Genomic DNA, 72,089 nt, shown 5'->3' on the forward strand with positions numbered 1-72,089 from the left:
CCATGCTCTCCCTGGTGTAGCATACCGTGTTGTTTGTTATGTTGCTGATGCATCACAACAGACAGCAAACACGGAAGAGAAGCCAGTACTTTATTTTACAAGACACAAACATATAAATATACACAGTTTAAAAGTGGGGCACTGTAGTGGTGATAAAAGCTGCATTGCATTGATTCCCACGGGACCCAATCTGCTATGGTGTCTTTCAAAAAACACAGTAGACCAAATTTCATTCCTAATGTAACCTCACTTCCTTCAAGTGAGTTACTCCATGGATTAATTTAGCCCTATGCAATTTAGGCTCTCCACTAAAGGTATAAATTTGAAGAAAAAGGCATTTACAGCAAGATACTTCAGCATTCACAAAATACACAGGGCAGAAATTCAAGATCAGATAAACAAAAGTAGAGAGAAGATCCTACTTGTGTCCCTATGATTCTGATACTGCCTTATCATATATGATGTGTTAACAAACCCTGATAGGTGCTCTAAATTATAACTGCCTGTAATGTCCACAAGCTACCAAACACTTAAGTTAGGATTGCTGTAGCCCATTGTTGTCCCTATTAAGCCATTTCTTAGTAACCGCACCATCTCCTGTCCTTCTGGGTTGGCTAAAAAGGGATATGTAATGTAGGAGCCTCAGTGGTATGTTAACACAGGATCACACTTGTACTGCAGTGACATATTCTTAATAACTTAGGGTATGTCTACACTACCCTCCTAGTTTGAACTAGGAGGGTAATGTAGGCATACCGCACTTGCAAATGAAGCCCGGGATTTGAATTTCCCGGGCTTCATTTGCATAAGCGGGGAGCCGCCATTTTTAAAACGCCTCTGGTTCGAACCCCATGCAGCGCGGCTACACGGGGCTCGAACTAGGTAGTTCGGAATAGGAATCCTAGTCCGAACTACCTAGTTCGAGCCCCGTGTAGCCGCACTGCACGGGGTTCGAACCAGCGGGGTTTTAAAAATGGCGGCTCCCCGCTTATGCAAATGAAGCCCGGGAAATTCAAATCCCGGGCTTCATTTGCAAGTGCGGTATGCCTACATTACCCCGCTAGTTCGAACTAGCGGGGTAGTGTAGACATACCCTCTGAGATTACTTGCATCAAAAGTGAGCTGGTGCTAGCATGATGCAAAGTACACACATAAGCGCAACCCCCTGGTTTTTAAATAAATGAGCCAGGAAAACAAACTTAAGGCTGAGGTTCATCATCCTATTTCATGTATCAAGTTTATCTTTACCCAGTGCTCCATCACTAAGTGAATGAAAGAAGTGAGGCTGTGTCCTGTAATTGACTTCACTGTGTCTTCAATATGAACTTAAATTGCAGTTCTCCCTGAGTAAGAATGACAGGGTGTTGTCCACAATGAATGTCCAGTTCTCTCCTTAAGACCCACCTCTTCAATGACCCCTACAGGAGTAGAAGCCCAGGTTATGAGAGAACACTTCTTCTTTCTCTTAATTCTTTTTTTGCTAAAGGAGCTTGCTAGAAAATGGAAACTCTTTCCAGTGAAAAAGTTAGCTTTTTTTTAAATCACAAATTATGATGAAATGTGAAAAATGCACACATTTTCACAGGAAGGGTTTTCACAGAATCACAGAATACTAGAAGTGGAAGTGACCTCGAAAGGTCATGAAGTCCAGTCTCCTTCCCTCGTGGCAGGACCAAGCACCATCGGAGCATCTCTGACAGATGCCTGTCTAACCTGATTAATGATGGAGATTCCACAACCTCCTTAGGCAATTTATTCCCATGTTTAATGACACTGACAGTTAGCAAGTTTGTCCTATCATCCAAGGTGAAGGTGAATATTTTTTCTCCCTCTTCCTTGTAACGCCCTTTTAGATACTTAGAAAGCTGCTATTATATCCCCTCTCTGTCTTTCCTTTCTCAGAGTAAACAAACCCAATTCTTTCATTATTCTCTCAGAGGCCATGTTTTCGAGACCTTTAATCATGTTTGATGCTCTTCTCTGGACCTTCTTCAATTTCTCCATATCTTTTCTGAAATGTGGTGCCCAGAACTGTGCCATAAAAATACCCCAGCTGAGTGCTAATCCGCACAGAGTAGAGGGGAAGAATTATTTCTCATGTCTTCTCACAACACTCCTGTTAATACATCCCAGAATGTATTTTTTGCAACAGTGAGACTGTTTAGCTTGTGCTCCACTATGACCCCTAGATCCCTGTCTGCAGTATTCCTTTCTAGACAGTCATTTCTCATTTTGTATGTGTGAAATTGATTGTTCATCACTAAGAGGAATATATTGCATTTTTCTTCATTGAACTTCATCCTATTTACCTCAGACCATTTCTCCAGTTTGTCCAGATCATTTTGAATTATGACCCTATCCTCCAAAACACTTGCAACCCCTCCCAGCTTGGTGTCATCTGCAAACTTTCTAAACATACTTTCTATGCCATGATCTAATTAGTTGATGAAGATATTGAGCAGAACTGGTTCCACAACTGATCCCTGCAGAACCCCACTTATTATGCCCTTCCAGCATAACTGTCAACCATTGGTAATTACTCTATGAGAATAGTTATCCAACCAGTTATACCTATAACTTATAGTAGCCCTATCTACATTGTATTTCCCTAGTATATTGATAAGAAAGTAGAGTGAGACTGTATCAAATGCTTTACTAAACTCTTGGTACACCATCTATTTGGGGACTTTTCAGGCGTCCTAGTTGCACTCCTGGAAGGCTACTGTCAATTTCACAAGGGAAAATGACAAAGTTCTTCCAGCCCACTTGCTGTTGGGGTAGGCCATGTAGGGTGTGACTGTACTGAAATATAAGCCCAGGGTTACTGGGACTTGATCCAGGGACCTAGGGTTTGCAAGACCAGAAGTTGAACATCTATGCTGAATATTGACATTAGGTTTAGAATTTCTGAGACCAGTCTCCATACTTGGGGCTCCAACATCCACACTCCAGCATGCAGAACTGAATAAATCTTCTTTCAGCAAAGAGGCAAAGCATGCAGAATATGATGTCACACCTTCTGGGGGCAGTTTCTGATCCACTGAAGGTGATTGAGGGTGGCAGAGGAGGAAGAGGATTCAGACACAGAAGAATCTAACTGAATGCTGTTGCTTGTGACTGTAATGTAGCTGCTAGTGGCCCCTATATAGACTGATGTATCTCGGGCCACAAGCACACACTAGAAAGTCATGCAGACCTGATATGACCAGTGGTGAGTGCAGAACTTTCTCTTGAAGACAAGTGCATTTCTAGAGCTCTGTGACCAGCTTGCCCTGACCCTCCTGTGTTACAACAGTTACTTGATTGCAGCCAAACAGATCTATTAGTACCTTGAATTTAGCTAGCACAGACTTCTACAGGCCCATTGCTAACCAGTTCTGTGTTGGCACATCAATCAAGGATAAAGTGTGCAAGGAGGTTTTAGGGGCAGTCAGTCATGTGATTTACTCAAGGTGGTGGGCATAATCAATATCATGAACTTATTGCTTGTTATGGAGGTTTTAATCCATTTCTAAGCTGGCCCTTGTGGACAACAGGGACCAATTTATGGGCACCTTTGTGGGCTGCCCTGGAAAACTTGATCAGGAATCTACATTCATAATCAGCTTGGTTACAATTTGCATCAAGTGGCATAATCGTTAATGTCCCCACTGTGATCCTGGGAAATCCCTCACATAAGCCTGTGCTTATGAAACCATATCCTGATCTCAGAAGGCCCAGAAATACTGGCAGTCTACAGGTACAGAATAATGACTGAATACACATTTATGAAACCATGCTCACACTGTTTACAGATACGTTTAGATTCCTGTATCAGCAGTGCTGTGTGTATTATTGCAGCTCTTCATAACCTTTGTGAAGCCAAAGGTGAGCTATTTGCCCCTGAATGGGGCTATGACAGGAACGACTTGCTGATCCAGCCCACTCAACCAGAAAGTGCACCAATCACAGCTGAGGCAGGATGCCTCTGGGCAAGACAAATCAGGTGTGCTCTGTGCCCCTATATTATAGACTTATATGGGCCAATGAAAAAAGGAGAATTTTATATTTACAAATTTGAGTATAGGTACTGTCCTATCACATGAGGAAATGTTTGTGTGGGAGATTGCTAGGCATTGTACTTATGAATGCCAAGTCCATATATGAAATGGTGGGAAGAGTGAGTAGCGAGAAATGTGGATTTACAGTGCAAGTCTGACGTAGAGAAATGCATTGAAAAATAGTGTTTTGCCTATTACTTCCCACTTGTCCGGTGTTAGGTACTTACCTTTATTATTAGAAATACATGTTATATGAGAAAGCTGCAAGGAGTCCTGTGGCACCTTATAGACTAACAGAAATGTTGGGGCATAAGCTTTCGTGGGCAAAGACCCACTTCGTCAGAGGCATGTAGTAGAAATTTCCAGAGCCAGGTATAAATATGCAGGCCAGAATCAGGCTAGAGATAAAAAGGTGAATCCAATCAGGGAGGATGAAGCCCACTTCTAGTACCTGATCTGGAGGTGTGAATACCAAGAGAGGAGATGTTATATGAGGTCATGAAGTGATATTGACAACATTTCTAAATAAAATAAAATAAATATTTTGAACATATCTTTGAAAACTACAACATTAAACTAAAAACAGGTAGGTCAGTTGCCATTAGCACAGCCAAACACTAGTAATAAACTAAACCCAAAAACTTTAACAAAATCGACCCCTACTGTTGTGTGTTTCCATTATCCTTTGCCTTTCTTCTGGGTGTAGCACATATTCGATGTGGCTATGGAGTGTGGTGATGGTGAAGTTGTTCATGGGGACAGGCGGCACACAATGGATCCCCAATCCCTATTCGATGGGATCATACTATACATATTTTCTATCAGTAATTATATTAATAATTTCATGTAACTGTGAAACGCATGTCAATACAGCATTTGGATGAACATTTTGGTGAAAATTCTGGGCAATCCTCATTATTTTGTGTGGATTCACAAAGTCTCTGAAGTAGAAAATACTGTGTGAGGTAGTGTGTATGTGAATGAATCAGTTATCTTTTGTCTGAAGGCAAGGGAGTTATTTTATTTCCCTTGTGCCTCAACAACAACAACAACAACAAAAAGAACAGTATAGTCACTTTATACCAGAGGTTTGCACTAACGTTTGTTCACATTTTTAAATGAATTCATTTTCAATTCACTTAGGCATTGTTCACTTTGTAGAGAAAGTTTTACCTAGAATCATATAGAAGTTGTCTTTGGAGCAAAGAATGTTCTATTCTATATGTTTGAACCATGCACAGTTCAAAAGGGCATCCATCATGATTGGGATACATTGGTGTAGCTATACTACAAATAATTATAATAATACTAATCAATAGATATATACAATTTTAATTCCAGAGAAGACTATTACATTCTCTGCTGTTAATTTCTTTGTGTCATAAGATACTAAATCTCACCCAGTTACCTCTATATTGAAATTATGACTAACATACAACTTCCAAAAAAAGTATCCAGTCTTGGATTTCCAGACATTAAGAGATGTAGAATCCATAATTTCCCTGGGTAGTTTGTTCCAAAGGTTAATCATCCTCATTGTTAAAAATTCATGCCTTATTTCTAATTTGAATTTGTCTGGTTTTGTCTCAAGGCATTGGTTCTTATTATGCCTTTTTCCACTAAATTAAAAAGGCCAATATTTTCTCTCTATGAAGATGCTTCAGCTTATAATCAAGTTGCCTCTGAGTCTTCTCTTTGATAAACTAAATTTCAAAGAATGTTTCAGGTTCTCTTTCTTCACCCTCTGCAATTTTTCAGTATCTTTTAAAAAATGCAGCCATATTAGTCTTCCTGTATCGGTCTCATAAATGCCATACCCAGAAGTAAAGTCACCTCCCTACTCTTACAGGAAGTCTACACTACTGCAGTGCATCGATACAGATTCACTATTGTAGCATATCTATGCTATGCTGATGAGAGAGTCCTCTCTTGTAGACATAATTACTCCACATCCAAGAGAGGCAGAAGCTATGTTGGTGTAAGGATGCAGGTACTACTTTAAGTTGATGTAATGTACATGGCATGGGGAGATCATTTTTACACCCCTGAGCAATGTAAATTACTAGCATTATAGACCAGCCCTTCAATATCACTCCTCTTTTTGCCAAACCATTCCACTGGGAGCTCATGTTGTGTTGTTGCTCATCAACTGTGACCCCTGCTTTCCAGAACACAGTCCTCCATTCTGAAGCTGTGGCCTCCAGCCCTTGTTTCTAGATACATCATTATCAACAGTTTTACCTTTTCTAGCTAATAAAGAGCCTATACAATTACTAGCTTTTTTCATTCTTAATATATTAAAAATATCTTTGTCCTGGACCTGGTAGAACAGAGATTTTTGCCTTTTCTATGCATCAGAACTTTAAATTTATATTTTTTTGCATTTCCCCATTTTTTCCAGTTATATTTTGCTTTTCTAATCTGTTATTGCCACCTTCACATTACCACTGCATCAAGATGGGCTTTTAGTCAAAGTTGTACTCATTATTGATTGTGGAATCATGATGGAGGGGAGGGTTTTGCCTCTAAAAACACTTTCTAAGAGCTTCCAAATTTCAGTCACTTTTTTCTGTCTAAAGTCTTACCTCCTGGTCAATTTTGCTCATAATTTTCCTTATTTTTTTGACTATAAGCCCTTTTGAAGCACCAAGTATATATAATACTGTTGGGACTGTCCTTTTTTTTGGTCCATGGTGAATGTAATCTAGGTATGATCACTGCTCCCCTAAGCAACCACCAACTTCCAATATAATAATCAAAGTAAATCCCATTTGTCCAGAGGAAAGTTCATAGAAACAGTGATTTGTATGCACATATAGAGCACTACTCACAAACAACATACTTTGAATTCATAAGAAATACTCACCCTGGTAACCTGATTCTAAGTGTTATGTCCATCACAGGATTGATTGACTGCTCTCTGAAATGAATGGTGTCTCCTTCCATTGAGTTGAATGTGTATTTGATCAGGTGCCCAAATCAGGAAATAGAAATTAACTATGGACTAGATGCTGAAAATGGAATCTCCCAGGTTCCTCTTTGTCCCTGCATGGAACACCATAAAGACAATGGACCTCTGCATGAGACAAATCCATTTGCAGGATCCAAGTGTATCCAGTAAAAACAGTTTGAATTTGTAAAAAAAGAATACCACAGGGAACCTGCTTGTGAATGAGTTACACACCAAAAAATATTTCCTGAAGCTATTCAGTGAATAATTCTGAATAAGGAATACATTTGTAAAAAAAATGCAATGTGTGCAGACTATTCATACAAAGAAAAAAGGAAATATGTTCCTCAGGTAAATAACTTGTGACAGTTTACCAAAGTTCCAGTTATCACTCTAATAACAGAGGACTTGGCTCCTGAACATTTTCACAAGTTCTGACAATGGTTTCTTTTAATATTCTAGAATGATGAGAGTTTATTGTTTCTGTAGCTGTGACACTGTCCCCATCTACTCATGACTTATTTTATTTTGATCTGACATATTGTAAATATCTTACATTTTTTGCCTACTTTTACATTAAATTTTCAAAACAAATGTTAGAGACAAAAAATGGACAGGGAAATACATCAGGATATTTAGGGACATTTATTGCTAGCTATAAAAATGATCTGTCATAAAAAATTAGTGACTATATTAAATATGTCAGTATATTTATTATAACAATTAAAACAGCAAAAGCTTAATAACTAATGAACCTGGAGATAACTTTGTTTTCTAATAAATTTGGTAATAAAAATTATTTTTGACAGCCATGTTTATCATGAACAGTCTAGTACCATTGTACTTAGTTGTTTCTTTTAATAAATGAAGATAAATACCTCTCCTTGTAGAAGACTAGCTTAAATATGTGTTGCAAAATCTTCTTGAGAAATTGTACCCGAATCTAATTAAATGTGTCTAATTAAAAGTGTGTAGATAGGAAACAAATTAATGGCTTCATTTGTACTATTTGTTTATGTCATTGTCAAGTGTGCTGATATAATTGCAGTGTAAAGAAAAAATCATGAAAATTGTCTTTTACCTCGTTGTTTCTCTGTTATAGCAATTCACTGCAGTGCCTTCATGCTCTCTGTCTTTAAAGGCAAACAAAACTAGCTAAATAAGACCTTGACCAGAATTTTTTTTCAGAACTATTAGATTGAGAATATATTTATTGAACAAACTGAAGGTTAAGCTTCAATTAGGCATTCCAAATATATTTAGTGAGATATTGAAAAGCCATAATGCTTCAGCCCACATGGTTCACCAAAAGCTATGAACAAAATAAATTATAATAGAAGCAGAAGGAGGATTCAGATGGTATGCTTTCAACATGTGACTTAAACTGGGATGAAATATTACTCCCACCCTGGGTTGTATACAGTCTGTATCAGGGAAAAAATATCCTTTTATTAAAAATCTTTTATAATTGCTGCCAGACTCTCATGATACAAGTAAAGGACTCAGTGAAATTAATGCTACATATACATGTCTTTTTCTTTTCAGGTCCAGGATTGGCATTCTCTTTTATTATCCAGGGAGGTAAGATAAGGTGTCAGAGACTATGTATAGTTTCCTCGACCTCTGGTTCCACTGCCTGGAGTGGGAGTTGATTTTGATTCTGTTCCCAATGCCAAGCAGGAGAAATTAGGTTGATGTGTAGAAAAATCTGTGATGCTTCCAAAGTTTAAGAGGCAAATTAATTGCCCTCATTCATTCTTTTTGAGCTATTCAGGCAATGTAAAAGCAGTTGAAAATTGTCTGGGCCCTTGTCTCTACTACACGGTACATCGATGCTGCAGCAATCGATGCATCAGCAGTCGATTTATCGTCTCATTAGATGTGATAAATCAATTTACAAGCACTCCCCTATTGATTCTGGTACTCCACCAGGATGAGAAGAGTTGCCGGAGTCAACGGGAAATCAGCCCATGCTGGCTTTACCACAGTGGTAAGTACATTGACTTCAGCTACTTAAATTACATAGCTGAAGTTGTGTAGGGTTGCTTGATGAGGGAGTTTAGTGTAGACAGGTATTAGGATTCCTCAGATGACACAGAAATGATGGAGTCAGTTGCTATGCTTCTATCCCCATGTCTCTGCTTCTCTGACTTGTGCCAGATGGTTATGTCTCCAAGGGCAATGGTGATTTCAGCCCCCGTGAGGTGGTATTGTGGCTCAGAAGGAAGCAATGTCATGTCTAACTAGCCTGAGAGCAAGCATTTTGATGTGAGAATGTCAAATTTCAATTCCTAACTGTTCATTTTGGTTTTTGGCTGAAAATGTTATACTTTGGGGGCATTTGTTTTTGACAAAAACTTGAAAGCAAAGCCTTTTTTATGAAAAAAATGTCATTCAGTTAAAAACCCAATTCCCCATTCAAAGCAGTTTAAGCAGAAAAATTTCCACTAGCCCTACTAGAGAGCCAGAACCAGTTCCAGGATGTTCCACACTGAAATCTGGGCACAGCAGAGAAACTGTCCCTAAGGCACTGTCTGAAGGCTGTGCTACACTTCAATACACAAACTAACTTTTGCAGCCTGGGTAAGCAGAAATACGTGGGCAATTGGAGTGTGTTTGAAAGTCCTTAAATTAGAGACATTTGTTAGAGCTAGCCAGGCTAATGGCTTATTTACTGCCCAAATTAGAGCAATTAATCTGTACCTTTAAAATCAGAACAAAAAGTGGCACTAAAATGCAAGGCCTTGAGTATAACAATTTTCTTGAAGGGTAGGAGACTAATCATGCTTCTCAGTGAGTGCTTTTCTTTCTCTCTGCTTACCTGCTTCTGAGGAATATTGGCACATTGAATAAAACAGCCATCATTCTCTGACTCCTGACAGTGCGACAACTTGGTCTGTTTTTCTCTGGGTTTCAGTCTTCTCCCAGGAATTCTAGGACAGTTACTGGTGCTCAAGTGCTGTTCACACAGACCAGCAAAATGAAAGGGTGAAATTATTATTCAATGAAATGTATAAGCTTTAAAAAAAAAAAAAAAACAAACCCAAAACCTTTGTTAACACCGAGATAAGGTTTCAAAGGGACAGCTCATGTCCTGCCGGAATGTCAAGCAAAGCTCAAACTTCAGAAAATCAGGAAATGCAGCGTTAAGGCACATACCAATATAACCTTGGCTCTGCCCTCTAGAACTGGCAGTATTCATTAGGATTTATATACATGCACTGCAGCTGCATTCGTAGTAAGTTGAGGGTCAGTAACATGTAGTAAGTGGGCCTGAATAGAGGCCTGTAACATGAAAGCAGCAACAGCCCTAGAATCTAGTGAGCAAGACTTTGGTTCAGGAACACAGGCGCCGAGAAAGAGGCCCTACCGCTAACTGTGTAGTTGTGTAAGTTAGGTGAAGCATGGAAGGACACAGGGAAGTACCAAGTACAGACTGTAAGCCAAAGGGAGTAATGGAACATCTTAATAAGCAATGTCTTGGTACAAAGACTCCTCCAAAACTAATGCACATACCGACCTAGGTTCAGGACCAGGTCGGAACTGACAGGATGACAAATAGAAGGTAAGCCCCTCTTGCACAAGGTAAGGGGTGACAACTAGGCAACAGAGGGTGGCAACCTGGTATATAAAGAAATGATGTAAGTTGTCTGTACCTGTCTATAAAAGGACACCACAAAGGGTGCTTTCCAGCCGACCTTGGCGGGGCGCACTAGGCACCTGAACGGCAGGTGTCATTGCCTAAACTTACAGAATGCACAGTAGCTTAACTCTGACTGACTGCTGTTAATATCTGTTATATGGCAATAGGCCTGCCCAGTGTTGGTACTTTTCAACGTGGGCCATAATGCACAGTGGTGTATCATTGTACTGATCTCTGTTATCAACTGTTAGAGCTTCGCATTTGACAATAAACCTGCTCGATTGATTTCAAACCTTGCCTGCATCTGTCATTTCCAGGGCCTCTCAGAGATCTCCCATGTTGACCCAAGTGCACGGGGTCTAACCCTCTAGATAAAGGGAGTACTGATGGTTAAACATGCAACTGAAAGTTTATCGTCACTGACAGGGTAGAGGTCCTGTCAGGAGCACACCAGGATGATCTGGACCAGACGACGCTGACACTGACAGTTCAGACCACAGAAGGTACTGAGATACAGAACACCGAGGTATGACAGCATTCAGTATATGAGTTGTGGTTGTGCTGAATGGTTGAGGCACTAGGTAAGGGGTGTATCTATAAGCTAAGGAGATGGGAATTAATTTGATGTTATGATTATGTAAGGAGCTAATTGCAGAATTGTGATCATGTAACGGAATCAGGATTTGTGCTTATCCCATATGTGAGCGCACTGAGGAGCTAATCTGCATCAATTTATTGCAAAATTGTGTGGATTGTCTCACTAGTGATACAGTGGGGGTGGGAGGGTTACTGCCATAGGAATTGTCTATAGTGAGATGGGATATCATAGAATGATAAAATCATAGAACACTAGAACTGGAAGGGACCTCAAGAGATCATCAAGTCCAGTCCTCTGCCCTCATGGCAGTACCAAACACCATCTAGATCATCCCTGATAGATGTCTATCCAACCTGTTCTTAAATATCTCCAGTGATGGAGATTCCACAACCTCTACTGGCAATTTATTCCAGTGTTTAACCACCCTGACAGTTAGTAACTTTTTCCTAAAGTCCAACCTAAAACTCCCTTGCTGCAATTTAAGCCCATTGCTTTTTGTCCTATCATCAGAGGGAAACTATTTTTCTCTCTCCTCTTTGTAACACTTGAAAACTGATATCATGTCCCCTCTCAGTCATGTCTTTTCTAAACTAAACAATCCCAGTTCTTTCACTCTTCCCTCACAGATCATTTAATATTTGTGTTGCTCTTCTCTGGACCTTCTTCAATTTCTCCACATCTTTCTTGAAATGTGGTGTCCAAAACTGGACACATTACTCCAACTGAGGCCTAATCAGTGCAGAGTAGAGCAGAAGAATCATTTCTCATGTCTTGCTCACATCACTCTTGGTAATGCATCCCAGAATCATGTTTGCTTTTTTTGAAACAGTGTCACACTTTTGACTCATATTTATCTTGTGGTCCACTATAACCACTACATCCCTTTCTGCACTGCTACTTCCTAGAAAGTCACTTCCCATATGAAAGCAACCTGTGAATTTCCTGATGATTAAGGGGAATTTTAGGATTTAAATCAGTGGTGGGAAACCTGCAGCCTACACATGGACTATCAGGATAATGTGATTGTAGGCTGTGAGATATTTTGCTGAAATTGACCACTGTAGGCACCGCCCTTTGGAACTCCCAGTGACTCAGGGTCACCATTTCCAGCCAATGGGAGCTGCAGAAAGTGGTACCTCCCTTTTGGCCCCCAGTACATTATTTTGTCCAGACTACTTCCTATCCAAAGCAGGAGTGCTTGAATGTTGTGGCATGTTGAATGTGAAATAGTGTGCCTTCCTTGGAGTGGGAGTATTACCAGAAATCACCATCTAACCCACTTCTGTATCTGCCCAGTCCATGATGTGGAGAATTACATGCAAGTCTAGGTAGTACTCCATTGTCACTCCCACACGTCTTCAGCAGAGGGTGGCAGGGAAAATGCATTCTCCTGTGCTGTCCACAGAGTCTAATGTCCCAGCAGGTCACCCAGCAGGATGAGTCTGAGAATGTTTCTGAAGGATTCTTTCTAGATTAATCTCAGGATGGAAACATGAACCAGATTGTGGAGACAGAATCTAAAGAAAGGGATTACAGAAAAGATGTGATGCAGTGGAGAGAGTCCAGCGGAGTACAACAAAAATGATAAGGAGGTCAGAGGAGAGGCTGAGGGATTTGGGCTTATTTAGTCTACAGAAGAGAAGAGTGAGGGGGGATTTGATAGTAGCCTTCTAGTACCTGAAGGGGGATTCCAGCTGGAATGGAGAGAGACTGTTCTCAGCAGTGACAGATGACAGAAAGATGAGAAATGGTCTCAAGTTGCAGTGGGGGAAGTCTAGATTGGATATTAGGAGAAAAACTGTTTCACTAGGAGGATAGTAAAGCACTGGAATGAGTTGCCTTGGGAGATGGTGGACTCTTCATCCCTAGAGGTTTTTAAGTCCTTGTTTGAGAAAGCCCTGGCTGGGATGATTTAGTTGGGACGATTTAGCAGAAGACTGAACTCTATATCCTTCTGAGGTGTCTTCCAATCTTATGATTCTAAGAGAGTATGGAGCAGGAACAGGGCAATGGCCTGTAGCCAGGTAAGAGCCAAGCCATCATGCATTTTTGATGTACATGAACTTGTCCTTGTGTCCTTAGGACAGGATTTGTGGGTTATGACAATAACTTAATTGTCCTGGAGGAGGGTTTTTCATGCTTGGAGGATGTGTGTTTATAGTAGACTGTGACTGATGCACATCAGCCCCTCATATGTTACTTTCCTCACACCTGTTGCTGCAGCTGCCACGAAGCATCCAAAATGGTTGCCAAAACCAAAACACTGTTTTTTTCTTCTTTTTTCCATCTTGGAAATTTGGATTCCACATGGAGGCTGGGGGAGGAAAGGTAATAGAATCATAGAAATGGATTGAAGTGATCTTAGTAGGTCCTCAGGTATAGCCCCTTGTGCTGAAGAAGGACCAAGTAAACCTGGACAATCCATGATAGATAATTGTATAACCTGTTCTTAAAAACTCCATTGATGGGGATTCCACAACCTCACTTGGAAGCCCATTCTAGTGCTTAATTACCTTTGTGGATAGAGAGCTTTTTTTCCTCATATCTAATTCAAATATCACTTTTGCAGCAGATGAAGCCCTTTACTTGTTGTCCTGCCTTCAGTGGACATGGAGAACAATCAATAATCACCATTTTAGAAAAGCCCTTACCATATTAGAATAGTATCAGATCCCAATTCAATAGCCTTTTCTCAAGACTGAACGTGATCCTTTTTTTTAACTTTTTGTTTAAGGTTTTCTAAACCTTTTGTCATTTTTGCTCTCCTTGGGGCTTTCTCTAATGTATTCATATATTTACTAAAGTGTAGTGTCCCCAGAACTGAGTTCAGTACTCCAACTGAGATTTCACCAGTGACAAGTAGATGGGATAATTACCTCTCATGTCTTACATACAACACTCATGTTAACGCATCCCAGAATTATATTAGCTTTTTTCATAACTACATCACATTGTTAACACATATTCAATTTGTGATCCACTATAATCCCCAGATAACTTTCTGCATTACTACTACCTCGCAAGTTATTCTGTTTTGTAATTGTGCATTTGATTTTGCTTGCTATTTGTGGCACATTACTTATCTTCATTGATTAGGGGAGCAGCGGTGGAAAAAAAACCCTAACTGTCTTCAAGACTTAAGCTTGAAAGGCTGGATACATTTTGAAGTGGATATTATGATGACACTGTATACAATGGCATAAAGCAAATCTGCAGCTGCCAGCAAAATATATCCCCAATGGCCAGTGATAAAGAAGGGGAGGATTCTGGGTTACTACAGATAATTTTTTCCCTGCTATCTGGCTGGTGGGTCTTGTACATATGCTCAGGAGCTATCTGATCACCATATTTGGGGTCAGGAGGGGATTTTCCCTTCAGTCAGATTGGCAGAGACCCTGGGTTTTTTTCATCTTCCTCTACATGTTAGGGCGTCGATCACTTGCAGGTTTAAACTAGTGTAAGTGGTGGATTCTCTGCAAATCGAAGTCTTTAAACCATGATTGGATTAGGGTCTGTTACAAAAGTGGATTTGTGAAGCTCTCTGTGGCCTGAAATATGCAGGTGGTCAGACTAGATGGTTGTATTGGCCACTTCTGACTGCATAGACTTCATAATTTCATTTTATTGAATTTAGACAGATTCTCAAATTTATAATTCTAATCTGATCTTCCCAAGTGCTTTCAATGCTCCCCAGCTTGTTGTCATCCACAAATTTCATAAGCATATTCTCTAATCCATTCTCCTACTGATCTCCATAGGATTGTCTTAGGTACACCTTCCCACCTTTGTGTTCTTGACAAATCCATGCAGGGCATTTTTTATAATCCTACTATCATGTAGGTGCTTAAAAACTGATTATGTAATAGTTTGTTCCAGTATCTTTCCAGGTATTGAAGTTAGACTGCTTTGTCTATAATTAGCCAGGACCTCTTTGTGAACCAAGGAGAAGAAAATGGGTCCCAGATAATTGGAGAAGGCCAAATATAGTACCTATATTTTAAAAAAGGAGAACAAAAATAATTGCTACTGGTTCTAAGATTGCTTCAACCAGTTCCTTAACTATCCTATGATGAATTTCATCAGGCGGTGGTGATTGAATAGACCCAATATCTGTAAACATTCTTTAAGCTGTTCTTCCCCTACTTTGGTTTGTGTTTCTTCTACCTTGTTAATATTATGCCAGTTAATCACAGATCTCTATAGTGAACAATTTCTTAATGCTTCTTCTTTCTGGATACATCTACACAGCAGTGTTATTTTGGAATAACTGACAATATTTCAAAATAAAAAAATGCACATCCACACAGCAAGCCATTATTTTGAAATAATGTCAGGATGGAGGACTTCTTATTCTGACTCCTGAAACACTCATTTCATGAGGAGTAAGGGAAGTTGAAGGAAGAGTATTCTTCCTTTGACTTTCTGCTGTATAGACAGCGTAAAAAACCGAATTAAGCTATTTTGACTTCTTCTATGCAGTTGACTTAGCTGAAGTTGCATATCTTAATTCTACTTTTGCCCTGCAGTGTAGACATACCTTGTGCTACCAGTGATAGTATGCATGCAACTGCAAAAATTTGTCAATTTTCATTGTGATTTCACTCCAGTCATGGAACATTATGTCTGAAACTTTTTCATGGATCAGAAATCTGAGATGATTTTGCAGATTTCTTGGGAGATAACATTTTCTTGAACCACCGTGGGAGCTCTCTATGTCAATTCACTCAATGATAAGTATTTCCAGAATCGGTTCCTATCATAAATTGATAGGATCCCAAAATTTGTCTCAAGCAAAATTTCCTTTATTCGTGTTGGTATTATTTAAAAAAATATTTCTGTTCTCCAAGGGTGTACCTGCCCTGTAACAAAAGTAAGATCCACCATAGTTGAGTGTGCATTAGAAAGGATTTCACTCTTCCCTTACAAAACAAATTCCAGAATTACAAATATTTTTCATGATTAAAAAAAATGTTAGTTACCAAAACCATGTTTGCCTCATTCTCCCTGTACCAAAAATGAAAATGGCTGCTCATGAGGAACAATGAAATAGTTTCAGTATGGCCAATTGTGGTCTTATGTGCAGTATTAAAAATTATTTTATTGGGGTTTTTATGATTATTCATTTATTCCTACATAATAATGCAGTTAACATACTGTGTGTTTTCTTCATTTGGTAGGCACTTTAACATATGCAGAGCCAGGGTTCCTATCCAATACAATGGACACTACCAGTGGCCAGCAGAGAGTCTGGAAAAAGAGGAGTATGGAATAGCTATTTCAACTGGTGGCCCAAAGGAGTAAGGACCTTCTTGCTTTCCGGAGGCCCCAAAAAAGGCACATCCCACAAAAGGGAAGAATGTTGGGACTTTTCCTTCAAGAGGAGAGGAGAAACAGTGGCCACAAAAGGCTGTTCCTGGAGCAGATCATCACTATGCAAGCCACCAGGGTGGTTCAGCAAGTTCTACTCAGAGCTCCACAGCTTCCCAAAATGGGAGCGCCTGAGTCAACTACTTTGTGTGTCTCTTTCCAGATTCATGTAGCTGGTCAACCGGAGTATCCTTCATCACTTCACATCTTGGAACCACTTTAGGGTTTGGAGAACATTTGACTCCCTTTGAACTTCATATCTGAACATCAATCCTTGTGCAGCCCTATACAAGGAGATCCTGGCAGGATCTTGAGAGTAAGGGGACTAGAAGTGCCACAACCAGCATCTGTTACACTACTACTTCAGTGCAGTATGGTGGATGTGGAAAGTCTGGACTGTTGAAATGCTTTCTTGCCATAATGACAGATGCACACCCACTTATTTCTGTTCTATCTGTACTTCTCTATTTTTAAAAAAAGTCTTCACTTTTTTATGCTTTAAATACAGACTGGGTTGTCTGCCATATGCACTTGCCTCTCTTTGCTTTATAAGATTTTCAAGTTAACAGAGAATTATATTGATATCAGAGTTGGTTGTTTCTTAGAGATATGTATACATTGACATAAGCAATGTATACTGCTGTTGCACTTCCTTTTTTATTAGTTACCCTTGATTAGGGTTTTCCCTGCATTGTATATGTGCTCAAAGTATTTCATGTGGTTAGTTTACAGATGCACATGATGTTATTTCTGGTGTAATCCCTTTCAGCGTAATGTTGAAATTTCATTTTGCAGAAAAATTATTATTTGGGCTTCCTTTGTATTTCATGTCCGATGGGTTTCTTATGTGCACAGTTTACAGTTCCATGCTTTAAGAGGGGAAAAACCATAAAATAACAAAGTGTGTTACTTTCAGCAATGTGCATAACTAGTGTAAGAAAAATGAAGTACAGGGTAAGCCTCAATAAAAATAACAGTACACATGCAATATAGTACAAGTTCAAAGGTATATTGAAAGGGCAGAAAACGTAAACAACAAAGTAATATTGCACTTGACCTTTATTGCACATTTGGTTTTTATTGGCATGTTCCCTGTATTTTATATATCTGACTGGGTTTTGGTGTTCACAGTTGAAACTTCCTAACTTGTTTATAGTTTTATTCCTTTCAAAGTTACTTTGCACTTATGCTTAATTGGACAATAGATAAGCAGATGTTATTTTTCCCTATCTTTCCTACTTGCGTGTTTTGGTTCCCTTATTCCAAATTTCTGTTGTGAAATTCATTATTTGTTATCTCATATCTGTAGTGTTTGGGTTATGTTGAGTTAGTGCTGTAAAGCATACCTGTATATGTCTTACCTCCACCCCATATTACAATTAAAGTTTTTATTTTTCACTAATTGAATTTGTGAATTATGTTCTATGTGGTGTGGACAGGTAGAGTTGTAAGGGATCAGAATTAAGGGGCTTAGTATCATTGAGGAAGGAATGACACCTGAAGTCCATACAATGCTCCAGTCACTGGAGACCTATGGAACTCTGTGTGATGACTACATCTAAAACCATGATCTTCTCAGGTGATGGATCTATCAGCCCAGTACTCAGATCACCAGTGTATATTGGGATTCAGTCACCCATAAAGAGAACACCCAGTTTTTGCTGGGTACTGGGGCAGCATAACCCCCCACACTATGGTGCTCTTTCCATCCTGTCCAACCATGCAAGCATGCAGGAGTTGCTGGATGATGGGGGAGCAATGGGAGCACAGCTTATTGTAGGCAATTGCCATCCACAGCCTCACTGGGTTTGAATCCATAATCTGTGCTGGGCTTTGAGGTGGCAAAGGCCCACTGCATTATATCCATAAACAAAGACATGCATTGGTAACTGATGGGAAAAGACATAATATTTATTAACAGTGTAGGGCAACAACATCTTCAGATTTCATTAATTTCACTCTGACGTGCAAACATGTGGGCACAGACAACATCCCTTTGTTTACTGGCATGCCACATGGAACCAGAGTAGAAAGGTGCAATTTCTGGTTGCATGCGCCTGGCCTCCAAACCAATCGTGCCATTCAAAATTTTTACTTGCATCCTCATAGATGTTGTGGAGGGCGTAATAGGTCACATTCATATGGACAGCATTGGCCATACTGACACCAAAGGGTCAATTGCATCACCTTGCCTTCAGGCTGCCAAAGACACGCTCTCCACAACCATGCTCTCCAACTGCTGAGCATGTAACAATACCTTCTTGTAGCAGATTCTGTATTGTTAGGATATGGTTTCATGGACAATGCTGGCAGAAGATATATAGGGTCCCCCAGTGGAACTGCAGGAACCAAAACTTTGTTGACAAAAATATTATTAGGATAAAATAATGCCCCAGCTTCTCCCAACGTACAGTTCCGATCTCTTGAAAACCCTCATGTCAATCACTTTTCCAGTGCTATTCACATTTTGTTTATGAACCTATCACTGTGGTTCACCCAGGCCAGAAGAATGATAGAATAATTCCCTCTGCAGTTTACCCTCTTGCTTCCTGTGGCAGACAAATTATAGGCACATGTGTAGCATCAATCATCCTACTGTACTTGGGAAATCCCATTCTCTGAAAACTGACTACCATTTCTGTCACACACCTAGGCTGTGTCCAGACTCCATGCCTCCGTCGACGGAGGCATGTAGATTAGCCAGCTCGGAAGAGGGAAATGAAGCCGCGATTAAAATAATCGCGGCTTCATTTAAATTTAAATGGCTGCCCCGATCTGCCGATCAGCTGTTTGTCGGCAGATCGGGAGAGTCTGGACGCGATGCCCCGACAAAGAAGCCTTTCTTCATCGGCACAGGTAAGCCTCGTGAAACCAGGTTTACCTGTGTCGATGAAGAAAGGCTTCTTTGTCGGGGCATCGCGTCCAGACTCTCCCGATCTGCCGACAAACAGCTGATCGGCAGATCGGGGCAGCTATTTAAATTTAAATGAAGCCGCGATTATTTTAATCGCGGCTTCATTTCCCTCTTCCGAGCTGGCTAATCTACATGCCTCCGTCGACGGAGGCATGGAGTCTGGACACAGCCCTAGTGTCAACCACACTGTAACAATCACCTGGCAAACCTCGATCATCACAACCCTCAGAGTTCACTTAACCACACCAAATTGGTTAGCAATGGCTATGTAACTGACTGGGATAGCCAGCTTACAAGGCACAATAGCAACCCACATCTGCACTGATAAGACTTCCCTCAATTGACTGTCCTGGTACAGGTAGGTCAGGGCATGCTCCTTGTACTGATTCAGCACTATCTGTCTCCTCATGAGGAAGTTCTGGAGCTACTGCTAGCCGTCCCAGGTCTCCAGAAAAATGTGGTCTCATCAGGCTCTTCTTGTTATGCTGTACCAGAAAGCAGCTACACACCTGGAAAATAATTTTTCTCCCATCTGCCATTATTGGACTAAGGCTGCCAGTTTTGGTTGGCTGTATTCCTGGAAGTTTCATCACATGACATGTTCTTTCATTAAACATTAATTTTTAGTTACTGGAGACTCTAGTACAATCCTGGAGGATTGTCAACCCTCAAATGGATCCACCCCTTTAAGACTCCTTCACCTTCTTCATTTCAGAAACTTGTTCCAAAATACCATCCAGCATCTTGCCAAACAGTTATTCTGGGCTCATGCTCACAAAAAGCAGCAGTTGGTCAAATGGATCCATATCTCATCCATGGGTTGGTGTGGGCAGAAGCGGAGCTGGTTGTACAATATGGAAGGCTGAAAACATGCTGGTATGAGAGCAAGACAGAAAAGTTCTAGCACAAGTGGCTGCTCCACATCATGAGAGGGCTAAGGACAATGGGATATGCACACGTGAATCCAGACACATGTGAATCCAATGTGCAACTGCAGTGTCAGTATGGATGTAGTTACATGGTGTGTGCCCGCATTTTGCCAAGTGCGGGTTCCTGCACTGCCTCGGTTTTAAAAAGCCTTGCAGCTCTTTGGCCCTCTGGCTGAGTCTCACAGCCTCGTGTGAAATCACAAACCTCTTCCAGGGTATACTTCTAACAAGGCCAATCCCGGTACCCTCTCTCTGAATTCATCCTTTCAATCTGAGTCCCCACTCAGTAAAAGAGTGGTGTCTTCAGGACTTCTCCTCCTGGAGACAGTGTTCTAACAGCTCCCCATTCTGAGCTGGCCTTGGTTCTACTAACCAGCCCCCTTGACCTTCTCTCTTCCAGGTCTGGGCTGCAACTGAGCTGCCTCTAGTCCTGCAGCTCCTTTTGTAGTTCCTCCAGGCTCCTGATTGGCTTATTCCTCCACAGCCATTCTGGCCTCCTGGAGGACTCTGTGACCTTCTTGGCCTTAGGGCTTTGTCTCATTACACATGGGCTCTGCATGGGAGAGTCTCATGATAGACCTGGCTAACATGAGAACACATGCAAACAAGTAGGACAGTCTCTAAAAGAGATTAGCAATTTAGGAAGACAGCCAGTGTTCTCATGTTTGATGTTACAATCTCCAGAGCATCAGAAAGGTAGAATGGTGAATCTCAGAGTTATTGAAGATCGTGTGTTTTTCCTATTAATCAAAATTACAGAAACACCTGTGCTAAGTAGCTCTGTGCTGATCAGTTTGTGACACCCTGGAGTAAATCTATATACTGTACCCAACTGGGCAGGTGTTTCTTCCACACTGTGGGAAATCATTATTCAATAACTATCAGAATATCTCATTCCTTACATGTGGTGTGGAGCAGCAGCAGTAAACACATGGAAACTTCACTCAAGGTCGCTTGAAGGTGGGATTCAAAGAAATTGCTAATATCATTCCTAGGGCTAGGTGAAGAATTTGTTTTTAAGGCCTGAAAACTGTAAAGGGGTTACGCACTGAGTCCCAGTTTCAATATCACTGCAATGCACAAAACTCCTTTTGAACACTACTAACATCTAAACTCACTCAGCTCCTAAGTTTACAGAGTAAGATGCCTATGCTTCTTCCTCTAAGCATGTGAACTGCTTTCTTCTTCTAGGCATCTAAACTTCTATCTATGACCTAAGCCCCAGGGTGATTCATGAATGTGGGGAGAAGAAAGGCTTTTGGCCACCCAACTGAGCTGTGGAGACTGATCTGGTCGGTGTACTTAGAAGCCTGCTGGACTGGGTCCCATTGAAAATTACACTGGAGGAGAAAGTGGAAGTAATGCCCAACCTGTAACTTTTAGTCCATTAGGTAGAGCTTTCATCTAGGATGTAGGGGAGACAAGTTCAAATCACTCCTTTCTGCCAGAGGGGGAGAAATGTTTGAAAAGGGGCATCTCAGCTCTCAGGAAAATGCTCTAACCATTGAGCAAGGCAGCCTGATGGGTAGATCCCTCAATCTCTCCTATTGAAACTGTTCCATAGTGGATAAATAATGAAAAAGAAATTGGAGCCAGGGACAGGAGCCACCATCTCCCACCTTTTGCAGTGGCCCAAGGACACTCCTCCTGACTCGCCCTCTGGCGCTATGCCTGTCTCAGCATGAATAAATTCGTACGTAGTCAGTGGGCCAGAGAGAGTGAGACATAGAAAGAGACGATTTAAAAAGAAAAATCCAGATCTCCAAACATAGTTAGACACCTGAGGTCCAAGTACTTTTAAGACAGGGTTGGGCTACATACCATGGCGTGGGGTCATCTTTCTTTGATGAAATTGCTGGTTCCATTGCTATTCATCAGTGTCAGCCTGTTCTGAGAAGGCTACAGAGATTCTAAAAGATGACCAGGCTTCCTTATGAGTCAGTGTTACTTTTCTTTGGACTTTTTAAAAGGTAACACTACTGACTACAGGACAGTAAAAAGAGGAGGGACCAAATAAAAGAGGGAAACTTCCGTTGAGTCATCTCTATTTTTTTTTTACATCCTTATTGCAGAACTATCAATGTAGGATTTTCCTATATGACTTGTTCCTTTGAGGCTAGGTAACAAAAAATGGTATATGTTGAATATAGTAATCTCTCCATATTTCCACTGAGCACACAGAAACTGGAAGGGATACCAGAAAAATCAGAACGTTCATTTGCTCACCATTTTGAAGCAAGCATTGGTTTCTACACATTTATCACATTTTTAGTTGCATGTATTTATGGAAAATGTGTAGGAGAATTAATGGTGGATATTGTTTTGTAGAAAAATAGGATGCTACCTAAGTATTAACTAAAGAGAAAATCAATGTAGTGTAAAGGTTGCCTTCCAGGAAAGAAAATAATGCTTATAAATATGTTTGTCCCTCTGCTTTCTGCAAATAGCACATGTAGTCCCTGTAAACTTTGCTATATAGCCAAATACAAGATTGTAAGCATAGGGAGTCTGATGAGATGTTGCAGGTATACTGAAATCTATTCTGTATATTTCGCCAACCCCTCCCCCCCCCACACACACACAAACAAACCTTGAATTTTATTGCTCAGAACTCACAACTTCCACATTATTCCAAACACACGAGATGATATCCCAGTGCCAATGTACTGACTGGCCAAATAACAAGCAGTAACTAGAAGAGCCATGTCCTGCTTCTAAACAGTGAATCCTGCCATTGTATCTTGTTGCAATTGATAGTTCCACTGGGAACTACGTCACAGCATCAGACAATTAACAATGTCTGACACAATGATGGACCTTTCATCAAAGGAGAGCATAGGGTAACTGCTAGTAGTTGCTGTTCTAATGACTCTCACTGAGCACAGCTGCAAGATAACATAGGCTGACACAAGTGTAGCAGGAAGGTTATGAGTACAGGAAAGAAGGCAGCCATTCCATCAGAGCACGTCTACACTATAGGACAAAGTTGAATTAAGATATGCAACTTGCGCTACTCAGCTGGATTGAATATAAATTTGTAGAAATTTGTCTAGGATGTTTCACTGCAAATAGTGACAAGGTGTATTACTTAAAGGAAATGTATTTTCAAATATATCATAATTATTCCTCAGTGTCTTTCCTTAGGCTTTTCATGTAAAGCCTGATAAATCAATCAGCAGGCTTTAAAATGTGCTGTCATTTTTATTAGACTGGGTGTGAGAAATAGGAGAAAACTCACGTGGTGAAGTAAACACATGGGCTACATCTAGACTGAAGAGTTTTTGCGCAAAAACTCATGGAGCGTCCACACCTCAAGCGCATTTTTGTGCAAGAAAATCGACAGAATGGAGGGGGTTTTGCACAAGAGTTATTCCTCTTTCTATGAGGAATAACTCCTTTTTGCGCAAAAGCTCTTGTGCAAAAAAGTGTTTGTGGACCGGGAACCGCTTCTTTTTGCGCAAAAAACACCTACTGAAAAAAGAACCAGTACCCTTGTGGCCATTCTGTTAATAGCTATCATCACTTTCTTTCAAGAGAGTCTGGATGCTCTCTTGCACAAAAATGCATCACTTTTTCAATGCACTTTTGCAGTGTGGATGCGTTTTTGTGCAAGAAGCCTGTAGTGTAGACATACCCCACGGTCATTAGCCTGGGAGGAGCTGAACTTGCTAATACTTTGTAAAGTCTTCACTAAAATGTTTTCCTTGGTTTTCTTCTCTGTCTGTGATAAACCTGTGCTTTAGGACCTTTCAAGCCTCCACTCTTCAGAGTCCATTTCTAAAAATGTACAGGTGGATCTGGAACATATGATTTGCCAGACTAGATCAGACAGGTATTCGATCTACTCTGGAATCCTGCCTCTGACTGTGGTAAGCCTCAGATGCTGCAAAGGAAGCTTCAAAGGAGCCCTGCAGTAGTCAGGGGTGGGGTTATTGGTCCCTAGGAATATAGGTTAGAAACAACTAATGCAGTGGTCTCCAACTTTTTAAAGCACAAAATCACATTTTGATTTTGTCAGACCAGCATCTACCTCAAAACCAAATACCCCTGTCCCTTTCCTTCGGCAAGGCCCTGCCCCCTCACTCTGGGAAGATGGGGTATAGGAGAGGAGGGACAGAGTGATATTAGTGCCTTTTCCTTCTGTCTCCCCCACCCAGCACAACAAGCAGGAGGCTCCAAGGGAGCAGCTTGGAGGCTCTGGTCAGGAGCAGCAGGGCAGTGGGTGGAGGGGCAGCTGAAATGCCAGTGATTGATAGCCTCCCAGCCCAACCAGTCAGGATCACCTGTCAGAGGCTCCAAGATCTACTGGTAGATCCTGATCTACTGGTTGGTGACCACTGAACTAATGGCTAGATATTAGTTTAAGTCTTAAGCCTCAAAGCATGATGCTTTATATCCCTTCCATTTTGTTCAAATTTGTCAAAGATGAGTTGAGACAGACAGAGCAGCAAGGCAGCAGTTAAGGAGGTTCCTCCATTTCCTGATATTGATGCATTTTAGGGCCATTTGCATGGCTCTGTAAGCCAGAGTTGCAATAGTGGCTATTAAATACAGTTGCCTCTTCTACAACAATATCCTTATCATCTCTTCTCACCAGGGCTAAGACTCACTGGCAGATGCATGTCATGCTTCTGTATCTCACACTGACTCTCCATTAATCTAGCACTGTAGTTCCTTCATCAGTTTTAGTGAACTTATATAGAGCTATCCTGACTTCTGATTAATACCTGAGTGTAACAACATCTTTTGGCATGTTTGATTATTAATAGAACAGGTATAGTTAAATGTGTCAGCCAAATGTCCCCTATCCATGATTAATGACTTAGTGTGCTGTAATATTTTCAAGTTTTCCTCCTTAGACCAAAGGAGGAAAATTGCAGAGTCAAATGTTATCTGAAAGAACTTTTTAAAAACTTTTTAAAAAATTGCTATTGAAGATGACTTGTTGCAGAGAGAATATTTGATATTTTATCATGGGGACAAACATTCATCATCTGAAATTAGAGAGGATTTTATTGGCAAAGCCATAGCAAAGGAAAACTGATGAAGCCCAGTGTGATATGATATGCCTTTTGAAAGATGTAATAAAGTGCTTTTCATAAGAGTAAAGTTAATCGAACTGTATCTTTAAAGAAATTGTGCCAGTCATGAACACATTATAACATATAGAAAAGAGTGTCCTCAATGTGGCCATTTAAAACATGCTCTTAGATGAAGTATTTATATATGCAATATTAATAGACTGTGAGTTTCTTATTGACATTTGGACCAGGCTGTGTTAGATACACTCAGGCTGAATTGTATCTTACTCAAAAAGTAGTCTAATTGAAATCAACAGGAAAGTAGAACAACAGGGAGGATTTCCTGAATCAGGTCCTTGGGAAACAGGCAGGGGAGGTGGAGAAAGGAGGTAGAGAGGGGGAAATGAGTCATAAGCATTGTCTATATGAGAAAGATTGGTCCAACATAGCTATATTGGCAAACCCTAGGAGCTGAAATGCAGTTTAGGCTGGCAAGAATTATTTTGCTGGTTTAGCTTACACCAGTGCCTCAAACAAAGTTATAGTGCAGCTCCAAAACTCATTTGTGCTCTCTGTCAGCAGCTGTTAACAGGCCAAACTCACCATACTAAACACATGGCTGTCATAATATGGACCTGCAAGGACCGTCATATGAGATCTTAAATGAAAGTTCGTGTCACATTGGTCATTATAAGCATTGAAGGATGTCTGTACAGATGGGCTATGTCTACTCTACAGGCTTCTTGCACAAGAACTTTTTGCACAAGAGTTCTTGCACAAAAGTTCTTGCTCAAGAGGGCGTTCGCACTGCCATGTGCTTTTGCGCAAGAGTGTCCATGGCAGTGTGGATGCTCTCTTGTGCAAGAAAGCTTTGATGGCCATTTTAGCCATAGTGGTTTCTTGCACAAGAAACCCCTGTTCCCATCCACACTAGCCTCTTTGTGCAAGAGTTCTTGCACAAAAAGGCTTATTCCTCGTGGGGAGTAGAATAACTCTTGAGCAAAAAGCCCTCTCTTCTATCTACTATAAACTTTCTTGCACAAGAACGGGCTTGTAGTGTGGATGCTCCATAAGTTTTTGTGCAAGAACAGGTGTTCTTGCGCAAGAAGCCTGCAGTGTAGACATAGCCATAGGCTACGTCTAGACTGGCATGATTTTCCGTTAAAAGCATTTGTGGAAAAGAGCATCTAGATTGGCACGGACACTTTTTGCGGAAAAGCGTCCGGGCCAATCTAGATGCACTTTTGCGCAAAAAAGCCCTGATCGCCATTTTCACGATCGGGGCTTTTTTGCGCAAAACAAATCTGAGCTGTCTACACTGGCCCTTTTGTGCAAAAGCTTTGCGCAAAAGGACTTTTGTCTGAACAGGAGCATCATAGTATTTCCGCAAGAAGCACTGATTTCAGACAGTAGGAAGTCAGTGTTCTTGTGGAAATTCAAGCCGCCAGTGTAGACAGCTGGCAAGTTTTTCCACAAAATCAGCTGCTTTTGTGGAAAAACTTGACAGTCTAGACAAAGCCATAGTGTATAAGGAATTATGTGTACCTATTATGTTGTTTTAGACTATGTAACCCTGTAGAGTGGGCAAATAGGTTTTCTGCCGGACAAAGCAGGTCTAGTACCTGTCCCTGTGTTTGATTAAAATGGAGCATTGGAAGCCAAACACATTGGAATTCCAAATCAAAATGAGAATGTGAAGTCATTATGAAAAGATCCCAGAGATTAAAACCACAGGAGGTTGTCCTGTCTTTGGGGTGCAAAGACAATGATCTTTGGAGAAAAAGAAGGTATAAAAGGACCCCTCTTTTATCCTTTTCCTAGGGTATGTCTACACTTCCACCCTAGTTCGAACTAGGGTGGTTAATGTAGTCAATCGAAGTTGCAAATGAAGCCCGGGATTTAAATATCCTGTGCTTCATTTGCATCTTGTCGGGCGCCTCCATTTTTAAATCCCCAGTAGTTTGGACTCTGTGCCCGCGGCTACACGCGGCACGGAGTAGGTAGTTCAAATTAGGCTTTCTAGTGGAACGAAGTGTAACAGTAGTTCAAATTAGAAAGCCTAATTTGAACTACCTACTCCGTGCTGCGTGTAGCCGCGGGCACGGAGTCCAAACTACCGACGATTTAAAAATGGTGGCGCCCGGCAAGATGCAACTTCGATTGACTACATTAACCACCCTCGTTCGAACTAGGGTGATAGTGTAGACATACCCCTAGAAAGTAATTGGCAGTGAAAATACTATAGTGACTATAGGATCTCACATAGAATTTGGTAAAAGAATGTGAAGGAAATGTGTATAAGATGGACTTCTTTGCATAAGGGATTAGACTGGTAAAGTTAAATTTAGACTATGACAAACATGTTATACATTTTTAAAATTTGTACTCTATTCTTATTTACTTGCTCACTATCTCTTAAATCTTAACCTTTGTTGATGAACCTGTAGCTGTTTCTTTACTATAAATAGATTGTAGTGCTCTGTTGGTATATCAGAGCTGATACTCAGTTGAGACAAACCAAAAAAAAAAAAATCCACAACACTTGTGTGTGTGTATTGTTCTTTTGGGAATAGCTTATCTGGAAATTTCTGTGAGTGTCCAGTGAGGGCAGCTGGATACCACAGGGAAATGCTTCTTCTGGGGACGCTGGGAACTGGAGTATATCAAGCTGTTGGAGAGGGTTAGCTGTGTGATCCTGGACATCAGTTCCACTCAATGGTGATAGTCCTGGGTGTTTTCACAAAAAAAAGTCATATGTGGGTCCTGCAACTTAGCAAGCCCGGAATTAAAGTTTCCATCCCTTTGAATACATGGCCTGGGACTCTGCACGCGCAAACAGTAGCTGGCTCTTATCAGCTTTAACCTATGTCTTGAGCTGGGAAACTACTAAGCCATAAACAAGTTTGACCTCAGTCTCAGCTCATGAAAGTGATAAGAATGGTGTTGTACCAGTACTCGCACAGCTAATAAACAACTTGGCTACATCTACACTGGCAAGATTTTGTGCAAATACTTTTAACGCAAAAGTTTTTGTCTTAAAGCATTTGCACAAGAGAGCGTCTACACTGGCATGTGCTTTTGCGCAAGAGATGTACTTTTGCGCAAAAGCATCCGTGCCAGTGTATACACTTTCTTGCGCAAGAAAACTCCGATGGCCATTTTAGCCATTGGCCTTTCTTGTGCAAGAAATTAACATTGCCTGTCTACACTGGCCTCTTGTGCAAGAATACAACCCACAATGAGTTGCCACCCTTGACTCCTGCAGTTGGCAGTTAGCCAAGACTGAGCTGAGGCACTCTCTTTTAAATGTTTCTTTTCCTGGGAGGATACCCAGTGTAGGTGAGGGGATGGGACCTCTTGGGCCCCGGGCAGTTTTTTTAACCCTTGATTTCCTAGCCCTGTCACACAAGTGTTAACATGCCAGGCACAGAAGAGGTTGGCAGACCCCTCAGGAGATTGTCGGAGAATAACTGGCAAAAGTCAAGGAACAAGAACATCAATAAGAACATAAGACAAGCCATACTAGATCAGACCAATGGTCCATCTGATCCACTATCCTATCTTCTGAAAGTGGCCAGTGCCAAATGCTTCAGAGGGAATGAACAAATCACGGCAATTATTGAGTATTCCGTCTCTTGTCTTCCAGTCCCAGTTTCTGCCAGGTGAGGTTCAGGGTTACACAGAGCATGAAGTGCTAGCTCTGACCCTATTGGCTAATAGCCATTGATAGACCTGTGCTCCATGAATTTAATTAATTCTTTTTTTAACATAATTATTTCTAGTCTAGCACCAGCCAATCTTTCTGTCATTAAGGCAGTAAGTTAATATGGTGATTCACTAACCTGGGCAACCCAAGGAAATGTCATTGGGCAAAAGGATATTTACAGGACCTTTTGTGTCAATTAGGGTTGTGATTTATCCCTGCATTCTTCACAAACACAGCTATGCCACCAAAACTTCTAAGTATAGATCAGGTCTTAGACACTTGTTGAGAGAATAGAGTAGATATTGATATAATATCCAGCTCTTGACATAGTACTACGTACTAACATTTCTGAGTAGCATATGTAAGGCATTTTGTCCAGAATAAAATACCACTAGATATATATTTTATAATGGCAAATAGCAAAATAGTCATGCGACAGCATCTGAGTCAATTGGAAAATAAAAAGAAAATCCATTCAATATCCATTACTATCACCATATTCCTTTGTCATTTCACATTATTTTGATTTAAAAATACTGGGATGTACTAGTTCCCAGCTTCATCATAATGAAGTCCAAATCACCTTTTCTATATGGAGCCCCCTTCTTAAACACCCATGTTGAATAAGCATTTTATTTACATTTTTACAGGCACAAAGAAATCATTCTCATCATCAAGATAACTATGGCAACTAGCTCATAAAAGAGCACTGAGAGGCTGTGATACAGGCTATAAGGTTCACAGATAAAAAACACTATCTGCTAAATAACTGGACCCAGAATGAGAAATTCTATGAAATAAACAGAATGCACAGCAGTCCTATCAGAAGTGAATCCAAGCCTTAGAAGCAACCAACATAAAATATGATGCATGTGGCATCATATAAAACCTTCATAATTCTAGAATCAGTGAAATGTGCAAATTCTAGAGGTGTTGACATTAAACAAATTGACAGAAAAGAATATAATCTCTGTGGCATTCTCATGAAAGCTGATGAAAATATTTTACCAGATGGACAACGAGCCACTGCCCTTCAGAAGAGAGAATTACTTTTTCCGTGATTGTTCAGAACTCAGCTGAGAAGCCATAATTTGAAATGTGTTAGCATTTATCTGACTGTTCGTTTTAATGATATTTTCACACAGCAATTACTGCTGCAAATTCTTTTAACTCTATGTATGGCCACTGCATATTGAGATAATCTTCTCTTTGCAAAAGAGGGGGTCACAGCCAGAGTACAAAGAATAATTATTCACAAAGTAATATGAGGTGGCTTCTCTGAGGGAAAAAGCAAGGTGAGAAAAGTTGAGAGGTTTTTTTTTGGGGGGGAGGGGATCATTTGGGAGTTAAACAGACACTCAGTAAAAAATTGTGTCAGGGTAGAATTTCACTTTGGGCACAGGTCTCAGCCAGAGATATTGCTTAGCTGCATGGTGTACATGGAGTCACATGACTACAAACTGACTTAAAATAAAACATTTCATTGGTCCAGCACATTGGTCGCAGAGGCCATGTGACTCAGTGTCCTTACTTTCATATGAGAGCTATTAATGGTTTACTTCTGGCATGTAGAAACAGCAAATTAACCACATTGCTCAGTGAGAAGGCAGGGTGAAGTCAAGGCTTTATTCAATCACTGTGGATGTTAATACTTGTGTGACAGGGCCAGGGATTCAAGAGTTAAAAAAAGCTGCCCTGGGCCCAAAGGGGCCTGGTCCCCTCACCTCGACTGGGCATGTTTCCAAGGGAGGTAAAATTGACAAGGGATTAACTCTGCTCAGTCTGGGCTAACTGAAGAGAAAAACAGTCAGGTGCAGAAGACTCCTGCTACAAATTGCCAGGGCTCCACAACGCGTAAACTGGCCACACCCCTGGAAGTCTACCAACCCTAGGAGTGAAGGGTAAAAACACCAGCTGTGAAAGCTGGAGTTGTTGGGGGGAGAAAATTTAATCATATAAGGTGCTGAACTCCCACTCCCTACTCACCAATCAGGTCCCCTTAAGATGGCTCAAGTGTTTGAAATATCCAAGAGTCTCACTTTGGAAAATTGAAGCTGTTGCAGTTACAGTCAGATGACACTACATATTAGAGCAGGTCAACATTGCTCAAACGTTGACATTTCAATGACATTTAGAATTAAAATAAACCAGGGAAGAAGAACATGAACCCCCCCCCCCCCCTCATTTTTTGACCTGCTCTATTGTATATTCAGAAATTCACAACATTCGTTCTGGAACCTCTTGACACTTTAACTTTTGCAGACACCTATAAGGTTACCATTAACTAGACTGATGTAATCACAATTTATGAGAAAACATGTTTGGGTACCTAGGGAAATTGGAGCTTAACATATAATGAATAGTTTATTCAATAAAGGAGCAGAGCTGATCAGAAATTGGCATTTTTGAAACATTCCATTCTAAATCAGTTTGAAGTCACACGACTCTGAGGATGCATCATGCAGCTTAGTCAGTTTGGAAACTGAGGATCATCATGAAGTTTGACCAAGGAGATTTTCTGGAAATTGCAGTGTTTCATTGAGAAATAATTTTGATTGGAAATTGCTGTCCAGCTTCAATAATGATCAAACTCAGGGGCAATTTCATAGCATGTGGGTTTGTTCCTCATTTCCTTTGTTATATATATGACATTTTCAGAGGAGCTAGAGTGTGCCATTGCCAACTTGCTTATCATCCAGGCCCACACACACCCCCAACTCAGCTTTATCCTTTCCCATGTCCGGCTGCCTGGCACTCCTGCTGAGGTCTGGGGTCGGGATGCAGGCCTTGCTCTGCTTTTCTCTTCCAGTGCTCCAGCCACAGAACCCAGTCAGGGATTTGTCCTGCTCCTCCCACTTGCTGCCTTTGCTGGAAGTGGCATTGGTAAGCACTGTAAGCCCCCACTCCCACTCCCTGGCAGTAGTGCTGAGTGGGTGCAGCAGGGCAAGTGCCACAACTCCGTTCCAGGGACCCCTTCCCCTCCCACTCCACCCTCTTCAATGCTGGTTGGTGGGAACCAGCCCAATCTCTCCTACACTCCTCTCCTGCCCCTATCATTGCCCCCACCATCTGAAGTCAGGACCCACCCAAGTATCCCCTTCTGGTTACGCCCCTGTGTCACACATGCTAATGATTTCATCTGAGAAAAAACCCAGCAGGATCTCAATTCTTTTGTTGTCGTTTTTTAACTAGCTTAAGGCTCAAACCCAAAAAAAATTAGTTTATATTATTATTTAGATTTGCCCTATCCAACTCTTCAATGCTGTGAAATCCCAATAATGTATCTGCTTTACATGTAACTGAGAGCAGAATATGTTATACCATTTATTTATTTATTTAAAGAAATCTAAAAACCATTCAGGTGTCACAGAAGGATCACAAACTACATTTGGTGTCTTATTGGACATCTGCCATCCACTGAATGGTAGTCAATAATGATCTGTCACGCAATTAACAGAGATAATACAAAGTCACAAAGTAACCTAATTTGCCAGCCACTAGTAGCCACCAATTGGAAATTAATGTACTGCAGCTATTCAGGACCACACCTGATGCCTGACCAGATAGAAAAGAAACATGACATAACAGATGATGATTAATGATAAAGATGACATACAGAAGTTACGAGTACTAAGATTCTGAAAAATCTCTCCCAATCTGGTAGATATGTGTCTGTATCTAGTATGTCTATAACACTACATTCCCAAGGGAATGGTGCTGTACATCCTACTGGAATCCCATATCATAGAATCATAGGACTGGAAGGGACCTCGAGAGGTCATCGAGTCCAGTCCCCTGCCCTCAAGGCATATGAAATAGATTACATTCCATCTGCCTCTCCTTCACAAGTTAGGGCCCGAGTTTCTTTTTACTTACACTGAGATTTTAATTTAGTCATTTTTAACAAAGAGACAAGTTTGTAGAATACTGATGAAATCCCATGGATGTCCATAGCTATTATCAAGTCCTCAAAAATTATGCAGCTAGCATTGCTAAACTCAAGGGTTCATTGATATTAAAGCCAGAAGGAACTATAGGGGGGTCCTCGCTATAAATCCAAGGTACCTTCCAAAAATCTTGGACTTATAGCGAAACAACTTAAAGCAGGGAAATTTTTTTCAGCGGCTGACTTCCATTTAAGCAAATTGGGGGGGAGTGTTTTGCATGACTTATAGCGGGGAATGAGAGGACTCATAATTGCATTAATTCCTACAAAGGTCAACGACTTTAGTGTGGAACAGATGTGTACTGAGACGACTTATAGCGGGGACCCCCTGTATTAAAATCAGCTAATCTGAACTTCTGCATAACAGAAGTCATAGGATTTCACCCTGTAATTATTTCATCAAGCCCATAACTTTTGGTTGAACTAAAGCAAGAGTGAGCAATAATTTTGCAGGAGGGGGACTAATCCACCAATGTTGATAACGATAAATTGTCACAGGCCACACATTTCTACCATATTAATGAAATTATCTCACCATCTATTGTCAAAAGATCTCATTATGGTCTTTACAAAACAAAGTAATTAAACTTAATAACAATTAACTGAATACACTATTATCTAAAGCTTATTTTAGAAAGCAATTTATATTGCAAATAGTTTTGTGAACACTTGTACAATTTGTCACAATAACACTAATGCTCAGCTTTTACTTACAGTTTATGCTCATTAAAATTAAGTGTAAAAGAAGAAATCAAACTCACTAAATGTGAAGAAGAAAATCACCAATGGGCATTATTAACAAGGGAGACAGAGTTGTGGGGCCTCCTGGGAAAGATGTGGAGGGGCCAATTCCAGAAGCCCAGAGGGGGTGGAGCCTTAGGTGAAAGGGGCAGAGCTAGGGACTAGCCTCCCACAACTAGCCCTTCTGCACTGCCTGGGGCTCAGGCAGTGATTAAATGGACTCAAAGCTCCAGCCATTGCCCTCACCACAGCAGCCAGAATAGTTTCCTCTGTTACTGGGAGTCTTGGGGTACATCTAGACTACAAGCCTCTTTCGAAAGAGAGCATCTAGATTGCAGCCAGTACTTTCAAAAGAGTGAGCCACTTTTTCAAAAGAGAGCACCCCGGCAATCTGGATGCTCTCTTTCTAAAAAGCACAGTTCGCGTTCAATAATGCCTTTTTCAAAAGAGCACTTTCGAAAAAAGGCGTTATTCCTCATAAAAGGAGGTTTTCCGTGACTGAAAAAATTGCCGCTTTCTTTCAATTTACTTTCAAAAGAACACGGCAGCAGTCTAGTCTAGTCTTATTTTTATTCTAGTTGAAGTTTTTTTTGAAAAAAGGCCACTTAAAAAAAAAAAAAAAACAACCCTGTAGTGTAGACATACCCGTGGTGGGCCTGACAGAAACATTAGACAAGCTGTATGCAGATCATGGGCTGCATTTCGCCCATCCCTGAGCTAGAGCATATCTTTAAAAAACAAAATCCAATTTTGATATAAAGACTTCAAGTGAAGAAGAGTCCCCTACATCCCTCCTGTAAATTGTGACAATGGTTGGTCCTCATCACTATTAAAAAAAAGTGCGTCTTATTTTTAGCCTGCATTTGTCTAGTTTCAGTTTTCAGTTATTGAATCTTGTTATGCCTTTGGCTGCTAGCTAAACAAAGCACCCTTCCAAGCCATTAGCAAGTTGCCTCTTAACTGTCTCTTTGATAAACTACACAGATTAATAAATTTTACTTCAAGAACACTTTTCATTCTTTGGTATCTTTAATTCATTCTATCTCCTTTATCCTTCATTTCCAATCCCCCCATCGCACCCCCAAACACAAAGAACTGTTGTTTATGGTTCAAAATACTCATTGACCTCCTCCCTACATTGTATGCTAGGGAAGGAGAGAGTTTGTAAGCTGCTTCAGGCAATCATCTTCTCAGTTCTCCTACCCCTAGCTGCTCTGTTACGCTTCAGCCTACTCAGCTGGCCAGCATACACTTCTGGTTTCACATTATCCTACCTGGTTGCAAACAGAAATTCCACTGCCTGTCTGAATCCATGGAAAACTATGGAAAAATGCATTATAATACAATAACCCCCACCCCCTTTAGTAACCATTGTTGTGTGAGAATGTGGGGTATGAATGCATATCAAAGACGGTCCTTCCTCGATCTTAGAGGGCAGGATTCTGGGCTTCACATATGGATCAGGGGACTAAAAGATGGGACTTACAATAGACTGTGGTCATGGCGCTAAAAGATGTGCTAAGAAAAATACTATAATAGTTAAATATTAGCTTGGGGAAAAAAATAACATACCCCCTCTGGGGAAAGCTGGAGAGCAAGAGATACCACTAGCCAAGGACTTGCAGAAAAAAGAAAATGACAGGCACCTGGCTGCAGCAAAATGGTAAATTCGATTGCAAGATTTTTGCAAGATCATAGAGTCCATAGAATCCAAAGGGCCCTGACTGACATGAATGGAACAGTTCTCATGTTTTCGAATGTTGTCTGAAGACAGTCTGTCCAATTTATGCCTGGCTTACAATTCTGAGGCTATTTCAGCAGCCATAAAAGCACATACTTAATACGTTTGTAAAGAAAACCTCAGCTTCTGCAATATAATTCTGTTGCAAGGAATTAATTTCCTAGCACACACCTTAAACCAGGAATACATGAAGCCCTGGTTCTTTTGCACTCAGCTCAAAGATTTGTCCAAGAAAGTGTGAACTGAGTCTAAGCTGGTGCCAATTACATGCTCTCAAACAGATACCCAATATCTATGGTATCAATTCACACTCCCTCTAGAAACCCCTCAACTTTTTTTGTATATAGGCTTTATTTACATTTCTAAAATTAAAACATAGTCATGACTGTGATGCCATGGCAGTGCTTTACAATGAAAGTGTGGCCACAACAGGAACGTTGAGAAAGCTCTCCGAGTGCTCTATGCAAACCACCTCCACAAGGGGAGTAGCTAATAGTGGGTTTATACTGGTGCTTTACTGCACTGTACAGGTTTTTTTCATTATAGCAGTGGATCAGCACCTGAAAAAAGTCACTTTATTTCAGTCAGAAATTGCCTGGAGAGAACAGAAAATTGCAAGCTGCAGGGGGGAAAAACACTAACATGTATCATTTTCTCAAACTCATGATTTTATAGCAACCTTATTCATAATATATTTTTCCTCTTGTCAATCAAAAAATATGTAAATTAAGAAAAATACAGTTAGTGGGCAGAATATATAAGGTCTTGGAAAAACACCTTCAAGCAAGGAATGCTTCTGCTCATGTAAAAGACTACCATAATTGCAAACCCCTCAGCATAATACAATAAGTCTGGGTAAAATAACTGACTTAAAAAGTCAGGTCTCTCTCTCTCTCATGGATTCACACACATAGGGTATGTCTACACTACCCCCCTAGTTCGAACTATGGGGGTAATGTATGCATACCGAACTTGCTAATGAAGCCCGGGATTTGAATTTCCCGGGCTTCATTAGCATAAAGCCGGCGCCGCCATTTTTAAAAGCCGGCTAGTGCGAACCCCGTGCCGCGCGGCTACACGCAGCACGGACTAGATAGTTCGGATTAGGCTTCCTAATCCGAACTATCTGTACACCTCATTCCACGAGGCGTACAGATAGTTCGGATTAGAAGCCTAATCCGAACTATCTAGTCCGTGCCGCGTGTAGCCGCGCGGCACGGGGTTCGCACTAGCCGGCTTTTAAAAATGGCGGCGCGGCTTTATGCTAATGAAGCCCAGAAAATTCAAATCCCGGGCTTCATTAGCAAGTTCGGTATGCATACATTACCCCCCTAGTTCGAACTAGGGGGATAGTGTAGACATACCCACAGAGAGAGAGAGAGAGAGAGAATTATATAATGCTTTAGAGTATGAAGGCAGAGACTGATGTATTGAAAAATGTGGCATGATCTCTAGAAAGCTGCTTGTTTCTGGCAAGAGTTAAGAGCTGTCTCCATACTTAGTGTTGACCAAATATCAAAAACAGAACATTTAAAAGATAAAAAGAGAAAAATGAAGACAAGCTGACATAGAGCTTTGGAATGAAAGGCTGTTGGCCTAGACTTTGGGATCCATGCCCTTCCTTATAATTAAGGGGGGAGGAGCCAACAGCAGAGGCAACTCCTCCTTGGCCCCACTGTGACATACCAGAGGGTACAATCTGGGTGGTTAAACAGTACCCCCTCGGATTTCCATGCTGGGTGCCTTTTACACTCGTTCACTGTCAGAACAACTACTCCTGGTCTGTTTACAAACAGCCTCTACAATGCAGTATCACTCCCAGTTGAATTATACAAGTATTTCTAGTCAGCCACTCCTGAATTATATTGTAGAGTGATTACCAGTCCCAGACTTGTCCCAGAAATGTGTATTTTGTGCTGCCCAGCTCTTTCCTTCTGGACAATACAGGGTCATTTAAAAAACGTTATTTCTTTAATAGACAATGATATGCACAGGCCCTGTTATCTGAAATGGAGATTTGAGATTTTATTGTTTCATCTAAACCACGCTGGGGGTATGTCTACACTACAGCACTAATTCGAACTAACTTAATTCGAATTAGTTAATTTGAAATAAGCTAATTCGAATTAGTGCATCTAGACCTAAAAACTAATTCGAATTAGCATTTTGCTAATTCGAAATAGCATGTCCACATTGAGTGGACGCTGAACCGAAGTTAAGGCTGGTAGACCATCAGGTTAGGACTTAGAGTGTGGAGCTTCTGCCTCAGGCTAGCTGAGGGCAGTGCTTAAAGGGACCCGACCCCCACCCTGGACAGACAGTTCTCAGGGTTCCCTGCTTGCTTGTCTAACTCGATGAGGGATAACAAAGCAGTCCTGTTTTGGAGTGCCCTGAGTGCCCATACTCGGCACATCACAGCACTCGGCCATCAGCCCGGCTGTACTTGCCACAGGCTGCCATCCAGGGGGGTGAATCGGGGGGCTGTCAGGATCCAGGAGGCCCTGCAGGAGAGCTTCCACCCCAAGGAGCCCATAGAGCCACCCCAGTCCTCCCCATCGGGGGCTTGTGCCACATTCCTCCTTTACCTCCTTCCATTTACCCCTCCCTGATGTAAAAACTAAAGGACACGTGTGTTCAAAAATAGAAACTCTCTTTATTTAACAAAACTGGGGAGGGGGGAGGAATTAAACTCTGGGGAGACTGGGAAAAGGAGGTGGGAGAGGGGAGGGGGAAACCTTGGAGGAGGGATCTGGAAGGGGGAAGCCAGGGGAATAGCAGGAGGGGAAGTATAAAACTATGGTACACCATATCTTCAGTACTGTGTACAGATGTGGTCTCCTCACCTCAAAGAAGATATTTTGGCCTTGGAAAGGGTTCAGAAAAGGGCAACTAAAATGATTAGGGGTTTAGAACAGGTCCCATATGAAGAGAGACTAAAGAGACTGGGATTTTTCAGCTTAGAAAAGAGGAGACTGAGAAAGGATATGATAGAGATCTACAAAATCATGAGTGGTGTGGAGAGGGTGAATAAACAAAAGTTCTTCATTAGTTCCCATAATAGAAGGACTAGAGGACACCAAATGAAATGAATGGGTAGCAGGCTTAAAACTAATAAAAGAAAGTTCTTCTTCACATAGCGCATAGTCAACCTGTGGAACTCCTTGCCACAGGAGGCTGTGAAGGCTAGGACTATAACAGAGTTTAAAGAGAAGTTAGATAAATTCATGGAGGTTGGGTCCATGGAGTGCTATTAGCCAGGGGGTAGGAATGGTGTCCCTAGCCTCTGTCTGTGGAAGGCTGGAGATAGATGGCACGAGACAAATCACTTGGTCATTGTCTTCGGTCCATCTCCTCCGGGGTAGCTGGTGTTGGCCGCTGTCAGCAGACAGGCTAGATGTACCTTTGGTCTGACCCAGTATGGCCATTCTTATGTTCTTATGTTCTAAGCTCAGGGTCAGGGGTCTCACTAGACCAACTTGATTTTCATGCAAACCTGCTCCTGGATTTGCATGTGGCCTTTGGTGACCAGGCTAGCAGCTATCCTGCCCTAGACGGCCACTTTCCTGTGCCTAGTGCGGAGGTCGTGGACGTTGGAGGCCTCCCCCCAAACCTGGATGAGGTCCATGATCTCCACACTAGAGCAGGCGAGCGCCTGCCTCTTGAGGCCCCGGGCAGGCTCCTGTGAGCCGCTAGTCTGGTCCTGGGGAGAGGCAGAGGGCTGGGTGGCTGGCTCATGCTGTGCCAGGTGCAAGGTCTGCTGGCTGGGTGCTGGCAGGCTTGCAACTGGCACAAGCACTGTAGCCAGACCGTGCCCCTTTAAGGGCTCCGGGGCCAGGAGAGGGGCCGAAGAGTTTCCCTGGTTTGGCCCAGAGTGGCCACCAGGGCAACCTGGGAAGGGCTAGCCTTCAACTAGTTTGATTTAAGTGGCTACACAGCCCTTAATTCGAACTACTTAATTCAAACTAGGCATTACTCCTCGTAGAATGAGGTTTACCTAGTTCGAATTAAGTGCTCCACTAGTTCGATTGAAATTCGAACTAGCGGTTTGTATTTGTAGCCCCAATTAAAGTTAATTCGAACTAACGGCTGTTAGTTCGAATTAACTTTGTAGTGTAGACATACCCTGGTTTAGATGAAACAATAAAATCTCAAATCTCCATTTCAGATAAACCACACTGGTTTAGCTGAAACAATAAAACAAGTTTATTAATATGGCATAAAAATCAGAATTGGCTACAAAGAAATAATAGGTAAAATACAAACTAATATTGAACATAAACTAAGTGAATTTAAGCAAATGTTTTTTCCATCATATACTTTAAACAGTTCAGTCAGGAACCTCCCCCAATTCAATAATGTTCCTTTTGTCTTCCAAACATTGTTGATGCTATGCGTAGAGATGAGGGGAGGGAGTTGATTTGTGTTCTCTGTTCTTCATTTTATAGAATTTTTCTCCTTTGAAAATTACCTCCAGCTAGGATTCAGGCAATAGCAAGTCAGTTTGCCAAGATGTAAATTTCTCACTCACATCCTAATTCCTGCCAAAGAGAGGCTGCTTATCCAAGCAATTGTCCATTTGATTTGCTGATATGTGGCTGAGGTGTCTGTTTGCCTTTTATCTCTGATTTGGAACACTTCCTCCAGATTTGGAATATGACTTAGTAGCATCCTACAGTAGAATCGTATAACTTTACATACAATGTTGCCACATATATTTTACAAGGACAATAATGATCAGCAAATTATGAGTTTTCAAATGATACCTCACAAGGCATACTTTGTACAAAATTGTATCATAATTTTGTGAAAGTAGTGAATATAAGAGTATAGTCTGTCATGTGTATCCTTTTTTCTTGTCTTTGTTGTTATTTGCTGCTCCTAAAGCAACAAAGCAAATTATTGCATTTTTTCTGCTCCCGAGAAAAAAATGAAAAGAGGGATTATTGTGATTAAAGACTGGTCTACGGTACAGAGTTAGGTTGATGTAAGGCAGCTTAAGTAGACCTAATACTGGAAATGTCAACACTTAAATTTTGCTCCCACTGATTTAACTGTCCTTCTAGACTAACTTAATAACTTCATCTCCACTAGCAGTGTAGAATCAAATTTGATGTAGTCAGATTGATGTAGTGTCACTGTGCATACTGCATTGTGTATGTCAACTGTTTTGGCTTTCAGGATTCATTCTTCAGTGCCCCACACTGACGGTACAATAAATACAAGTACTCCTGGGGAGGACATGCACCATAGACACAAGCAGCAAAGTGTAGAGGTAACAATGACAGAGCCCAGTCATTGTCAGTCAAGATCAAACCTGAGATCTCTAGAACTTAGTGTATGACCCTCTGTTGCATCAGATAATAAATACATGCCCTTAGCTAAGGTGCTAGAGCACATTCAATAACTTCTCAAAGGCTATCTCTAGACTATATTCCTCTTTTGAAAGAGGAATGTAAATGAAGCAAATCGAAAGTGCAAATGAAGTGTGGATTTTAATATCCCGCGTTTCATTTGCATATTCACATCTGAGCACTTTTTCAAAAAAGGGTTTTCAAAAGTGAAAGCGCAGTGTAGATGCAGTTCTTTCAGAAAAAAAACACCCTTTTTTGAAAGAACACATACTCCTCATTTTTTCAGGAGTACGGGTTCTTTTGAAAAACATTTTTTCCCAAGAGAACCGTGTCTAGATTGTGATTTCACTTTCGAAAAACCCTTTTTTGAAAAAACTCTCAGACATGAATATGCAAATGAAGTGTGGGATATTTAAATCCGTACTTCATTTGCACTTCCGATTTGTTTCATTTACATTCCTCTTTTGACAGAAGAATGTAGTTTAGACGTGCCCTAAGTGGTTTTGGTGCCACTAGATAGGACAGAACACCATACCCAGGAAGTGTGAGGAGTTATATAGAAACACCCAAGTGGTCTACTGTGGTGGACGTATGGCAATATAAGAGAGGTTGACTTAACTTGGTAGCTTAGTTATAGCCTAAAAGGTACGAAATCTCTCCTGGAGCTACTCCTTGGTGGTGCAACTTACTGATTATTCCTTAGTCAGGGACATCTCTAAAGAATTAATTTTTTAAAGAGCATAGCAGTAAAATAGAGTGAAGTTGAAGGGGGAAATGCAAAATATGAAATTAGAGATGTTCAATAAAGAACAGTATGGAGAGCTGTATTTGCAGCTGCTATCATAAATGTAAAAAAGCACATTCAGCTACACTGGTGTAAAAAAATACCACATTGAAAATTCTATTGAGAACACACAGTTCAATATTAACAGTCTGTAGAAAGGATGATGACCATTAAGAAATAACATCTTTTAGATATATGCATGTGCAGTTCCTGGAACGTTGCAGGATCCTTGCTTTAGGTGCTAAATTGTGAATAATAAGAATAATAAGAATAGTTATTATTAATTATTATTATTATTATTCACAAACAAAATTCATACAAGAAGAATATATCTTAGATAAGCCTATATATCCATTTTTATAAGCTTATTCTATTAAAGATATTCCTCAGAAAAACTAGAAAGTAGCCAATGACTCCATTACTGAAGAAAACACCTAAATACATGCTTTAAAAAAAATGAAGATCAGAAAATGTAACATCATTTTATGGTGAAAGTCACAAAAAGTTTCTTTTTAAGAGCTCAAAAGGGAAACACAGGGAAAAGCACTGCAGAATTAAACAGTCACTATGATTTAAGAAAAAGAAGATCATGCCTCACTAACTTTTGTAAATTCTTCAAAAGCATGAATTTCACAGAAGCCCTAGGGGTTGGAAGCACCAAATGTTGAGCTCTTCATAAAGACATTACCAAAGGCATATCTTAGGAGTTCATGTCTAAGTGTGAAATCACGGAGTAAGAAAAATGTTAAACTGCTGCCATTTTGCTATGTTTTCTCTCCCAGCAAAGAAAATGGTTGTCTTCAATAGAATGATGCCTGCCAAGAGACAAAGAAGAAATAAATGGAACTGCATGAAACTGGAATTAATGTATTAGTGAGATACAGTATTTTCCAGGTGATGTTAGGAAGATTTTTTAGTTCTATTCTTAAATTTGTTCTCAACTTACTGTGTAATTTTGTGCAAGTTCTTAAGCTCTTTATGCCTCAATTCATCCGTCTGTAAAATGGCTATAAAGACATTTACTCACCATGCTCAGAAGCTTTGTTAACTTCAATAAAATGCCATGAAATTCTCAAGTAACAAAGGCTTTATCGTCTTTACTCTGTATCAGCCTTGTCAGATCTATTTTTTCCTAGTTATGTAGATTGCAAGTTGTCTGGGGCAGTGTTCCTGGGCTAAAGGAATCCATGCCCCTTCTGGGCACACCTCTGCTCCCCCCACCTGCCCTGTTTAAGTTTTTCTGCATGAAGTTCACAATGTTTACCGAAATCTGCGAATACCACTTTTAATATGTGTCACAATTATCCCACACCCGCCTCTCCCTAGTGGTCGACACTTCTTGCCGTCTAGGTCACTGGATATCACCGAGAGGGGGGTAACGGGATCTCTGCCCACCCTCACAACTGGGTCCCGACCCAGGGCCCTAAAGGAAGGAGAGCACTCCTGCTTGCTCCCCTATGGTCAACGGGGCTGCTGCCTGTCACATGCCAACCCACGAGAGTTCTCCCACCCTGCCCTGGATCACTTCCTACCCACCTTCAGTTCACTTAGGTTGCGGGGGGGGGGGGAAGGTACTCCCCCCCTATGCCCTTCGGAACGTCTCCGCTCTCCTCTTTGACCCGCTAGCCCAAGTCTCCTGCCCCACTCCCCTTTTACCCAGCCGCCGACTCCCTTTTAAACCGGGCGCTGCACTGCTATGTGATGTGGTCGGCCTGTTCGGCAGTATGCCCCAGCCATGCCTCCCGCACCACACCCATCCCAGCCAGAAAGTCACGCCGCATCACATCAGGCCTCGGCACCAACGCGTGTTCAGCCATGATGGCTCTAGCGACTGCTGCACCGCTGGGCTGTGGCCCAACCTCCGCCCCTCCATCTTGTGATGAGGTTGGGGCTGCAGGAGTGTGGAGCTCTGGGGCTTCATCACACACACAACCCTCTAACTTGGCTCTTAGCCTCTTCTTCCCTCTCTGGGATTCATGAAAGAAAGGCTGCGTTTCCATGGGCTTTACCAGGTCGGTGTTTTACATCAAAACAATAGGGCTGTAGTGAGAAGTCCGACCACATGATCCACGGGTTTGTTTCTTTCATCAATTGGATCCATTAGAGAGGGGCATGGTCTGTTATTAGCTGGAACCGGGTGCCTAGGAGGTAATAACGCAATGGTCCATTTTACAGTCAGGGCCTACTTCAACTATAGTTGTGTAGTTCTCTTGCGCAAACAATTTGGGCACTAATACAATGGGGCTACGCCAATCGCTACGTGACTCTTATCATCCCCAGGCTAAGCATGGTGTCCACCTCAGCCCAGACCATGTCCCACATTTTTCAGGGTAGGGGCCGGATCGCATCCTGCACTCTTACCAGGCTCGGTGTTGATATGGTGGGCCGCCCAAGTAGTTCACCCCGGAACTACGGATAACACATGGGGATACTGTTGCAGCAGGACTCAGGCCTCGGTGCAGGTCAGGGAAGAATTAACTCCACAGCAACAAGCCATCTCCTTGCCCCCCTTGCGGTCACCACTCCAGGGGCCCAGCTCCGTTTCCAGTAGCCGGGGCTCAGCCAGCAGGGCCTTGTGGGATCTCCATTTCTTCAATAGGTTAACATGGTAGATATGAGTATCCTTCTGTTTCCCTGAAAGCTTAACTTCATAGTCTACCTCTCCTATACAGCGTCATATTTCAAAAAGGCCTTGCCATTGGGCCATCAGCTTGGATTCCCAGTCTAGTAACAACAATAATACCCTCTCTCCTGGCTCAAATGTCTGTACTCAAGCATCACAGTTATACCACTGGGCCTGGTTTTCCTGGGCCCTCGTTAAGTTATGCCCAACCAAGTCCCCGAGGAGTTGCATGATATAGTGGACCAACCCGTGTACTTAAGATGACTGTGTATTCCAGCCTTCCTTCATAACATCCAGGATACCCTGCAGCTGCTACCCTTATGTGACGGGGGGACTCACCCCCACACTAGCGGACGCGGGATCCGCAGCCCCGCGCCCTGTGCGGAGTGTCAACTGGCGCCCGGAGGCAGGTGCCGCGCGGCGGAGCAGCCAGCAGGGTCGGGGGAAGCTGGCACGGCTGGTGCGCACGTGCCCTGCAGCCCGGAGGCTAGCGGGTGGGTTTTAGGACCCGGGAAGCCGGCGGCAGCCCCAGGAAGGGCGGGGGCCAGAGGAACACCGAGTGGGGAGTTTAAAAGAGGGAAGAGAGAGGCAGGAGGGGGGGAGGCGAGCGGAGAGCAGGGGAGATTCTGCTCTCAGCCTCCTCCGCAGGAGCGACTGAGGGACCAGGAGAGGACGCGGAGGGAAGGCGACCAACGCGGGCGACCAGTGCGGCAAGGAAGGAGCCGACGGGGAGCCCCGAGGTAGTGGCGTTGATGGACCAGCCAGCAATCCGGAGCAGTGGCGCAGCGGACTGGGCGCAAAAGGAAGCCTCCGGTGGAATTGGCGGGGACGCAAGGGAAGGACTGTTGGGAGTGGACCGTGGGAACGGCAAAATAGAAGCCGGGGGCAGGGAAGGGTCAGGGTAGGGACCCACGAACTGGAGGGTACCCCAGGACCCCTAGCAGGCCACCCGGTTACACTATAACAACTCAAAGGGTGAAAACCCTGTGGAAGGCTATGGATCCTCCCTTATCGCAAACAACAGGGCTGGTAGTAATGTATCCCAGTCCCGGGAATCCTGTTCTTCGGATCACCGCAACATTGATTTTTAGTGTCCGGTTGAACCTTTCTACTAAACCATCTGTTTGTGGATGCTATACGGCGGTCCTTAACATCTTAATGCGCACGAGACGGCACAATTCAATCATTAACCAAGATGTTATGTTAGTCCCCTGGTCCATGAGGATGGCCTGGGACAAACCTATTCATGCAAAAATTTTTATCAATTGGTCAGCTAACGTCAGCTAATGGCAGTGGTAGTTCTTAGGGGTAGGCGAGAAGAGGTCTCAGGAGACCAGCTCAGAGTAGTCAGACCTACTGGCTGAAGCAGGAGTTTTGATCAGTGTTCAGAATCCAAATGCCAGAGCCAATTGTTGACACAAAGACAGAGTCAGAGCCAGCATCTGGAACCAAAGGTCAAAACCAGAGTCTGAGAAGGCAAAAGTAGAGCTAGTTCAGATGCATGAGTGATGCTGAGACATGGCTCAATCAAGACCAGAGATAGGACAGGGTTTAGGCCACAACAGGACTTGGAGTGAGGCAAGCATAGGAAGGAAGAAAATCCACAGCTGCTTTCACTGAGTAGCCAGCAGCCTGATGCTACTACTGGGCTGAAGAACCAGTCTGCTAACTTCTCCAGCCAATAACGCAGTGTAGTCTGTCAGGCAGTCTAGCTAATTCATTAGGGCAGTTGAAAAACCAAGAAGATGCGCATGTAGGGTCTCATTCCTGACACTAGAAGAAAAAGAAGCTTTTAGACAGTTAGGGTTCTATTACACAAAGATTACAAAGCATTTAAATATCACAGCAGCACAGATCATTAAAACAAACAAACAAAAACACAACCAATGCCTAAAAGAGGTACATGCATGATACAGTTCAAGTGTTTACTACTTCTATATAGTTTTTCTTTTTGATAGAACCATAAAAAGGTATTTGAGGATAGTTCTCAAGTCACTCAAAACTTGCAAAAAGCTTGCTGTTCTCCTGGTGGCTTTGCTCTTCAGAGTGAGGCTGTGCAATAAAAAAAAAATACTCACACTGACAAACAACTGAGAAATGCAAACTACTATCGGCAAGGGAACACAAAGCTACTGGAATTTACTGAAATATTCTAACGGTGATCACTTCATTGCTGACTTGAGTGCTGCCATTGACTTAAATGGGAGTAGGCACAAACCCTATGCTATTTTGAACTGCGGTGGTATACTCATGTGAGCTGGAGGAAACATGGGAACTTGGTTTCAGAGCTCAAGCCATGCTGTCTCCTCACTTTGCTCATATGATGGAGACCACTGTGTTCCATCGGCTACACAGAGGCAAGGGACAAAATAGGTGCAACATTTGTTTGTACAGCTTCGGTGTGACCCCCAAAATATCTAGGTTTTTGTTTGTCTTGCTTCTCTGTAATCCTGTATGTTGATCTATGCAGTTTATGTTCCTCTCCACAGTATTATACAATTGTTTTTATATTAAACCTGGAGAAAGTAAGGCCAAACTGGGCCTACTCAGATGACACATCTATGGTTAATTCACCATAGGACACTGTAGAAGTAATCCTGCTCATATGTGATATATGTCCTCAAGTCCTCTGTGTGTCAGTGTTTTCTTCCCTATAAACTTTAGCTCCCCATCCACAAGGACTTCTATATGTCCTATGTTACTTGATTGCTGTCAGATCTGGCGTCATGTTTTGTCATCACAAGGATAAGAGCTGGCTGCTTTCTGACATCCTCTCTAAGGATGCAAAGCCCTGTCACAGTATTGTTTTTTTGGCAGTACAATTCCTGGCCTTTGAGTATGGTGCGTCCCTTGTAGCTGCACTGCCTGAACACTCTACCCAAGGTGTTTTGAGAAAGCTGAATGGGGCTGGTAAAGTGCACATCACACTTTTCTCCATAGAGGTATCTTCAAACTTTCATTCGTATACCAGAGATGACAAAAAGGGTCCCAGTACTTTTGTTCTCAAATTCAGTGCCTCAGAGAATTCTCTGTTAGCACTACATCCACACATTCAGCCAGACAAAGACAGTTTTGTCATGATATTCTGGGGATGACTGAGCACAGAAGGAGGGGAACATAGATTTGCCCTCATTTTCCTTCTGACACTTCCCATTTTAGCTTTGCAGTTGCTCTTTAGGGCTTTTTCTAAGTCAACCAGGTAACACCATCTGGTTCTACTGAGTTCTAATCCAGCTCATGTCCTCGTTGTCACGATGTGTTGGATATTACCAGAGATAGAACTCTCAGAGTTTCCAGACCTTCTGTAGATTTTTTTTAACAAGTCACCTATTTTTTAGTTTAACAGCTTCCCTGCATACTTTATTTATGTTGTGTGTAAAAAATTACAGGTATTTTTGTTACCTTGAATAAAATAACAAATAAATAAATACAAAATGCACTTGGTGCAATGCAAAACAATAAAAATCCCAGAATAGACTTGCAGAAATGTACTATTTTCTTTTGCTACTTTTCCTTCTTCAATTGATCTATTGCTCTATAAAATTTCATGAATTAAGATCTCAGAGGAAAAAAATGGCACTGGCAATAAATATTTCACAGATATTCCTCCTGAATGAAAAGTTTTAAATCTATAGGTAGCAACTGTTTAATAAAAAAAAGGTGAATTGACCTGCTTATTTTGTATAAATATTACAATCCTGTCTGATGACCTTTAAAGGAAATGCAAGTCTATTCTGCTGGATCAGATCCTAAATGAATACATGTGAACTTAATATTTATAAAATCATAATTGAGGTCCATTGATTCAGATAAACTAAGGACCCACAAATTTAAAAATTGATGACAGCAGAGGTAACTAAGTATTGAGGGAAGCTTCAATCCTTTAGGATATTCTGATGTTGTTATCCCTTGAAGGTAATCTCACGATTTAGGCCCTGTCTATACTTCTGTGGGCCATCTACCAACATTATACAACTTCAGCTACATGAATAACGTGGCTGAAGTCTATGTACTTAGGTCTGCTTCACAGTGGGAAGTAAACAGCTGACACCCACTTTGTTCACTCTGCCATATCTTCTCATTGTGATGGACTACTGAAGTCAATGGGAGAGCATCGGAGCCACTGCCCATTGATCCAGTGAGTAGTGAAGACATGTCTTTAGTTCCTGCAGAGAAAGTAAAGAAAAACTGTTTGTTTTTTTTTAAGGAGTACCGGTAAGTTATAAGTTCTGGATTTTGAACACACCAAAGGATGGAGCCTGAAGATCAGAAGCTTTGGCAGGTGCAATATAATGGTAGGAGTACTGACAAAATGTTGACAGATCTTGATGCAGATTTTGAGCAGTCTCCAGAAGGTTCAGGGACATTTGCAGTTTTGGTGTAGTTCCATTTCCTTTTTAATTATTTGGTTTATATATGGATTTATTGGTAGTTTAAGTTTACTGATGTAAATGGTAACTTCAGGCAAGAAGTAACTCCACTGATTTCAGTGAAGTGGTGCTAACTTGCACCAGGGTTTCAATTTCAATCAGATCATCTGGAAGATTTGATATTTTAACCTGCTTTAATATTTTAGAAGAATTTCATATCACCTTGATCTTTCAAAATGCAAGAGCAGAATTGCATGTGAGTATTAGAATTTATACTCTAATTTATACTCCACGCTCTTCAGGATTTTTTCCTAACATTTAGAGAATGTTTTTAAAATGTGTTCTGTGTTACACAGCCTTGCCACTCTATCAGATGTTGTATATGGCACCTCTTCAATATCAGAGCTTTCCTAGGATTCCACATGTATTTCTCTTCAAAACACATGTGCCTGTGCACATTCCATTACCCTTTTGTTAGTTATACTTCAACTTTTCTTACACTTTGAGAAATAAAGTGCTATGCTTGCATAGAAGAAAAATTGACTTAACAGTTTGTGACATAGCTTCCAACATGCTAAAGTGTGATATTGTGTGCTCTTAACTAAAATGTGACTTGAACTTTCAATTTTTTTCAAAATATGCATTGTTTCTTTTAGCCCCATTACACCTAATCCATTGAGGACATATGGCTAAAATCTTGCTCACTGTATTAGAAAAGTGAAAAGATATGGTCTGATCCTGGGGTGGGAACCTCTGGTGTGCTGGCTATATTCAGTTCATCAGGGTTAGCTGGTGGAGGGTTATGAGACAGTTTGTTTAACTCAGCTTCCTCAGGCATGGAGCCCCACAGTTCCCAGTGGCCATGGTTCATCATACCCAACCAATAGGAGCTGCAGAAAGTGGTGCGGGCTGAGCAGCTCCCATTCCTGCAGCTCCCATTGGTTGGGAACAGTGAATTGCAGCTACTGGGATCTGTTGAGCTTTGTGCTTGAGGATGCTTAAACCATCTGGCAAATCATCTAAAAATGTGAACCTCTGGTCCCACCAGCAGCTAACCACATGTAGCTTGGGGGCAGGAGGTTCGCCTTCTAAGTCTAACATTACCAGGTGTGGATTTTTTTCCATTAGAAGTATCAGTCTCATTGAAATGACTTGTGTGCAGTGAATTAGGGGAGGTGGGTTTTTTCATTTATATCAGCTTAGAGTCAATCTTTCAAGGCTGATAGATCCCATATTTGACCAACCCTTCACTTAGATAAATTTACAAAGCTCATCTAATGATCTCTAGGGCAGTTTCTCAAACCAAATTCTCGCTTATGCTTAAAAAAATAAAATCAATGTCATAACTATTATAACTAATATAACTATTATTGAACCTTCTCAATCCCATTTGTGGATTGAACTTTGCAGTTGAATGATGGCTCACTGAGAAAACTTTCAATTATGCACAACTCTGAAGGCCCAACTAGCAGCTTGAGACATTGAGGCCTGGTTTTCAGCTTCCATTGATCCCTGCTGGAGTTGCAGGTATTCCTCCTCTCTGAAAATCCATCAAATGCTTCAGAAGAATATGCAATGGATATTTGTGCTATAACAATACTATGACAAAAGTTTCCTCCTCACCCTAGACAGTTATTGCCTGCTCCAAAATCCATGGAAGACAAATTTTTTTTCCATTGGCTTTTGAATCAGGACCTTGTTGATTTTGAACTGTGATAGAATCAACCATCCAGGAATCTCAAAACATTGTGCATCCATTCAGGAAGTGCAGCAGTTCTGTTCTGAGAATGGAAAATGCCATCCCTATTTGATTTAGGCATGGGATGATTAAGTGACTTGCTCAAGTTCAGGCAAGAGGAACACCATGGATCCAATATCTCCCAGTCTTCAGTCTTGTGCTTGAACCCCAGGACCACTTATTTCTGCATTTATATAAAAGGGATTTGTGAATAACAGCAGCATACCCAGGAGTTCTTTGTTGTCTTATATCCATTAGTAGATATGTTTACAGATGATAGATACACCTGATTGAATGAGGACTGAGTGGTTAATAGTGGTAAGGCAGAGGTAGAACATACATAATGACAAATAGCACACAATCAGAACAGAAATGGTATGCTATGTTGCGGCAAGGCACAAGATATAGAGGTACATAATTGCCCAGTGAATGAGAGTGAATAAAGATGAATAATCCTGGAATACACATGAAGAGGACTATGTAATGCCAGATGATGACTGCTGGATGTATTGGGAAGCAAAAACAAATTGAACTCTGATGATCATTTCTAATATACACAAGTGAGGCTAAGAGATGGTTGCCTGGATGATACATAAATGAAAAAGGATGACTTTAAGCTACTATTGCTAAGTAGAAAAGAAGAGAACAAAGCTGAACAATGCCAGAAAAGTTCTGTTTAGTGGATAGACTGTGAATGAAGATGAACAATGTCACAAGAAGACTGTCAAGAAAATGTAAGTCAAACAAAGACAAATAATAACAAAGGATTATTACAGAGACTAGATTAGTGAATGAAGACAAATAAAGTCAGACATCAAAAGCGGAGCAGGCATTAGACAAACAAAGCTGAATACAACAAGATAAGAAACCTATACCACAAGTGTTTTAATGTGATACAAGTAAAAAAAGAAACACCTTTGAATTGTAAGAGGAAAAAAAGCAAATTATCTTCCATACCTAGAAACAGGATGCTTTTTTTCTCTCATGTCCTTCTATATATACACCTCTGCCTTGCTCCTGAACATGCTTAGCTATTGGCTGTGTCTAGACTGGCCAGTTTTTCCGGAAAATCAGCTGCTTTTCCAGAAAAACTTGCCAGCTATATACACTAGCCGCTTGAATTTCCGCAAAAGCACTGACGATCTCATGTAAGATTGTCAGTGTTCTTGCGGAAATACTATGCTGCTCCCGTTCGGGCAAAAGTCCTTTTGTGCAAAAGTTTTGTGCAAAAGGGCCAGTGTAGATAGCTCAGATTTGTTTTCTGCACAAAAGCCCTGATCGCGAAAATGGCGATCGGGGCTTTTTTGCGGAAAAGCACATCTATATTGGCCACGGACGCTTTTCCGCAAATAGTGCTTTTGTGGAAAAGCGTCCTGCCAATCCAGACGCTCTTTTCCGAAAATGCTTTTAACGGAAAACTTTTCCGTTAAAAGCATTTTCGGAAAATCATGCCATTCTAGACGTAGCCATTCTGTTTCCTCCCTTACTTACTCAGAATTATTTTCTCATTCTTGTGTTTTAGAGTATTTAGGGTCAAATTCTGCTTCCCATTAGTATTGAAATTGTGATAGCATTTTTATGTAAAGCATGTAGTCTGGAGTCACACTACTGTAAATCAGAGAAGAATTTGTCATAAAGCACTTAGGATGAAAGTGATAAACACCAAAATATTATATTTCCTTACTAAAAATGAAAATAATCACTGTAATTCTGAAGGCTCCAAAGCAACCTAATGGAAATTACATGGCCAATCACTAAAACGTAAGTTACCAGCGCACTACATCCCGCCAGACAATTAGTGGCTGTTTTTCAGATTTCTTGTGGCAAAAAAACCTCTGGCATCCTTTGGGGAAAAGAAGAAAATAGATGCAAAATATAGATATGTTTTACATGAATGACAAAATAGACGCCTGATCTACTCCAGTGTAATGAAGAATAAATCAAATAACTGATGGAAAAATAACAGTGTACATGAGAAGCAAACAGTCTCCAACACAGAAGTGTAGTTAGTAATGACTTCTCTATAAAGAGCCACCTACCTGCTTCCAATTAACTGCATTACTGCAGTCAAAGGGCTTGATTTTGCTTCCCCCCTTAGATAATATTTCTCCTCAGCTGTGTCTAGACTGTAGGGTTTTTTCGAAAAAAGTAGCCTTTTTTCGAAAAAACTTCACCTGCGTCTAGACTACAGCCACGGTCTTTCGAAATTAAATCGAAAGAACGTGGCTTTTCTTTTGACGGCGGTACTCCTCATTTCACAAGGAATAACACCTTTTTTCGAAAGTGCTCTTTCGAAAAAAGGCGCTATCTAATGCAAACTGTGCTTTTTTGAAAGAGAGCATCCAGACTGCCTGGGTGCTCTCTTTCGAAAAAGCGGCTTGCTTTTTCGAAAGTGTTGGTTGCAGTCTAGACGCTCTTTTTCGAAAGAGGCTTGCAGTGTAGACATAGCCCTCGTGGGGAGTCCCATTCGAGAAAATCAGACTATTTACAAATTAAGGTACCACTTAGCATGAATTTTAGAGTCCATGTGTGTGCTTGCACAGAATCTGGTTCAAACTGTTGAGGAATGTGCAGGCAGAATGTACTAGGCAGAGTTATTTCCTAATAGATCAGAAGCTGTAGTGTAGAACCTGAAGTGACTGGGATAATGAGAAAGATTTATGAGGAAGAGGGAGCAGCAGGATGCATTACTTTCGGAGCTCATCTGCATGAATTTGTGATGTTCCATTTTTTCGGAGGAAATTTGATGTCCCTTGCCAAACAGTCTGGCACAGAAACATACAAAAGAGAAGCAAGATTGCCCATTGAGACATGCATACAATATCCCAAATATATAAATCCAGTCATTTGCATAGGTCTATGGGACAAGTTTTAATGCCATTTACCTCAAAGCAGTTGTGGTGGCTAACCCTGGGGCCTAATTTTTTATTTACTTGTAATTGCCAGTAGGTTTTCATTGCAATTTAGCAACAATGGGAGGAATATATTTTCTTCTACAGCACAGACAGGGTTAAATTAAACATGGCAATAGATACATAAATCAGGAATGGATAGGAGGAAATACTCATTTATGTTCGTAGCAGGACTTATCAACAGTTCACAGTTGCATGTGCTCGGAAAATTATTCAATAGTATATATCCAGCTGCTTTACTCTTCTTTTAAAGTGCAGCAACAACAAAAAAATGGCCTATAGAACAAATGAAACAGAAACCAATCCAAGTAATGACTCTCATTGTCTGATCAAAACAATGGTTCATATCACATCCTGTTAATTCATTTCACCTTCCATTCACACAAAGGCCTCTGAATTTTGTCACTTTGGATTCATTCAAGGTCATTCAGTGGAATATTTTGCTTTTTGATAGAGGCATTATGTTCACAGAGCCATAGACAAAGATTTTAAGGCCAGAAGTGGCCATTGTGACCATCCAATCTGACCTTCTACACAAGGAGTTGAACTAGGCCACATCATTATGTGCCAAAAGAATATACTAGTCACCCCCTTCAATAATCCTGGTTTGTCTTCACTCTGATAATTAGAGGAAGATACTGAAAACATGGGAGCAAGGAAAGGAAATAAAGGCTATGTCTAGACTGCAAGCCTCTTTCGAAAAAACCTTGTAGTCTAGACACACCCAAAGTGGTGGTAAGGCTGGCTTGGTTGGTGTAGGGCTGGGAAGGAGGAGCAAGCAACATTGTAAGAAATTATGTATGAATTGTAGGCCATGACAGAACTGGATAGGGCTTTAAAGGTACAGAATGAAATATAAATTTGTTGTGGTATGCAAGAAGGAAGCGAAGGATTTTACCTGCAGCATGGGAGAAATCTCTGGCCCTTTTAGTTCAGAGCTTGGAGCAAAGCTTATTTCATTTTCATTTAGATCAGGGACTAAGTTCACCATTAATTATGTGTGACTGTAAACTGAAAAGTTTGAGGTACAGAGAAATTAAATACAAAATATTTATCTTAAATTCTTGTATGTTATTCTGAAAAAAGGGGGTTTCAATAGAGATCATCAGTGTGAAATAGACCTTACTGCTGAAAATATAAGGACTTCATTTTTGGCAGACACAAAGTTGTTGCAGCTGCTGTCTTACAGTAACTGAAAACTTCAAAGGTCTGAATCTCTGCTAACTCCTGGCTCTAACGCAGGTTAATCAAAGGGGTTCAAGCCCATGCCCACACAGAGACAGGGTGAAGGGAGGCTTTTATCTTGTCAGGACTGGAAGGAGATATCCTTGTCTAGGTTTTCCATCAGTTTCTTATTCTTCTGAAGACCTTCCCCTCGCCGCCTCACCACAGCTGACATCTACAAATGGTGAGCTTTTGAACCTCAGCTTCATAAAAAAAATAAAAAAGTCAAAAGCATTCTGAGCTTCACTGAAGGGAAGAGAAGATTTTTTTTTTTAGATGCAGCTCGACTTACAGTGAATCCTAGTGTAAGTCTCACTACAGCGCCACATTGGTTCAGCTGCACCAATGTAGCTATGGTGCTGTAGTGCAAGATGTGCTATGCCGATGGGAGAAGAGTAAAGGAAACTGGTGTTCAGATACATTGGAATTAGTCAAGAATAAGTCAATTAAAAAGGAAAATTCTGAGTTACTCCTGATTTACACTGGTGTAGATGAGTTCTGAAGGCAGCCCACTGAGTTTAGTCTGTTCACTGTAGGCAGCCCACTGAGTTTAGTCTGTTCACTGTCTTATCTTCAGTTCTTTCAATTTCTTATTAAAGTCTGATATTTTTCCTGACTACAGCAAGAAATAAGATGATTACTCCTGAGACACATAGTCACATACATGCAGTGCTCTTTCTGTTTTAAAAAAAAAGTGCGGGTACTTCAGGGGAAAAGTTGTTGAACAACAGCAACAAAAAAGGCAGCGGGGTTGGCATTGCCCTTTTAAGAGACACAACCCAGCCATTTTCATTACAGATGTGCCGGTACGCTCCGTTCCTTCCACGTAAGCTCTGACTGGAGGTGCCGGTACTACTTCCTGAGCAGTACCATCATAAAAAAAAAAAAAAAACACTGCATACATGCAAGCACCAGAACTATCAGAAGGGATCCAATCAGCAATCTTCAGTATCAGAACATAAGACATTGCTATTGTAGCTAGAAGTAATCCCTTTATCTGTAGGTAAGGCAAAGCTATTATAGGTGGTCGGTCAGCCACAAATGGGAATCATGATTTCTTCTGCCAATTCATGACAAATTCTCTCTGGTGGGCATATGAACCATGTGAATGCTTGTGTATGCTCCCCATACTTTCCCCCATTGTCTACATCGCACTGTGCTGGACATAAGTATAAATCTGCATATACATAGCCACACTGCCACTTGTAGTTATGTGATATTAGCACTAACATTTCAGGGATGGTATCTCAGGTTTCTGTGAGCCACCTTAGGAAAAACTTTGCGTTGTTGATAATAGCTCCCATCCTCAAACATTAGCTAATGGCAGCTTTACATTGACTGCTTGCTATTATTCCCTGACGAATGGGGTGGAAGACATGGAGCATTGGGGTGATGTGTTTCAGTCTCTGCTCCTTATTGTGGAACAAATGGTTATTTTGTGGAATAAGCATGATGTTGGATAGAATTTGGGCAGAACTTTGACACCTCAAAAGCACAGTGCCCTAGCCTCTGTTTGCCAGAAACTGGGAATGGGTGACAGGAGATTGGATCACTTGATGATTACCTGTTCTGTTCATTCCCTCTGGGGCACTTAGCCTTGGCCACTATTGGAAGACAGCATACTGAGCTAGATGGACCTTCGGTTTGATCCACTACGGCCGTTCTTATGATATGTTCTAGCTGACATAAGGATCAATGGCAATTCATTCAGTTCACATGATAGAGATATGATGAGCCCATCAATAGATTGTCACATATGGTGAAGGATAATCGGATATTGTTATGGGATCCCATTGTTTTGGAAATGGGATGACCAGAAGTGGCTTCAGAATTACTAAATAAGGAAACATGCCTTCATGAAGCTGTCTAGGGGTGTGTCTAGATGGCAGCACTATTTGAGATACAGAATACGCTATTTCGGGATACTGGAAGTATCTTGACAGCACGCCTGTTATTTTGAAATAGCTTTTGAAATTACAAACACTCTGTTCTGACGTCCCTGTAAATCTCGTTCCACAAGGATTAAGGGTCATTTTGGAATAACGCTTTATTTCAAAATACCCTTGAAATAAGCTACGCAATTTGCATAGCTCAAATTGCATAGCTTGTTTTGAGATAAGGGTGTAGTGTAGATGTGCCCTAAGCGGCTTACATCACCTTTCAAAGCCAGAACACTCGATTTAGGATACCCATACTGGTTCAGAATCAGGTTGCTAGTGCTTTGTGGAAGTTGACAGCACCAAACAGATGCGGGTCTGTTGCAAACCAGTTTGGGGGGCTTTACTGTCAGGCTACGTCTAGACTGGCATGATTTTCTGCAAATGCTTTTAATGGAAAAGTTTCCGTTAAAAGCATTTGCGGAAAAGAGCGTCTAGATTGGCACGGATGCTTTTCCACAAAATCACTTTTTGCGGAAAAGTGTCCGTGCCAATTTAGATGCGCTTTTTCGCAAAAAAAACCCCGATGGCCATTTTTGCGATCGGGGCTTTTTTGCGCAAAACAAATCTGAGCTGTCTACACTGGCCCTTTTGCACAAAAGGATTTTTGCCCGAACGGGAGCAGCACAGTATTTCCGCAAGAAGCACTGATTTCTTACATAAGATCGTCAGTGTTCTTGTGGAAATTCAAGCGGCAAGTATAGACAGCTGGCAAGTTTTTCCGCAAAAGCAGCTGCTTTTGTGGAAAAACTTGCCAATCTAGACACAGCCTCAGGGTTATGGTTATGCAAGTCTGTGAAGCAATGAACAGAGATTTTCCCACATATATTTATATTTCAAAAGTATTAGAAATTCCGGAAATAATAGCTGGACTTCAGAGAACGAAGTTTCTGGATTGTTCAGGAGACATTGATGGCACCCATATCCATATACTTTGCTCTCCATAAGGGGGAAGTGAGCATGTGAAGCAGAAATGTTACTATTCATTTCTGCCAGACTTAGTGGACCTCAGCGGCACATTTATGGATGCAAACACGGGAAACACTGGAAAGGATCATGACTCCAGGATGCTCAGGAGTTCAGGATTATATCTGAATAGGAAAAAAAAAAAGGACTTCATTCCTCAAAATAATACTGTTCTGTATGAGATCTGTGCCCAATATTTTTTGGGGGGATCCTACATATAAGCTACCTCTATACCCTCACATCAATGACCCTAGAAAGAGGGACTTTAATTACAAGCTTGGTAGCTGCATATTGGTCATGGAGTCCTTATTTGGTAGGTTTAAACTTGGCAGCACTGCATGCCCATATGGCAAATGCTATTAGTATAATCCTCACTGACTGCACACTCCATCCTGTTTGTATGGGTTAATGGGATTGATGGAAAAATGAGTGAGCTCAGGCTGAGCATGGGTTAAAAACTCTGTACAGGCAGCCAGGTCCCACTCATGTGCACACTAGTCCTTGTTCCCAGCAGGCGAAGGAAATCAGGAATGACCATGTGTGTGCACATAGTGGCACAGAAAGGAGGCAGGGAATACCCCTTCATATCCTGTACAACTGCACCTGGAAATGCGCACGAGGGAACATCTGCACATCCTTGTGTGTCTACATAGCTTTGAGAGTCCATTAGCTTTCATTCATGTGACATTGCAGCCAATTAAAATAAGTCACCTCTGCTAGGTTATCATTGTGGGGTTAGCCTTGTGTTGTGGAAGGTGGGGGCCAAATTGTTATGTGGGCATTGTGCAATGCTTTTACCTTCACTATTCATGTTTGACCATAAACCCCATAACAGAACTTTGCTGTAGAAGTCAACCGTTTTGTTACTTTTTTCAACATTCCGGGAATATAGCTACCGGAATAGCCTTGGTTGTCAGACTACTTTTGCAGCCTGAAGAGGAAGGAAGCAGAAGCTACTAACAGTAAGAATACTGTACTATAATTTATAATAATGTAAAATGTTCACAGTGTCTGAAAAGAGTCAGGGGAACTGTACTATCTTCCCCCTCTGTAATTTCTTTTTTGAAAGGCTGGACAACATTTGGAGAATATGATTATGTTCAGGCTATGAGAACAGAAAAGAGAGATGGCTTTCCAATCCTAAGGGGAAAAAAATCACAATCCATGCCAGAGAGATGTTTTTGTTAATGCTCTATTCATTGCTGAATGGGTTGGGGGGATTGGACAGCTATGAAAGTAGACCAAGCAAAGTTGTACTATAATTGAACCCAAAGACCCAGCTGGAGTTTTTGCTACATCAAAAATTTGCTGAAATATGCAGAACTGGGAGTCAATTTGACAGGACATTGAGATATTGTCAGCTAGCATATGAAGTTTTCAAGTTGAGGGAAATGAGCATCCATGATGGTGAGGATGTGGAGACAAGGTTATTATACGTGTCACTATCCCAAAATGGTTAATGATGGGAAGTGTGGAATACCACAAAGGTAAAGTGCAAATAAACACGTTTTCTCTCAGGCTATGTATACATCGCAGCATTATTTTGGAATAATGTTATTCTGAAATAGCAAAGAGCACATCTACACAGCAAGCCTTCATTTCAGAATAATGGCAAGCTGGAGGACTTCTTATTCCAACCACTGTAACCCTCATTTCACAAGGTGTAAAGGAAGTCAAAGGAAGTGTGTTCTTCCTTCAGCTCCCCGCCGTGAAGACAGTGCCAAAATCCGAATTAAACTATTTCAACTTCAGCTACGCAATTGATGGAGCTGAAGTTGTGTAGCTTAATTTGACTTTTGCCCTGCTGTATAGACATGCCTTTGGGGATAATAAATGGCTAAGTAACTCATGAACAGATTGAGTTTTGGGGTTTTTTGTGACCCTTTATTCTGTATTTCAACTAGGAAGCTTTCTTTTTATATCATAATTAGGTATGTGAAAAATCTAAGTTGAAATCATTATGTGACTGGTGTAGCTAGAACTGTGGCATTCACTTAAGTTTCTTAAATCTGATTCCTTTGGGAAAAGGAATCAGATTTGTCTCAGTGAGTAATTTCATAGACCAGTCTTAAGGCTTGTAATATATTTGTCTTTAAATGATCATGTGTGTTTTCTTGCCAGAGAAGGTAAAACCTAGGACCCATTTTTCACACAGATATTTATAATTTAGAATCTAGAGCTGTACATAAGTAACTAATCCCCTGTTTTAGGCATTGAGGGAATGAATCCACCCTACTGAGGTCAAAGGGAATTATACCATTCACTTCAAGGACCACAGATCAACCCCTAAGATTCCTTTCCAGCAAAGCACTTGATCACCATGCTTAAGTCTCAATAACATTAAACAAATCAATTAATTCTGGAAGTTATTACTCGAGTAAGTTTTCATGTGGGGCATTGTAGTGGCTGGTGTCAAAGGGAGGCCACACTGACTCACCACTGCCTCTGGAGTCCAGGCTCCAGGCCTTACTGCCGGCCCACTCTCAGTTCTAAACGCCTCACCCTTATGCAGGCAGGGTGATGAACAGACAAACCACGCAGTCTCTGGTACCCCAGGAGGCAGACTCTAGGCCACACCCTTAGTTCAGGCGGGCTGGTGAACAAACAGTTTCAAATAAACTGCACGGCAGCCTATATGCACTGGCCCTGGGTCAGGGTGGGCAACCAACAGTCTAGCAAATAGTCTATGAAGTAAATTCTAAACAGTAAGTAGTCCACCAGGTTTAATGGCACCAGCCTATGTACAGGTGCAGACCGGGGTCGGGTCTCCGTGCTGGTGGAAAGCCGACAAGCTCAGGGGTTTTTGTGCATGAGGGGAATCTGCCACCCAAAGGAAAGGGTGGCGGGGGGGGGGGGGGGATGTGGATCCTCCCTACTCTAACACCTCCCAGCCCAGGGCCCTAACAGTGGCAGGACTGCAGCCATTGGACCGGTGGAGCTCCAAGCCATAACACACTGCTCAGCTGACCTCCATGTACTCAGCCGCCTCAGAGTTGGGGGTCCATGGGACACTTCCTCATCCCCTCTGGGGGTCTACCTGGCTCAGGTGCAGCTCCTTGGTGTTGGTTGTGGATGGAGGTGCCAGCAGCATGTCCATAGGCTCAGGGTCCAGGGAAGGTAAGGGTCCTGGTAGTCCAGCTCACTCAGCTGGGCCTTGCATGGGTCTGGAGTGTCCGGGTAGCTCCATGGATCCAGGGGGCGGCACGTCTACAGGTATGCCCTGGGATCCAGGTCCAGCAGTGGTTGGGGTAGTCTAGGCCTGGGCTCAGGGCCTGGTAGCAGCCCAGGCAGTCTGACCCAGTCATCCAGTGGAGCGTAGCTTGGCTGGGCCTTCCTCCACTGGAGCTGGGTAAGAGCCTCTGCCCTGCTCAGCCACTGGGCTCTGACTGAGCTGGGAGCTTCCCTTCTTATACCCCCAGCCCTAGCTTCCTGTTTCCTGTGGGTGGGGCTGGGTGATTCTGGAACCACCCACCAAAAGGTTTTGAGGGGAGTTTCCTCCTCTGGGTCAGTGGGAGGCAATGCTGATTCACTACAGGCATGTTGTCCCGGGACTATAGAGGGAGCCAGTGTTTCCTTGTAGGCTGATTGTTAGCTTTGCCAAATCAAGAATCTTTGAGCACAGAGAGAGGGAGTAGGTCAGTGGTTCCAGCAACAAATGGCTGCATTGTGAATATGTAAACCACATGTCTCCTGGGTGTGGTTCACTGTTCTATTTACTGGCACTTAGATGACTTACAGAGAAAGAAAATGAGTTTGCTCTACAGCCTTAGCTGAGAAGCATCTGGCTTATAGCCCAAGTGGTAGAGACCCATGCACTAAGCTCCAGAGGTCCCAGGCTTGTTTACCCTGTCCACTTTGCAAATACAGCCTGAATTCTGCACTTTGGATCCAATGCAATGTTCACTTAGGTCAAGAGAAGGATGCCCTTTGACTTCAGAAGGTACCAGATCAGGCCTTATATATCTGTGTGGGAGTGATATGAGGATGAGAGCATCTGCAGCTATATAGGCCTTAGCACTGCAGCTGTCTTATCTCTACTTAGTGTATAGTGAACCACCACAGAGCTGGGCTCTTTGCTACATAGTGGTATTTGAACTCCCTGCATGGTCTCTCTCTTCTAAAGCAGAATTGCACCTCCTACCAGTGAGTCCTCTGTACTTCTGGAGGAGGAAGCAGGATTCATTTCTTGGTGAAAGCACATTCCCATCAGCACTATCTGATGCATGTGCAGAAATCCAACCAGGGAGCACTAGTAGTTTTCTTCTGAGGGGCATTCTTCCTTATCACTGGTAACTCTTAGACATGGTGGCCAATGTAACAGTAGTCAGATAGAAAGCTAGCTTTTGATTCAGACTTTGCAGTTGGGGTGGGTACAGGGAATGATTTATAATTCGCACTCTCAACAAGTCATGCTTTGTTTTTTATAAAGATGCCACTGAAAAAAGTTTGAGGTAGTTCCATATTTTGTCTTTCTCTGAATTCTTCCCCCCTTTCCTCCACATACTGTGTTAATTGTGGTAGCTTTGCCATACCTCATGCTGTAATTGCCTAGTGCTTCTTTGTTTGCTTTTGTTTTCTCTTTTTTGCTAAGTACATTAAAGGAGGTTATACTGAGCACAGAGTGAGACCTTGAGATTTTCCTTTTGTCTATTAAATAATTATTAGACAAATTTAAACTTCCATATGGCTACTTTTATATTGCAAATATATTAATTATAGAGATCCCGGAATTCTTCTGTTTGAGATTCCATGGGTAGTACTTCAACTGACAATGAAAGAGCTCTTTGGAATATGCAAGGGTTTAAATGAGCCATTGGAGATTTAAAATGCTTCAACTGAAAAAAGGAAAACAAAATCTATAATGATTTAATTTGAAGAGACATCTAGAGGTCAAGGATAGTACTAAGTTCAGCAGGGTCTGAGTGTTTAGTTGCTGTCATGCCTTAATTCAATTCAAAACAAAACCCCAAAAAACAAACCCAGAAGCACTTGTGTTATTCATTTTAACATTGACAAAGCGTTGACACCTCATGCAACAGGGGGCAGAGAAGACTCATTCCAATGGATGCATCTATCAAAAATTCTGTATAATTAGTGGAAGTGTGTTGGGACTTAACCCTCCGCATGCTAGCATGTACACTTTGCTAGGGGACCTCCATGAAAGCACTGTTCTCTTATCAACACCATATGATCTTGGAAACAGCATTGATCATGTCTGTTGAGAATGGGCTATGAAGCTGGGTGTCTTCATTTCACTGGTGGTAAAGGAGACTGTGGTAATCCTATAGCCTTCCTTTGAGGTCTCATGTAAACCCTGGGAAAGTAGAGGTCCAGTTCTTATTTCCGCAGATCTCAACAAAGGGAAGGACTCTGAAGGATGAGGATAAACAGCTGGTCAAAATTATGTAGGGGAAAAGACTGATTAAAACCATGTTTCATTGTTCATTTATAGGTCAGTAGCAACTTGTGATCAGTTGTGCTGAAGCCTGAAGTATGTCAAATACTATAAGCATTATCACACAGTCATCCATCAGTGCTACATGAGATGTTGGCACCCATGTAGTGGTTGAAGCTGGATTGGGAAAGATCCACACAGTTGACAAAAGCCAAGTGTAAGTTGCCAGGGCCTGGGTGGCAAGTTTGGATAGTGGCAAACTCAGATCAAGGAATTGGTCCAAATGTCAAGCTGAAGTAATTGTCGAGAAGCCAAACCAAAGGTCAGAAGCTGAGTCAGAAACCAATCCTAAACTGAAAGGTGAGACAAAGCTATAATCAGAGCTGTAGTGCAGATTTGGAAAACCAGAATGGAGCATAGAGTTAAGATTGAGGCTGGAGAAAATACAGGCTGTGTCTGAGCTGGAACAGGAACAGGGCTGGGAGCAAAGCAAGTCTTGGAGCAAAGTATGGTACAGGAGGAAGAAATAGTAAAAGCAGGATAAACATACAGGCAAGGACAGGCCTGCTGATGGGGGAGTGGCCCAAAGGCGGCAACTGCCTTGGGCCCTTTAAATCGCTGATGGAGTACCACACTCCAGACCCCGAGCAGGGCATTGCAGAGGGTGCTGAGAGCTGGGCGGGGAGTGCAGCACAGTCTGGGTGGCATTGAAGGCTGGCTGGCCCAGCCCTGTCCCTTCCACCCAAGGCCCTGCCCCTTCTGGGAATGGGAAGTAGGCCCATCCTCCCACCTTTCCCAGAGGCCTGGCTAGGCTGTCAGCTATCCTGAGCAAGGTACACAGAAACAGCAGTTGTGCCACCTCTTCTGCAAGGCTCATGTAGCAAACCATTGGCTTCTGTGACCAATCAGGAAGTAGAACTCGGTGGACATTGTTCACTGGGTCCAGATGACCTTGCTGAATTGCCTAGTAGCCAGGCTAGGAGCTAGCTGTGTTCCTGACACCAAGCCTTGTTGTAGCTCTGTTGTCACTTCTTTCTTGATGATTTTGCCACGAAAAACAATTCTCAGTTGGGCAATTATCAGCAGGGTTAACTGAAAAGTGGAAAAAGTATTCTTGAACAGTTTACAAGTTCTAAATAGAATTTACCTTTGACAGTGTTTGAATCTCTAATTAGTCTGTCTTCACAAAGTTTTGTCTGTACAAATGTTCATTGAAAGTGAAATTCAGGCGTGGAGCCAAGATTGTTTTGATCATAAAACAAAGATAGCTTCCCGATGAAAGAAAAATGTTTAGGCTGTTTAGGCAATTCAGCCAGTAAGCTCAAATGGTGAAACACAAATATCAAACATGAATTTCTGCACTGAACAGTTCACAGTTAACCTAGCAATAGACTGACTTTTCATCACACAATAATGGCTAGTGAAAGAATCCTAAAAGTCAAAGTGTCTGCAGACAATTCACCAACAGAAAAGATTATAGTCACTAATAAGTTATTCACTACAAATTGTACACTATGGCAAAATATAATTAAGCTTTTGTTTCCTCAGAACCAGGTGTGTTATTTATCTGTGTTAGGAGATTGCTTTCTTTGAAAGAGAGATTGTTAATTATTTCAGTAATAGGCCCAGTTGTTTGTCACTAAGGGTGTGTCTAGACTACATGCCTCCTTCGACGGAGGCATGTAGATTAGCCAGATCGGAAGAGGGAAATGAAGCCGCGATTAAAATAATCGCGGCTTCATTTAAATTTAAATGGCTGCCCCGATCTGCCGATCAGCTGTTTGTCGGCAGATCGGGGCAGTCTGGACGCAACGCGCCGACAAAGAAGCCTTTCTTCATCGGCACAGGTAAGCCTCGTGAAACCAGGTTTACCTGTGCCGATGAAGAAAGGCTTCTTTGTCGGCGCATCGCGTCCAGACTGCCCCGATCTGCCGACAAACAGCTGATTTCCCTCTTCCGATCTGGCTAATCTACATGCCTCCGTCGAAGGAGGCATGTAGTCTAGACACACCCTAGGTTTCAATAGCAGGGAATGCCACTATTCAGGGCTTTACTTTTAATTTAAATGAGACAAATATCTGTCCACAAAACCATTTCATTTATTCATACTTATTAGGAACATTTCCTTCCCTTTAATTGATTTGGTTATGATGGGAAAGCTTTGTTTAAGAGAAACATTTTGCAAAGTGTCCAGAAGCTGGGCAGATTGTATATTAGTCCCACCTGCTCTAGATGCTTCATCCACATCTGAAATGCATTGACCAAGAACAATTTGTCTCTGATGTGACAGTAATTATTATGGTCAGTCCCTTCTTTTTCCCCTACATTCTTTTCTCCTTCTCTCATTTTTCCAATCCATGAATCTGCCAAGCTTTCTGAAGTGCATTCCCCTCCACCATAAAGGTTATTACACATTATTTCCATGTTAATTTCAAGTCACACCTATAGGATTCCTTTCAGTTTTCTAAAGTATTTTGAAAGAACAAGTAATGCGCTTTGCATACAAGTTTACCAGAGTCATTCAAACAGACATCTATTAAATGACAGAAATTAGAAGATCAATGAAGAAATTGGAGAGGGAGTCAAAGCAAAACTTTGGTGACCTTTGCAGCTCTTTGGAGCAGAGTTTTGAAATGAGTTTTTTAAAAAGACCTTTATAAATCTTTAGTGAACAAACAATTCAGATGATATTTGTTGGCAGAAGACTTTGAGAGAGGCAGGGATCTAAATGAGCTATCTATATTCTTGATCCAACTTTCATAACATGTTCAACTACCCCCAAAACAACCACAAGATTAATTCTATTCTCCTAGACAATTACTGCCTAACAAAATATGACTGAATTTAAGTTAGCTTCATTAAAATGCATAACATTTGTTTCTTTTTTTCTGGGAAGAAAGAATACAAGTACAAGTACTATATTATGTCCAAAGAGGAAAACTCTGCAGTTGTCTTTTAAATTCTTTACAAGACTACATACAATCCACCAGGTTTTGACTGTTCTATATCCATAAAAGAAAAAAAAAGCAATTTGGGGGTACGTTTATACATAGGTAAATTTAACTGATCAAACGTGGCATGGCAATTATTATAGCAACTGTTGGAAACCTCAAGGGGGGCTAGAGAACAAACAGACCAAATGTTACTTAACCTGGCCACGGATTTGGGATACATCAATTTTATGTTACCTAACTGAAAACAGCTAGGACCTCATTTTTGGAGGTGCTAAATAAACTGCTGCCCCTATTGATGGGTGTGGGAGCTCAACAGCTCAGGCTTAGCATTCCGGATCAAAGGCCTTTTTGAAAATTTTAGCAATGGGGGTTGATACAACAGTAAAAAGAAAATGAGTTTAGGGCATGCTGGGGCAGTTTATGCATGTATCATTTGATTATGTTAATATCAATGTAATTAAATTAAGGGGGTTTTATTCAGCTGTTGATTTATTATTCACAGGGAGTATTCAGTGCATTAGATAAACACCATCAATAGGATGACAGAGTTGTAAAGTGTTAATTGAAAGCTAACGGAATATTATTCATATATCTGTGAATTGATATTATGCTTTACAGTTTCTTCCTATCTCCAAGGAACCATGACTCCAGAATACTTGATAGCACCATTAAGCAGCTGTGTAACACTCAAACTGAAACACAAAAGCTCATGCTGAAACACTGGAATTAACTGAAGAGAATACAAATTAGTTAACAGATTTATTTCTCACACTGACATAATAAACAAATATTGATGGTTTCCTGTGGTGTAATACATCCTTATTCACTGCTTCACAACTCACTCAGAGCTTCATCATTTTCTCTTCAGTGCTTCTGAATGGGTGATTTATCCCACACTTCTCGAAATATTAGCCTGTTTATAGTCTTCAGATAGCTAACAGATTGTGCATCATTATAGTTACAATGTGGAGGCTTGCATAGGAGGTTGCTGTGTAACTCACCTTTAACTTGTTAAGATTTTAAAGAAGCAATTAAACTGTGGTGCAGTTAGCACAAAATATTTTTATTGTAGATCTTTTTAATGTCTTTGTAATAACTTATGTTCCCAAATACATTTCATTTTCTGAAATTTATTGTTTGGAGCATAAATCAAAATCCAAACTCAAGTCTGTGCTCTGCATAAATAATAGATATATGAGTTGAGTGCACACTCCAGGGACAAAGACTCAGAGAGTTTGAAGCACAGTTGCAAATTTTGTAAATAGCTCAAACACTCTCTGACTCAAGCTTTAGATTAGAGTTTTGTTCCCGATCACATTTCTAATACAGAGCTTCATAGTGCCTGTGCACGTCACAGAATCTACACAGGAATAAAAGCCCTGCAGTGCATAATGAGCTTGAGCTTGAAAACACCAGCCAACATAAGATCATGGGGCTCAGGCTGCGGGGTTAAAACTCACCATGTAGATATTTGTCCTAAGCCTGAATGTCTACACAGCCATTTTTCAGCCCCAGAGCCTGAGGTCTGCGAGCCCAATCAGCTAACCCGGGCCAGCAGTGGGATTTTATTCCTATGTAGACATAGTAAATCTTTACAATTCTATTGACTGCAAGGGTTGGTCTAAATGACTTTTTTTTTTGAAAGAGGATATGCAAATTCCGTGGGAATTTGCATATCTTCTTCCGATCGCTTTTTTGAAAGCGGGTCTTTTGGAAGTGAAAGCAGTCTGTGTCACGTTATTGGATTGTGAGGGGAGCAGCCGGGTCACTGCTGCACCCATGGGGGGGTGTTCACCCCAAAAGTGGTACAAAGAGGGCCATGTGAGGGGTCAAACAATAGCTTACTTTCTTCTGATTCTGTGTCTGCTCTTCATATATCTATATAATGTCTGTGTGTGTAGTTAGGAATCTGTAATCTGTATGGAGACTGGAAGTCTCTCTGAACGTGGTTGAGCATTGGGTAGAGCCCGGCCTATGGACATGCTAATTAGCAAGGCCCTGTGGGACAATAGCACTCAATGGGCTAAGGACACACCTCAGGAATGGTGACCGACACCTAAGGGCTACCAGCAGGGAACACAGTGATAGGCTGCTGGCCAGGTGACCTGCTGCAGCCAAGAAGAGACCAGGAAGGAGGTATAAATATGCCATGTGGCTGACTCCATCTTGGTACTCAGCTCAGCACTTCATCCCAGAGGCAGCAGTGCAGGGATCGAAGAGCCGGAAAGAACTGTGGACCCATCCTAACCTATGATGTGCAACTAAGGACTTCTAAGCCAGAAGCTATAACATCTCTGCTAGAGCCTGCATAGAGAACTGGGAGATTTGTTGCATGTAAAGTATTATCCTTTAACAACCTTACTCTCATGCTTTTCTTTCTGGTAGCAATAAACCTTTAGATGTTAGATGCTAAAGGACTGGCTCAGCGTGATTTGTGGGTAAGATCCGGAGGGTAAATTGACTTGGGATCTGTGACTGGTTTCTTGGAACTGGACAGAACTTGTTCGGAGTAGGTAGAATTGGGTTCTAAGACCCCCCCACCTGTGTATGAGGCCCGGGGCCATCTGGGGCACGGATATTGCTGGGGCGTCAGAGGGGTTTTGCTCGTGAGGCTTCAGGCAGGCTGCTGAAGTGCTCTGTGAGACTGGTTTGTGGCCTGTTTGGAAAGGTCACCAGTCTGGGGGTTGTAAGGAGCCTCAAATTTGAGCAATTCGCCCTGAGCAGATGCCCTCAGCTGTGCCCAGACCGGCCCGGTCCATCACAGTCTGCATATGAGTTTTTTTGGAATAAAACCCCTTTTTCGAAAAAAACGCTCTTCCTAAAAAATGGAGGTTTACATGGTTTTTTGATAAAGGGCTTTTTTTTTCAAAAAAAATGTGTCCAGACTACTTTCACTTTAGAAAGACCCGCTTTCGAAAAAGCGATTGGAAGAAGCTATGCAAATTCCTGTGGCATTTGCATATCTTCTTTCAAAAAAAAAAATCTGTAGTTTAGACAAATAATGGGATCTAAAAGTATATGAGGCACTTACTCATTCTATTTACAAAAAAAGTGAAAAACATATTTTGTTACACAGTACTCATATTTTATCATCATCTGTAAACATCTCCAAATCCTTAAAATTATTATCAGTTTAGAATATTTGGGATGAAATTCTAATGCATTGACACAATGGAAGATTAATTATTAACTTCAATAAGGAGAGAATTTCAACCTTTTTAGATTGTGTACTTTATATTCCTCAATCTTATGTCTTGAAGTGAAAAATTTCATTTAAGGTCTTAAGAATTCCAAATCGAGGAATTAGGAATGAGTGTGGATTTTACTCACATTCTGAGGTAAGACATTTGAGTCTCTCTCATTTGGGAATGATCAAATAAGTAAATATCAGCCATTTCTGCAGAGAGGCTGGACAATGTTCAAGTAAAACAAATCTAATTGGTTTAAATTCAGATCCATTTGTAGACCTTATTCAGTCATTTGCATCAGTTCTGTAAAATCAGTTCTATATTTCTAATTGTGAATTTAGCAAACAAATTGACTTAGTGCCTTCCATTGACTCCATTGGGCAATTGACACAAACCTTTGGCAAAGAAACTATCAAAATTTTTGCAAGTTGCTTCTTTTGTAGATTTGATATTTCAAACATGCCTATGAGTTAAATACTTAGTACAGTTTTCCCAGTCTTTTATAATACAAAAGCAGGGCTTTATATTTAATCATGTAACCTTTCATTCCAATGCACAGTTTTATGTGGGCCTGTGGAAAAAAAAAAGCAATGTAACATATAACATTACTCAACTGGTCTACAAAAATTTACAGAATCACGGGATTTGGACAACTGGTGAAAATTTTTTTTTAATAAAATATCAGAATTTATGGAACTTTCATTAAAGGAAGGGGAACTAGAGAAATCAGTCAAGTGCAAATATTTTGGCCTGAGTTATCAATCTTGGGGTGAAAAAATAAATATATTTTACTAAAACTTTCTGTTTCACTGCATAAACTACACATTTTGCTGTAATCTTCATAGCTGTAAAATAATATGTTTCACTATCATATACTGTGTGTTATATGTATCATATTTGAAAAAGTATAAAAGGATAGAGCATGCTGATTTTCACTGCAGCAATGGCCCAATTATGAAGAGGGAAGGGATGAGTGAATCAAAGACATAGATTTCCTAACTTTCTTGGCAAAGTAACTGTCTATTGAGGGCCCTGTATGTTTGAAGTTTTGTGGGGGGAAGGGATGGAACCAGGGGTAGAGTCTTCCTATATGTCATCACTGATCTCTAGACCAAAGGGGAAATAACTCGCAGGATTAATACTAACACTGGCAACATTAATTTCCACAAATTCTCCTTACACTAATGCAGACTCCCCTTAAAGTGACAGGGCAAGCAAACCCTGAAAGCACTGTTTTTGTCTTCTCCAAACAAATGCCCTGGTCCTACTGCACAACTTGCTACTGAGGACATATGATCAAAAGAGAACTGGCAAGCTATTTCCTTGATACTATTACAGGCCGTACCTCCTTTGTTGGGCACCCTCAGGACCTGAGGAGTCCCCAACCAGGGAATTTGCCAGACCAGGGGAAGTCCATGCTGGCTTCTCTGCTGCCATGAGCTGCAGAGCTCTGCTCCAGGGAAAGCAGCCATTAATCATGTGGGGACTGGGGAGGGGTATTCGGGAGAAGAGGCGGGGTGGCTGCAGAGCCCTGAAGCTGGGGGCCAGGAACACAGATCTACAAGAGCTCCCTGAGTACCCACAGCCTCCGGGGCTGTGTTTCTGGCCCCTGCTTCTTCCCCCAAATGTCTCCTTGCCCCCACTCCTCTGCTCCCATGTATCATGGAGGGAGCACAAGCCACATCTATCCTTGACTCACCAAGAAGAGGCTTATTTCATGTTTTTAGAAATTTGGGTATTCCAGGTACCACTTGCTGTGCTTCTTGACCCTGTTTTGTAAATTGTACTAAAAAAAAGTGAGAGTTTTATTCTAATGCTTTCTCCATTTTGTTTCTTCCTTTCCTACAGGGAAGCTGATCAATTTTCAAAATTGCTAATAAGATGAAATTCACGCATGATCAAATCCCTCTCTGTTCCATCGATTTCAAGTTTGGCGTTCCAAGGCATGCTTTACATTCAATAGCTGTAGATGTATTGAAGAGTTTGCATAGAGACTCAGTATGACCAAGACTAAGCATTAAAACATCAGCCTGCCAAAATCATGAGACTGACCTATAAATCTTGAGCTTTTTAAAATATAAATGTTGGGTTCTTTGTATTTGCCTTCTGGCTTAGAAGTACTTACTTCATTTTTTTCAAACTTTCCTCTGCAACAACACCTAAGAAGTTACTTTTTTATTTTGAAATAAAAGCTGTGAGTTTCCTGAACTGTCACAATTGCAGTGGCTCAGTCTTTAAAAGAAACACTAAATATTTTGAGACTTGTGATAAAATTGCAAGAATTGGCAACACCACCATAGTTCAACCGACCTTAAGCAAATTCAGGAATTCGGGTGCAGTATTAGGATCAAAATCCAATATTGTACTTGCCAGTCTAAACTGTTAATTCATATAATTACAGTTTCTTGACTGAATTATTGCTAATAAATTATTCCATGAACTGAGCACTTTTTCTCCTCCAGACTTGCTGTGATTTGATTTTGCTTTTTGCAAAGGCATTCATTATTCAACTAATGATAGTTGGGAGAAGCCCTCTTCTGTATATGGTTGTTTGTAACCTGTTCTCTTTGATTACTGATTAGTCATTATTTATAATGTATTATCGGTCACCTATATAACATACACTGTGTCTGATCTCTGATTAGATAGTTGATGTTCTTTAACAGGAAATTAATAAGTAAGCAATAGCAAATACTCTTCCTCACATGTGAATAGGTGTATTTCTGGAATGAATACCCATATCTCAAATATTCACATACAGGCAGTCCCCGAATTATGCGGATCCGACTTTCGTCGTATCCGCAGTTACGAACAGGGCCCTCCCTCTCCCTGGTCTCCAGCAGACCAGGGAGAGGAAGCAAAGCGGCGGAACACGCGGGCAGCGGACAGCCCAGACGCGTCTGGGCTGTCCGCTGCCCACGTGCTCCGCGGCTTTGCTCTGCTTTGCTCCCCGTCCCCCTGGTCTGCAGACCAGGGGGACGGGGAGCAAAGCGGCAGAACACGCGGGCAGTGGACAGCCCAGACGCAGACCAGGGGGACGGGGAGCAAAGC

Source organism: Pelodiscus sinensis, chromosome 11, assembly GCF_052426305.1.
Source record: "Pelodiscus sinensis isolate ZL-2025 chromosome 11, ASM5242630v1, whole genome shotgun sequence".
Taxonomy (NCBI): domain Eukaryota; kingdom Metazoa; phylum Chordata; order Testudines; family Trionychidae; genus Pelodiscus; species Pelodiscus sinensis.